At 39.2% G+C, this 72,089-nt stretch overlaps 1 pseudogene; it reads right to left on the reverse strand.

Moving 5' to 3' along the window:
- LOC103694618 (Y-linked testis-specific protein 1-like) lies at positions 5,541–57,622 on the reverse strand (annotated as a pseudogene).

The following is a 72,089-nucleotide window of genomic DNA, read 5'->3' on the forward strand; positions in this document are numbered from 1 at the left end:
GTCAGTACCAGAAAGAAATAGGAGATGCTGAGAAACCTACCCAGTTGTTTCTAGTGTGAGGTGAAGTTTAGACCTCTGACACAACCTTCTGGCCCTACCCTATGGGTTTAAGATACACATTGTCCCGGTACAATGTTCAAAGGTGGGACTATGAAAATCAATGGACCCTGTGTGCTGTAATCAATGAGTTCATCTGTTGATGGATGTGTATGAAGGTGGCGGGAAACTAGGAGATAGGAAATTAAGGGATTTGTTCATTTGGGACATGTCTTGGAGGGTGTTTTTTTGTCCTTGGTCTCTTCCTGTGTTGATGCTTCTTGGATGTTAGTGAGGTTAGCAGTTAATTTCTATCGCGCCTCTTTCATGGTCATGTGACCATGGACCGAAACCTATGAAACCATGAACTAAAATAAGTTTGTTTACTATGTGATTTGCTAGGCAACTTGTAAGAGTGATGAATGAGATTAACATGAAAGTGTCCAAAAGTGATGCTGACTATACCAGGTCAGGTCTGGATTTGATGTAGGAAGACCCATGACTTAATCCTTTAAACTCTTTGTCTGGAGGCTGCAGTGTAAGAGAAGGCCCAATGTTTCCAAAGTGGTTTTATCCAGACGATTCTGCCAATGTATCTGTTGTCTTAGCAAATCAAGAACCTCCTGTTTCCCGCTCTGGTCCTTCTCCTGATTTCACTTCTGTGTTTTTAATAGACTTCGATATTGTATGAACTAGTGGGAAATGAGTACTAAAAAAGGGAAGGAAGCTATAAATTTTGCTGTTAAATCATTAAATTACACAATTAAAATAAATGGATTTTTTAATTATGTAAAATATACTTCAATAAGGCTGCAGAAAATGCTTGGATAACTATGATGCTTGTCCAGTGATTTGCTATTTGTCATAGTTCCTGTGACTTTGATATTAATAGTAGTGGGTTTTATTACAGATGAATCAGACACCAGTGTAACCATGCAGGGAGAACACTCCATTCAGACAGGGAAAAAAATTAAGTCAAATTCATTGGCTTTCTTGGTGAGGGTTTTCTGGTCACAGATGAGTTGGCTAGAAGTTGGACAGCTATTAGGGGAGAGCAAAGATGGAGAGAGCACAATGTTTACGGGGATAACTGAAGGTTGTGCCCATGAAAGGGGCTGAGTTTCATAGAGTGCAATTGCAGAAGCTCCAGTGGCTGATGGAGCTGACTCCTAGGAGCCTTGCAAGAGTGCCATTATACGTTTTGTGATGTCATGGCCGAGTGTGAGATAAGGCTAGATGAAGTTAAAAAATTTTGGTTTCTTTGGAAATTAATTTGTGTCACAGGATGTTTTTCTGGAAGCTATGTTAGGAGAGGATGTTTTGCTGAAGCAGACACGTGAGAAGGCATATGATATTTAGCTAGAGCACATGCTTGTAGGGGGACAGGATGTTTATGGAGAACATAAATGTAATCCCACAGAGAGGGACAGGACATATTTACATTGCTACACCTTGCAAGGATTCGATGGTCTTTGCTGGTCTTATTTCGTAATGAGAAATGCACAAAAGAACCTGTGCTATTCGGGCTGCTTCTGGCTGCTTCTGCTGCTTCTTGTTGGTTTATTAGAGCCTTGAGGTCTCTGCCAGATCAAGGCACTGCTACTGATTTGTGTTTTGCATTTGCTATTGGACCACACTGCACCATGAAGATTGAAGTTACCCCAAAGAATTACTTCTAAATAGGTCCACAACTCTCTCCATTTTCCTATCAAGTTTCTCTCTCTGCTACCTCTGGTTGGTGGGCTAGAAGGTTTAAAAACACTAAATAAAGTAGGTTTTGAAAAAATCTAAGCATACAGATAGATTCATGGGTTTTGAGAAGGGCTATGTCTCCTGCTGAGAGGAGATGATATGTAGGTTGTGACTTTTTGGTTCTGTGGTCTACTGTGACCCATTAAATGGCCAGTGACTGACTGTCTCCCAGTAAGTGTAGCACACACTAAAACACTTTTGCTTGGCATTGGGAGCTTTAGAATGTATTCATTTCTTGTCACATATCCTTGCGTATTCATGTTGGTGACAGTAGTTACTCTTCAGTTCTGCCATACAGGGAAGTGGGTCTATACACTGAAAGAAGAGAATGGCTGGTGGTGAGTATGTAGCATGGAATAAGAGAAACTTTACAGTGCTGGGTCTCTCTCTCTCTCTCTTTTTCCCAATTTGACAATCTGGAGTCAACTGAGAAGAGAGAACAATTCAAGAACTGCCTCCATTAGATTAGACTTTGGGTAAGTCCATGGAACATTTTCTTTATTAATGATTATGTGGGAGGGCCCACCATTGTGGGCAAGTTCATCAGTAGTCATGTATAAAAAGAATAGCATTTTAGGCTGTAAGAAATAGTAATGGAGCAAGCCATGGGGAGTGTGACAGTTGAATAAGAAAGGCTCCCACAGTCATATATTTGAATATTTAGTTAACAGGGAGTGACAGTATTTTCAAGGATTAGAAGGATTAAGAGTTGTGCCTCATTTGAGGAAGTGGGTGTGTCGACAAGGGTGGGTTTGCTTTTTCAAGAGACCCATGCTTTCCCAGACTTTCTCTCTCTCTCTCTCTCTCTCTCTCTCTCTCTCTCTCTCTCTCTCTCTCTCTCTCTCTTTGCTTACAGAGCAGGAGCTCTCTATTGCTCCAGTTTTATGCTCCCTGCCATCATGATGGAGCAGACTTCTGAAACTGTAAGGTAGCCTCCAATTACATGCTTTCACTTATAGTAGTTGTCTTGACCATGGTGTCTCTTCACAGCAACAGAACAATGACTGAGACAGGGAGCAAGCCAAAATGCAGTGCTCCTTGTTACCATTTCAAGCTCCTGTTCTGGTTTCCCTCAGTGATGGTCTGTAACCTGTAAGTCAAATAACCCTGTCATACCCAAGTTAGTTTTGATCATGGCAGTCATCACAGAGAGAAGGAAGCAAACTAGAACTTCACAGGTCAGTACATGAGCAAGTCTTACCTTTAAATTAAAGCAAAGTGTCTATACTTTTCTATTTTTGGTTATGAGGTAAGAGTCTGTGGCTCTACTAGACTCACTGTTTCTATAAGAAATTGTCTTACTTAGGGTTCCTATTTTTGTAAGGAAACATCATGACCAAAAGAGCACGTTAGGATGGAAAAGATTTATTCAGCTTACACTTCTACATTGCTGCTCATCAGCAAAGGAAGTTGGAACAGGAACTCAAACAGGACAGTATTCTGGAGGCAGGAACTGAGGCATTGTCTATGTAGTGGCACTGCTTACTATCTTGCTCATCATGTCTTTCTTAGCTTGTTTTCTTATAGAACCCGGACCACCAGCCTAGTAATGGTGCCACTCACAGTGGGCTGGGCCCTCCCCAACCAATAACTAAGAAAATGCCCTACACTTAGATCTTATGGAGGCATGTTCTCAAATGAGGCACCCTCTTCTCTGATTACTCTAGCTTGTATCAAGTTGGCATAAAATCATGGTGGTGGTTAGAATGTGATTGTCCCATGGGAAGGGTGGCACAAGTAGGAGGTGTGGCCTTGTGGGAGTAGGTGTGGCATTGTTGAGGAAGCATATCACTGTGGGGGTTATATGCTTCTTCTCCAACACCATGTCTATCTAGAAGCTTCCATGATTCCTGCCTTGATGAAAATACAATGAACTACTGAACCTGAAAGCCTGCCCTAATTAAATGTTGTTCCTTGGGGTTGATGATTTAGCTCAGTGGTAGAGCGCTTGCCTAGGAAGTGCAAGGCCCTGGGTTCATTCCACATTTCCAAAAGAAAAGAACCCAAAAAAAACAATGTTGTCCCTTATAAGTTGCCTTGGTCATAGTGTCTTTTCGCAGCAATGAAAGCGTCAGACAACCAGCCAGTATAAAAACTCCTAAATAGCAGAAATAATTAATGATAGAAAGTATTTTCAAGTCCTGCACTGAGAAACTTATTCTTGAGAGAAGAAACAGCAATGAATGAGTCCAAGATAAGGTTGATTCCAAAGACATTCTTGGAGTGTAGATGTGGCTCAGAGAGTCCCCATGGAGTGCAAAGGGGCTTCTAAGGAGGAGAGAGCTACATGGTCAGGAACCACAAAGCATTTTAAAGTCAGGGCAAATGGCATAGGAAAGAGCTCAGCACCTCTGCATTGGAGGCACCAGCAAGATTTTCCTGAGGATAAGCTTACATGTGAATAAAAGACGGGAACTTCCTGAGGCTAGATAGGGTAAAAGGGCCCACAGGTGTGTAGGAAGCCATCCAGTCGAAGAAGAGCCAGGCAAGACAAGCCAGTGCAGGAGCTCTTTGTGGTCATCTAGGGGCATTGAGAAGGGACGTCAAAAAATATTACAGGATGCAACAGAGTCTAACAGTGCACAGGGAAGCTATACACAGGATCCAGGTAACACCTGACATAAACTCACGGCATCCTCATGTTCTTTTTTAAATTACTTTTTAATGATCATACAAAATAATGGGCTTTATGATACTTTCAGGAATCGATAGATATAAACTGAGTTTGGCATTCACTACTCTGAGTTATCCTCGTTAAAATGTCCTCTGGGGAAGCCTCCACCTCACATCCACCTTCTGAAATGATGGCTTGGCTGTTCTTTAAGGAACCAAAGAGACCAATATGGATGTGGCCCAAGTTCAACTCATTCTAGACCCTTTCTGTTCTTCCTGGGTCTCCTGCTTCACTTTTTGAGAACTCCATCTTGGAATTCCCTCGTCCCTCAGTGTCCTCGACTCCCCCATGTGTTCTTTAGTCTTTCTTCCACATCACCATCAATTTAATCTTTCTTACCCTCATCCTGGTCTCTACTCTGCATGTGAAGGTTTGATTTATTTAAAAAGATGACTTAAGGGGCCTGCAGAGATAACCAATGGATTAAGAGCTCGTCTGTTTTGAAAGAGGATTTGGATTTGTTCTTTGAGCTGATGTCCAATGGCTCCCAACCACCTTTAATTTCAGCTCCAGGGGACCTGACTATTCTTGTCTCTGTGGTCTCCTGTATTCATGCCCTTCCCCTAACCACATAATTAAAAATAATACATCTTCAGATGAGAAACAGGTTTCATTAGGTTTTGTTAGTCAAACAATGCCTGATCTTCTCTGATTCTGAGTCTGCTTGGATCAGTTTATTGGGTTTCCCCTTGAGTTCCAAGACCACCTCCCTGTTACCTGCCACTCTTTCACCAACTGGCTGTTTCTCCCTCAAACTTCACTTCAGAGAGTTTATCTATTTCTGGCCCTTTTCCACTGCTTCCTAAACATCCATTTTTTTCCCTGTGCCATCCCTGCTCCTCTAAGCCTGGTCTCAAGCTCTTTTCTCTCCCTAAAGACGAGACCAGCTCTGTCCTGTTTGTTTTAGCCTATGTGAGAATAGACTTAATATTCACAGCCTTGACCTTTCAGGCTTCCTCTCCATGTTCCATCCACCACAGTCAGTCTCCTCCAAAGTGTTCACACACAAAAGGTCACATCGCACATTTTAATTTTAGAGCAAAAACAAATTCCACAGGAAAAGATACTGGGGTTGTCAAAGGCCCTTGTGTATCTGAAACACAGAAAAACAAACATTTCCCCCAACCCTATAAATTCCCCATCCATGTCCCCCACACTTTGTGAATTTCACCTTTACGGATCTTTTCCATCAGATTATAGACATAGATGTGGACATCACAATCTAACTTGATGAAGTACACGGAAGGCTTTGCTAGAACTTGGTAAATGACTTTGCTGATCTTTTTGGACCCGTCACTTCTGATGAACTGCACACATTGTCCTGTTAAGATGTCGCTGTCAACATCTGAGTTTACCTCTACTGGAGTAATCTCTGGAATGATATGGAGGTTACCTTCTGTGTAATCATCCAGGATCTGGTAGATGTATAGGACGGGATTTTTCTCATAGGTGATGTAAAACCAGTCCTTCATGATCGGCACCTGGGCTAGGACCACCACTCTCCAGCTGTCCCTAGAGCTATGTTTTCCCTCAAATTTATGCTCCAAAGCTCGGCCAACCATGGCACTTGCGAGATGGGCTTCTTTCACTTGAGGAAACACTACTTTGTGAGTCAAGATCTTATGTTTTAATATCCTCTCATCACTGTGAAGTGCCAGTCAATAGACACAATCAATTCCATCATACTTGACCAGATAGAGGGAGGGACTGGTTGGCAGTTGATCTAGAATGATGGCCTTCCATTGGGTGATGGGGTCATCACATTTCTTTTATCCATGAGAAAATCTGCAGCCCACAATTGTCCCCAGGGCCTGGGAAGAAGGACTCCTCCTCCTCTGCTTCTGGAAGGATGGTGTGCTCATCCTCCTCAGAGAAATCCTCTTCTTCTTGGCTGAAGACCTAGTGTGGTAGGCCAAGGCACTCCTTGTACACTGTCATGTGGCTATCGTTCTGTGTTCAGGCTTCATACTTTACCATGGCCTGGGTTTGAAGAGCTCACCTGCTTAAACCACACACAGTGCTGTTGCCTCTGTCATATGAGTGCCTGCAAGAATGATTGGGGAGGGGTGGGGGAGGGCGCTCAACCAAGTCTCTTGTCTAAGAGAACTTTGGAAAAGGTGAGGAAGGCGATGATAAACAGTTTTGAGCATCTGAATCTAATTCTGTCATAATCAGAAGTTCGTAGGAGGGCTGGGCAATGGTGGAGCACACCTTTAATTCTAGCACTCAAGAGGCAGAAGGAGGAAGACCTCTGTGAGATCAAGGCCAGGCTGGTCTACAGAATTAGTTCCAGAGTATCCAAAGCTACCCACATAAAAACCCTCTCCCAAAAATCAAAATCTAAAGTTCAAACGGAAATGAAAAAATGGTTCTCTACAGCTCAGAATAACATATTCAGACACAATTCTTCAGCCCGAGGCACTTTGCCTCTGCTGAGGAACATCTTGAATGCCTAGGTCAGTGTGGGATTAAGTATCCCTGTCCCCACTTTAATCAAGCAGAAAAGAGAAAGGATAGCAAAGGAGCCAGAAGGGTGGCCACACCCCTCTTCTACCCTCTAAATATGAGCTATGTGGCAACATCCACAAGTATCTGCCCAGAGACAATGCACACCAGTCCACTGGCTTTCTGTACTGTGCATCTTGACCGAGTCCCAGGTTTATTCCGCGATGCTGTTGCATCTTCAACCGCAACAAGTGTCTTTTGTGTAGGCAAAAACAGCCATTTAGAAATAATATCTCCTGGGGTTGGGCTTTAACTCAGTGGTAGAGCAGTTGCCTAGCAAGTACAAGGCCCTGGGTTCGGTCCTCAGCTCCGAAAAAAACAACAAGAACAAAAAAAAAAAAAGAAAACAAAATACAACAACAACAACAACAACAACAACAACAACAACAACAAAAAAAAAAAAAAACAAAGAAATACTATCTCCTAAAATGCACAGGCACAGAGAGGAGCTTTGGCATTTTAGTAGAGCTATGAATTAGATATTGTTATCAAAGTATAATAAACTCCGGAGACTGACTAGCCTAGACCATCCACCCAGCTCTCAAACGTGGAAGACATTAGAACATAAGGTTACTTGCTGTACGAGAGAAAACTTTTAGCTTTCTGGGATACAAGGGTCCCAGTTATCTTCATAAACCCATTTACCGAAAGAAAATATCCTAGTCGTCCAGATTCTGTCTTCTGAAACAGGTCAGGCACCAAAGGCTGTTGAACAATTGTGGGGTTCAGGAGCTGAACTGGCTTTCACACAAAGCTGCGAAGATAGTGAACCCAACTTCAAGGTCGTCTAGAGCCTCCAAGTGGAAGAGATGTGCAACATCCCCCCTTCTCTCTGTGACATCATTCAGGCTCTTCTTATGTCACAGAAGCCCTCTCAGGCCAGTTCCTTCCCTAGTTCCGCTTAGAAACTTCCAGCATCTAGGTTTTAGCTTCTCGTGTATCCTCCTGACGACCCAAAATAAAGTCCCCACCCAATTATTCTGATGACTCGAGTCACAGTCTGCCCAAGTAGCTCTTTTCATGTATTTTTTTTTTTCTGAAAAAAGTCTTTGGTTTCTGAGTCACCAACATCCTTGGTGGTTATTTTCCCAGCTCCTTTCTTTCCTTTGGTTATCTTTAAGTCATTCTCCATATCAGAAAAAATGCTAGGCTCTCTCTTCGAGGCAGCCCACAGGATAGCACACCAAAATTAGCTTTATCAAAACCCACAATTAGAGGAGGGCCACTTTTATTCAAACAAAACTGGAATTTGACAAGATTAAATACCTTGTATTGAAGTAAATGGCAATCATGAATTATGGATTCTTTGCAAAAAGCGAGGTAAATTAGCTCCTAGGCCTGCTTCCAAAGTCGGGATAAACTGATGACAAACCCGATATCGACCAGTCATATTTTAAATGTCTTTAAAATTTACCAGCACTTCTGGTTACATGGAATTTATTAGATCAAATGCACCAAAACAGGATGAAATAGATGAGGTATTTTTTTTTAAATATGGGTAGACAGAATACTGGATGCAGGTTAAGTATGGAATTTACCTGTAAATTACAGCGCACTTTAATTTTTTGTGTCACATAGTTCTCCAGATCTTCAAAGGGATTCTTTCAGAACCCTTTCCTGTCCCCACTACACTCTGACCATCCCTTCCCTCTTCCCAATAATTCCCTTCCTCTTTAACATAATTTTTTTAAATGTACTTAGAGCTTAACACTTATGGCAACTTTTAAAAATATGTCCACTTTTCTAAGTGCACCGTCATCTTTTTCTCCCTTCTATCGTAGTTTTAAGCACATTTTCCATCACACTTTGAGTTTTACTCTCTCTCTGCTCTTATGACTACTCTGCCATTATGTGACTGTTGGTCTACTATGTGGCTGACCTCAATGTGTGGTTGACTCAAATGACATGATTTTTTCCCCCTTTTCTCCCCTTCATCTTCCTTCTCTAGGCACCTGCTGAGATTTACAGCCTTGGGGAATTTTTAAGCCTGGAAAGCAAACACACACACACACACACACACACACACACACGTACAGACACACACACGTACAGACACGCACACACATACACAATTACGCACATATTCACAGAAACACTTATAAAAACACAAACACCCACATACATACACATACAAACACACACATGCACACACTAACACACAAAAAATACACATATACACACTCAAACACACAAATACAGAGGAAGATTGAGACAGAGACAGAGACAGAGAGAGACATGGTGAGAGACAGAGAGCCCATGAGAAAACATGTAATATCATCTTTCTAAGAACAGTAAACAGAGACAACTTTCAAAAAAGGAAGACCTAGTAGGCAAAAAGAGGAATAATCTCATCATAGCCATAAATTTGAGGAGGAAAGATTCTCACTCTAGGCTTCTAGTTACCAGTCTGTTACTGAGCAAAGTTGGGGCAGGAACTCAGGCAGGACTCTAGAGGCAGGAATGGAAGCAAAGACAACTTAGAAATGCTGAGTACTGGATTGCTATCCTCGACTTACTCAGATTTCTCTCCTTCACATACAACCCAGGGACCAACTTCATAGGGGATGAAACTACACATAGTGGGCTAGACCCTTCCATATCAACGATCAAAAAAAAAAAAAAAAAGAATTTCTTACCACTTTACATCCATTCTGTTTGCCACATTGTGTGCAATAGACAAGCCATTGGAATAACTTTAACTGTTGATCACTGGATGAATGGCTTAAAAAATATGATATACATTGATGTGATTTTCATCTATGTATAAGGGGAAAGGGTTTTTTTTTTCTCAGAAAAACAGATGGAACTGTAAAATACAATGTTAAGAGAAACAAGCTAGACTCAAACAGATGACTGTGAAATTTAGATTTTAATAAGGGATATTAAGTTAAAGGGGGCATTTAGGAAGAGGAAGGGGAGAAGCAGGGTGTGTGTGTGTGTGTGTGTGTGTGTGTGTGTGTGTGTGTGTGTGTTTGTGTGTGTGTGTGTGTGCAGGAGGAAATGGAGGTGAGTTGTGAGGATGAAGATGGCTAATGTACAGTATAAAACTATACAAGTAGTCACAAGCAAGCCCACTGGCTCGTACATTTAAAGAACATCAGTATAAGAGAACTGAGTCAAAAACAATGTTTTGATTAAATTGGGGGTTTACAGTTTAGAGATACCATAAAGTTTATTCATATTTTTCTTCCCACAGTTGGCTCTTGCTGTTTCGAGCTTGATACTGGTGACAGGGTATGACAATGAGTTTTGGTGTCTGTATCTCATTAATAACCCGGAATTCACATCATTCAGTGAGGCTACCGTGGGGAAGGAGGTAGTTAGAGATCTTAAGGGTACACCACGTGGGAAGAATAATACCCACCCCCACTATAGATATCCAAATATTCACCGTCATCTCTGGTTTGAATGTGATCACACAAAATTAATTTTCTGAAGATTAATACCCAGAGGGAATTTAGTTGTGAAGAAATGATTAGGTCAAGAGGGATACGACCTACAAATAAAGATCCATTAATGATGCTATTGTGCAAAAAGGTTAAATTATGAAAGGGCATTTGGTTCCCTCTCTTTTATTCCTAGCACATTGGATCCCTTCTTTGGTGTCAACATCCCACAAAAACTCCTTCCTTGGCCGATGATTTCTTCATCTTGGATTTACAGGCTTCTGAATCAGAATCATACAGAATCTGTGTCATTAGAGACTAGCCAATCGGTGCCATTCTGTTGGTCCATGGAGGCATGAATATGCCTCACAATTGTGAGCAGCTGGGTTATATGTGAAAGCATAGCTGGCAGAGAGGACTAGGTTGTTAGTGTTGACTGAAGACAAGATGGGTTCAGGTTTAGCATGTGTGCTCTTCGTTAAAGAAACAGCACAGAGGAAGAGTGTACATTGGAAAGGTGCAACTTAGAAGGGACTCCAACATCTATTGTTGGCCTTGTGTACAAGGAGCCATTAGGTAAGGGGACAGATCACTAGGGATAGCTTCAGCCACTGCTTTTGTCTAGAAGAACCCTTTTTAGAATCCTCATCTTCGAGGATGTAAAATAAAACTGCCTGGAGTCAGTTGATACATCAGTAAACATCAAAAGTGTGTCCACTGTTACAGAGGGACCCAGGAAAAAGCCTGATCTTGGAAGATCCTTTGCCTTCAAGAGTTGGAGACTTCTCCCCACCAACACTGGGCAACCCATCTACGTTGGTAAGGGCATCCCACTAAGTCCAGATCAGTGGTTCTTAACTCTTGGATTGAGACCCCTTTGGGAGCTCAAATTACACTTGCACAGGAATCACATATCATATATCCTGTATTCCAGGCATTTACATTACAATTCATATCTATAGCAAAATTAAACTTATGAAGTTGCAATGAAAAAATTTTACAGTTGGTGGAGCTATATTAAAAGGTTATGTTAGGAAGGTTGAGGACCGATCTTCCTGCCCCTATAAAATATTCCTGTTGGTATGAACTGGAGGTATAATCCCTTTTATTCAATCAGGCAAATCCAGAAAAAAAAAAAAAAAACACCACCATAAGCTTATGAAAGATAAACAGCCACTGTATCCACAGTGTTAGGACTGCTCACGTATTAGACAAAGGATGTCAAAATGGAAATTACATCACACCATGACCATCCCCCTAAATGAAAAGCAGAGGAGAAAAAACAGTTCCCTGGTGGTGGCACCAAGAGAAAACCATTGTCAGAATTGTCAGCAAGGATCTTAAACCCAGTATTCAAGTGTTGTCAATGAGAAACTTCCAAAACTGACAGAAGGGGCTGGGGAGATGGCTCACTGCTTAGGAACACTGGTTGCTCTTGCAGAGGATCAGGGTTCAGAGCATATGAGTGACTCTTTGGTCAAAACACACACACACACACACACACACACACACACACACACACACTCATCATAGAGATAAATTTAAAAAACAAATTAAAAAAAGAAGGAGAAAGGTATGTCTCTTTCATCCCAGTTCTCAGAAACAAGCTGATCTCTGTTAGTCCAATGCCTACCTGGTTTATACAGTGAGTTTCAGGCCAGCCCTACCAACATAATGAAACTGAGTGTCATAATAAAACAGAAAAGAGTGTTTTATTTATTTCTGATAATGTAGGCAACAGAGAAACTATTTCTACAGATAAAGAACTTATTGTTGAGAGAATCAGTGGGCTGGAAGGAGACCCCAATTCTTTGTGTAACTACTCAGCCTCAGCAGGGAACAAGAATGGGTACAGCTAAAAATGAAGCAGGGCGATTATGAGTAAAGGTGCGGACACGCATCAGCCCATCATCAACAGAAGCAGGCAGAAAACCAGCTAGGATGAGATGGCTTCACCAGCCAATGTCTCTGAACTGACAGTCCCTAGTATCACCAGGATGTTCTTTTCCTTCAAGTACCCCTGGACTTTTCAGACACTCAGAAACCATAGAACAAAGTGTGGCAAATGCCTAAGAAAAGATGTCCTGTGGGATATATTTGTTTATACAGGTTTCATGTAGCCCAGGCTGACCTCAAACACACTATGCACCCAAGGATGATTTTGAACTCATGTTTCTCCTTCTGGTAATGGGACTATGGGCATATACCACCACATCAGGCTTATGAGGTACTGTAGGTTGAGCCCAGAGCTGTGTGAGAGCCAAGTGAGCACACTGTCCAGTGAGCTGCAATTCCAGCCCCTCGGGATGTATTCTGCTAATACAACAAAACTAAAATAGAAGTCTTCAATGAGAGACAACAGGAGTCTCCCAGTCCAGAAACATTAAATTACACATTCACAAGTAAACATATGTCAAGGAATAATGAAACTATGTAACAGTAAGAAAAAAAGAAGATAGGAAAAATATTATCAAAATGTGCGAGACATAACTATGACAGTGCTAAGAGGAAACTTTATTTACAACACTAATTCTTAGATTAGAAACCAAGACCAGCAACCTAAATTTTTATCTACACTAGAAAATAAGAAAATAATTAATTCAATGAAAAAGTAATTGATAAAATGAACCCCAAAACACTAAAAATAACAAATTAAAAATTACACACAATGGTTTTCTTTTTTAAAGCAAATAATGGTATTTCATCGTCTCAGTTAGACCTAGATAGAAAAATATAAGGTCCATTCTCTTTGGCGATTTAAAAAAAAATAAAGAAATTGCCTTTTTTTTAGAGTTTATGCAGAACACTGAACCTGGTACCACAGACAAAAATTTAAAAAAATATATATATTCATCATTTAAACCCTTTTTATTGACAGTGTTTATACTCAACTTGTTCGTCCTATAATCTGTTTAATATCAGACAAGATTGCCAGGATTGCCATATGGAGATTATGCAGTGTTGAAATGGAAGCACAGCATTGTTTTCCCAACACGGACTCTGGTTGAGAACATAATTGTTTTTATCATGAGGGAACTAGCACAAGATCCAAGCCCAGTCTTCCGAGGTGTTGTCCCATCTTAGAGCCATTTCTTTAAGACAGCACTTACCGTGTGTCACATTTTTCTTCAACAATTGAAACAGACTTGTTTGCTGCACTGTTTGGTTTTCCTGCTACTTTGGAGATCCTGGAACATCAGACATGACGGAAGTTCTCCCCCACACACCCAAACTACAGCACTGGTATCTGTGTAGAGGAAATAGGAGAGACAGAAACCAAAAAGGAAAAAAAAAACTGTTGTTGTTTGGGGAAGAGTCATATAAGTAGGCCAAGCAGATTTTGGACTTCCTATGTAGCCCAGGTTGGCCTTGGCCTTACTATGTAGCCCAGGCTGGCCATGGACTTGCTCTGTAGCCCAGGCTGGCCTTGGATTTACGATGTAGCCCAGGCTTCCTTTGGCCTTACTATGTAGTCCATGCTGGATTTGAACTTGTGATCTTCGTGAGTATTGAGAATATAGGTATGCACTACCACACTCAGCTTTGCCTCTGTTATTTTAAGTGACACAGCTGTTGCCCCTCAGTTGCCAGCCTCCATCAACATTAACAACAGCATCCACAATCACATACTAGAATAATCCCATCCTTATCTCATCTGTTAAGGTCGGAATTTACAGAACAGAGAGTAAGCAGGGTCCTTCTCCTTATTAGAACAGATTTGTGTGGAGGGATTTGAGTGATTGTTTGAGTGATCCAGTCATACCTTAACCTGGTTCTGATATTATGACAGAGATGAAAAAAAATAAGAAAACAAAAGTAAAGGAGTTGGGTCCAACACCGGGACTTGACCCTTAACAATTGAGGAGATGGCTCTGAGATCTCAGGTAAATGATGGGTAGGATTTGTAGCCCACATAGAATCCCAGTCCAGGAAGCTTGAGATAGGGCAGATTCCCAGGGTAAGATAGCTGTCAAGACTAGTCATATTGGTGAACTCTGGGTTTGACTGAGAAATGTTGGTTCAATGAATAAAGTAGAAGAGAAATGGATTAGTCCCTACATTATACACTCCACGTGCATGCATGTACACACAAACACAGACACAGATACACACACACAGACACACACACACACACACACGCACACACACACACACACTCACACACACACACACACAGGAACAAAACATAAATCCTTGGACTTAAGGCATTTCCTCCACTGTAGTAGCACATAGTAGGAGGTGGGAATCTAAATAAGTGTACCTTTCCACCACCACAATGACCAACATAATTATGAACCCTCAACCCTGGATCTGTACAATCTGCTGAGGAATCCCAGATGTTTAGTTTAGTCTCCTCGCTCTCTAACATATTCTGTTGTTTGGTTTCAGGAATCCTGAGCTGGTGCTCGGCTGACTTGAGCCTTACTCCCACTCTTGCATCCAAGACAACTTTCAGCTGCCACATGTACTGATTCTTTGAATTCCCTGCAAAAGTACCCTGACTTGCATTTCACACGAGGCCATGGCATGAAGCCAGAGAAAGTGCAGCTTTCTTACTCTGCCATTTATTATATTAGAGTATTGGGAAATTGGCTCAACATTTAAATCTCACTTCCCTCATGTAAAATTGAGCAGGCGAACAATTCCAGTTCATCAGATCTACATTAGGAGTGAGTTAATAAAACATATCAAAATGATTAGTGCCAGTGTGTTTTATGAATGATAAGCAGTATTACTTATATGATTTGTAACATTGGTAATTATGGTACCTGGAACGTAACGGTTTTCATTACCTTTGCACAGATGATGCGAGGAAAGCATCTAGGATGCAGAAATGCATCCTTTTTTGCTTTATTTCCTAGAAGCATTTCTTTCTGATCCAATTATTTTTTTTAAAAGTTACTTTCCACTCCATCTCCTCTTAGGTGAGTATGTTAGAACAGGGTTTGGTGAGAGGGGTTATAAAACGTTGTGTTACAGAATATATCTACAAGATCAACTTTTGAGTTCAAATGGAGGCACCCTCCATGGATAAGCCATGATATCCCTGAAGCTATTGATTTCTTTTCTTTTTTTATTTTCATTGATTTCTTTTGATGGCTAGTTTTGGAAGAAAGAACCTCGGTTGAGGAGCTTCCTCCATCAGATTGGCCTTGACCATGTCTAGGTGGCATTTCCTTGACTGTTAACTGATGTTGGAGAGCCTGTTCTACTGTGGGCAGGACCACGCTATGCAGGTGGGTCTTGATTTTGTAAAGGTAGTTGAATGTGAGCTTAGAAGCAAGCCAGTGAGAAGTCTCTGTAGTTTCTGTTTCCCAATCCAGTCTTGGTTTTCCTTGATGATGGGCTGGAACAGATAAGATGAAATAAAGATTTCTCTTCCCAAGCTGGCTTGAGTGACTGTATTTATCAGAGCAACAGAGAACCAAAATTAAGCAAAAATCACAGTGCCAGATGTGGGATATCTTCCTGAAATTTGCTGACCATCGAGATCACAAAAGCCCTCACAACCTTACAGGTTGTTGCCATAGTTCTTTGTAGTACTCCAGAACTTGATGGTAAGACCCTATTGCTGAGGATACTGAATCCTTTTGGTCACAGGTCACAGAAGGGTCAATATAAAGCTGAGGTGGAAGCATCCTCTATAATGGCTTGCCTTCATGATTCAAGAAAGTGCTATGTAGGCTTCCATGGGAGAAAATCATCTACAAATTTACTCGGGGGTGAACCATTCAAGCTAAAATGTCAGCCAAGATGTGCTCCTAATTTGTTAGTGCCATCACAGACATGGGAGTACCCAGTGGCTTTCCAATTGGATACAAGTCATATTCCACACGAGGGAATACACACCAGGTTCTGTAAAGTTATCAAGAACCTATGGTTAGGGTGATATATGATATATATGATATATGATATATGAAAGAACCTAATGCTAAATACATTGTCGAACTTCCTTCCAAACATCCATATTTGTATCTACAGATCAGCGTTGCACTCAGCTCTCATCAGAGAAGAAGCCACTGACTACCATGGGCAGAGACATACAGCTAGACAATGTGCTGGGAATCAGTGGTGTTGAACTGTTCAGGTGGAAATAGGACAGCTAATTCTTCTCCTCCACAGCTCAGAGAACATCATGAAAGAGTGGGTAGAAGGAATATATGAACCAGAAGATGGGGAAGGGGACAGAAAAAGGATATCCTTTAGATTGGACCTAGTCATTGAACTCTTCAACTTATTGTGGCTATGGTCATGGGCACAAGACTAGGCCACTCAATACTTCATTACAGATGGGAGAGGCCATAAAGTCCATCCACTCCCTTGGCAATCAACATTTATTGGAGGAGGGGTTCTATCCTGCAGGCTTAGATTTTTCAAGACCTACTTTAGTAAGAGTTCTTAAACGCTTTAACCTTCTTTTAGCCCACCATCCACCAGTGTTAGTGAAAAGGAAATGACAATAGGGCAAACAATGGACAATGTGGACCTGCTTCGAAAATGGTTCTCTGGGGCGATTTAAACCTTCATCATCAGGATATCAGTTCAGTTGACGTGAGTCAGCAGAGGTGGGTCGATCTACTTGCAAACACCATTCACGAATCACCAAGGACAGTTCAACCCAGAAAAAATTGCTGAGCTCTTCCAATTGGCCTGGGTTCGAGGAGGCAGCAAGAAGCCATTGATTTATCACCACAAGAAGTTCCCTGGTGCTTTTCTCTCTACAAAGCCATGGCAAACAATGGTCAGTGGAGAAAGAAAGGTGAACCAATTCCAAAGCGTGGTCAATGAAGACCAGATTCATCAAAGTCCATTGAGCATCAGCGAAGAATGGCAAGGCAAGCCAATTCCATGGTGTTGCCCACTGTTGTCCAGGGTTATACTCGTACCCTTTCTAAACATCACATGCCCTTTTCCCAGGCAGCTACCAGAAACACCATGTGTTTGTTCTCAGCAAAACATCCTCTCCGAAGACAGTTTCCAGAACAACATACATGACACAGTTGAGTCTGCAAAGAAACCAGAATTTTCTCCTTCACTACCTTCTTCATTCCTGTACACATAGATAAGTTGTTCTGTCGAATTCCTCTGTGCTCATGTAATTAATTAAACTTAGTGATTACACGCATAAAAGAGACATGAAATAGGAGGGGGGACTTATTCAAAATATCGGAGCCAATTGGAGAGGGAATGGAGTGAGAGAAGGGGTTGACCTAGGGGATGACAGAGGATGATTAGGAAGGAAGCAAGGGTGAAATGAAGGATAGGATGGGAGAATGATTGAGGAGGATGAGGGAGGGGAATTGGGAAGGGAAATCCAGAAAGTAAATTTCTAAAACTCATTATATAAGTATAGGAAATTGTTAAACAAAAACATCAAAATTGTCTTTTTAAAAAAAAAAAGTTTAATGGTTCTCTTTATAGAGGGTCAATCATTACAACTTTGGGCTCATTTTGTTGGATCAATTTTGTCTTATGGCTTTTTTTTTCCTTCGTGCAAATTGTCAGATGTGAAGTTTTAGTTCGAGTTAGTGCCCTCCAGGGTTCTGTGTAAATGAAAAATCAAGTCAATAAACACTTTGTATTTATCGTCAAAATCCCAGTGAGTTTTCTTTAGTAATATTCTTTTTATCACACTCCACCCACAGCCCTTCTCAAAATGCTGCCTGAATTAAGTACCTACCACTGAATGGGACACAAGTTCAAACCAGTGGTAGTGGGAAGAACAACTAAAAGCAAACAAAGTAACAAGGAGCAAAACTTCTTCCCTCTGCATCTGGGATTCCATTTTATGGTTTTGGAGAGTCTACTACACTGAATAAAATGAAAGAGTAGAGTCTGAGGTGGTGTTTAACTTAGTGAAGAAAGGCAGGAATAGCCGAATATGGGGAGTAGGCCGGGTTAGGCTGTCAGGGCTTTTCCTCTTTTAAAGATGTATGTAAACACCAAAGCTGAGAATGAAGAGAACCTCCCAGTGAAAACAGCTATGCCAAATTTCATGAATACAAGAGCATTTGTATCACACTGACTGAACATTCACACAAATAAATCACACCACAAGTCTTGTATGCATATTTGCACACATCAAGTGTTGCTCTGTTTTGGGGCGTTGTATAAACAATGATTGTGTGTGACTGGAGAGGTGGCTTGGAAGTTGAGAACCGTTATTGCTCTTGCAGAGGACTTGAGTTCAGACCCTGGCAAAAACAAGGTGGCTCACAAGCATTGATTACTCTTGTTTAGTTCTGTGCCCTGCTGCTCTCTCTTGTTTTGATGAATACACATGTGGTCGTGAGGGAAACTGACTTGAGTCCTGTGGCCTCCCATGTCTTATTGACAGCTATACCTGCTTTTCTTCCCTAAGTTTCTTGTGGCTTCTGTATATGTATCTTTTATACAGATACATAAAACTAAGGGAAACACCTATATATGTTATTTAAAACAAGGAAACAAAGAAACAAAGAAAGAAAGAAAGCTGAACACCCTCCAGGTCTGCAATGTGACCATCACACTCCAGTTGCTATGCTTTCCCCATCATGATGGATGGTACCAGCTCAAACAATGAGTCAAAGTAAACACTTCCTGTCTCTTTTTTTATTGTAATTTTATGTATTTAAATTTCAAATGGTATCCTTTTTCCTGGATCCCCTCTCTCCCATTCTCTCTCCCACTGCTTCAGTGAATTTGCTTTTCTTAACACCTACTCCCATCTCAACACTCTGCCATTCCCTCACATTGGGGAAATGAGCCTTCAGAGGACCAAGGGCTTCTCCTCCTATTGATGACAGACAATGCCATCCTCTGCTATATATGTGGCTGGAGCCTTTGGACCATCCATGTGTACTCTTCGGTTGGTGATTAGTCTCTGGGAGGTCTGTGGGGGTCTGGTTGGTTGATACCATTGCTCTTCCCATGGGGATGCAACCCCCTTCAGCTCCTCCGTTCCATTCTTTAACTCCTCCTCCATTGGGGTCCTGCTGCTTGGTCTAATGATTAGCTGTAAGCATCCTCATCTGTATCAGCAAGTCTCTGGCAAAGCCTATCAGGAGACATCCATATCAGACTCCAGTCAACAAGTACTCCTGTCTTCGTTAAGTTTTTGCTTTGTATTTTTTCATAGCAACAACAAGAAGAATCAATATGCTCCCTCTTCATATCCGGGCCATGTGAATTAGAGTCAGTGCTTCACTGAGCCCAGTAGGGTTCTCTTGGCTCCATCCACAGAGCCTGGAGTGGGCATGGACCCTCAAACGGACATGGTCAACATTGACTTTTGATGATGTATTCTCTTTGTGAGAAACAAAACTTCATGTCATTGATAAATACAATCAAGGAGGGTATCGCATGTAATTATTCTAGAGTCAATTTTTTTGTATACTTATTCTCAGCAGCCCTCGTTGGGAGTCAGGGACAGTGTGAGGCGCCAAAACATCTCAGTTATATGGACCACATTCTGCATTCCATGACATCATAGAACTTGGTCCTGGAATGCAAATTCTTAGCTCAAATATCTAGCTCTTCCTTTCAGGTGTAGCTGTGTCTTGGGTCTATGACTTATAACATGAATCAAAACCTATAGGTTTGGGAGAAAAATGGCCTCATATTAATGGGAAATGTATCTGACATGCATGCCTTTGATATACTTTTCCAAGTGAAATTTATGGAAGGAAAGGTGTGATCAGACACACAAAAGACAACCTAAATCCTAAATTCAAATTCTTTGAGTGTTGTCCTAATGCAGCTGTGTGTGTGTGTGTTTGTGTGTGTGTGTGTGTGTGTGTGTGTTTGTGTGTGTGTGTGTGTTTGTGTGTGTGTGTACACATATTTCTGTGTATGTGCATGAGGAGAACAGAGGCAGACCCTGCACATCTCTTCATTCATCTTCCTCCTCTTTAGTTTTTGAGACAAAGTCTCTTACTGAACCCAAAACTCACTGATCCTGGCTATCATAGGCACCCCACACATGTTATCCCTTTTTCTGCTTCTCCACTTTCCCATTTCCCTCTCCCCTTGCTATTATGAGGATGAACTACCTCCCACCCACTCCCACCTCAACACCCTGGCATTCCCACACACTGGGGAAATGAGCCTTCACAGGACCAAGGTATTCTCCTCCTATTGATGCCAGACAATGCCATCCTCTGCTATATATGTGGCTGGAGCCATGGGACCCTCCATGTGTCCTGTCATTATCCCTCCAATCATGGGTTATGGGTTGTCATGCAGGTGCTGGTAATTTCACAGCAAGCACTGCTTCCCAAAAAACTATCTAACCAGCTTGCATTTTATCCCATGTTACTGGCATGCTGGAGATCCTGTATTTTGTTTAGTTGGCCCATAGCTAGACCCTCTTTCTTGAACTATAAATCAGTGATCTACCTTCCTAAAGCTGCCACCCTTTAAGACATTTCCTATGTTGTTACCACCCTTGATGACAAAATTATTCTTGTTGCTACTTCATAGTTATAGTTTTCCCACTGTTATGAATTGTAGTAGGTAATCATTTTGGAGACTGAAATTTGTCAAAGGAAACATGACCACACACAGGTTGTGAACCGCAGCTATAACCGATTGGTAGCAAGATATATTTGAAGGGCAAACTGGGGAAGACAACCACCATCCCTGGGTCCTAAGGGCATAGTTTCATTGACCTAGCTTACCTCTTCACCTCCTTAAATATGGAGTCAAAGAAGGAGAGTTTGTCACATTGAATAAAACACACCTTAACAGAGACACATGATGGTTCGTTGTTGCTACCATCTTGTAATTTCCTTCCTCAAAACCCCACATTTTAAAAATCATCGAAAGCAAAGAAAATAGGCACACAGATATGTCTGTGTGAGGTACTGCCCACAATTCATTTCGTTCACCTGGCCCTCAACTTTAGAATACTGCAAGCATTAGCCATTTGAAAATCCACTTACTGCTCATGTTTTGTTGAAGAAAAAAATAATCAAGCTAAATAGAACAAAAGAGATGGAGTGTACAGGATGGGTTGGGGGTTTAGTGCTCTTAAGGAAAGCTCGCAAAAAGTGAGGTATAACAATATACCTCAGCTGACTCAGAAGCAAACAGGTGAGGACCATAGGAAGCCTTGAGCATGAACAACAGGGATGAAGGTGTCTTTCCAAGGCAGGGAGACAGAGCAGAGCACCCTTCCTTGGTCTAGTTGAAGTGAGGAAGCTAGTGGTTATCAACCTAAGTCATCCCACACTGAGCCTGCTTGTGAAGTTCTGGACCCGTAGACTCTCCTGTGCCTAAGGTTGAAATGAAGCTGCCCCCCCACCACGCCCATAGGAACAAGCACTTGTTCCAAGGAGAGGTGCTTGAAGACTTCATTCTTTGAAGCCATCTTCTTTGAAGGGCAGGTCTCCAATTCCTTAGCAAGAAAGGCATCATGTATTCAACCTTGTTCTCTTTCCATATCTGCCATATCTGGGAAGACCCATCTAGAAGATCTTGGCCAGGGCATCTGGCTTCCTGAACTGATGTCTCCAACATGTTTACTAAAGTCTAAGTTTAGCAGTTTTCGCCGGATTACCTGTGCCTTATCTAGAGTGGAAAAAGGGAATTAATTCTGGCTTATCTGAGTCCCTGGAGGTAGTAGGTACTTATAGAGTGCAGGTGAAGGAATTATAAACATGAAAGTGCTAATCCATTCTTCGGGTGTGAACTTCTCTAACTTTTTATACATATTTTTAATCATTTAATAAAGTAAGTCAGTATCCCAGACAGGATGAGTGTCTGGCTTATGCACCACCCTCTCTTTTTATCCTAACACCTGGCTGCTCAGGCTGTGATATCCATTGGAAGTAGAGTCACTGCAGATGTAAGTGGTTATAATGAAGTCTGCACTGGAATGTGCTGGTCCCTTAATCAAATATGATCATCGACCCTATCAGAATAGAAATGTTAGTGGGCTGAATGGCAGACAGGATGAATGGGACCCGATGACAGGGTGTGGTTGAATGGGAGCTGGCTTTATTTCCCAACCACGAGTTTGTGCTTTAGCCTGAGGTTCTAGTAAGCACTGAAGAATTTTTATCAGGGATTTCCTTTCAGGGATCCCTCAAGATGATCCCCCGTGGATGTACAGATGAGGACCTAGAGGAGGCTGCAAGGGCTGTCAGCTCAAGCAACATTGAAAGCTGTTGGCATTGCAAAAGGCATATGCTGCAGACTGCAGGCCAGCAGAGACAGTGACTGAGGCAGTTAGTGCAATGTCCCTCTTTGCATCAGAGCAGACCCCCCCCACACACTATCTTTCTGCCATGCTTGACTTATATGTACAACAGACCGTCAAAATCCTATCTGAGTGAAGGGACACCATTGCACTAAGAAACGAACACTGTATAGTACGAGACACAATGGATGGTAAGATTTTTCACAATGATGGGAAACTAAAATAATGTCAGATAAGATGGTTTGCATTCCTCTTAGAGTACCCGGGTTCAGTTCCCAGCAACCATATCAGATGGTCGACAACTCTAGGGAGTCTGATGCACTCTTCTGATCTCAGTGGGTCACTGCACATGTGTGTACATACATACATACATACATACATACATACATACATACATACATACTACAAATATATACACACATACATACTATACACATACTACATACATACACATATATATTATGCCAGTGGGTTACTCAGTAAATACTATCCTTGGTCAGTGGATTACTCATGCCCTCAGGAACCCTCAGAGGAAGTGGAACTGTCCATTTCTTCTTCTCTGTCAGTTCCCTTCTGAGGTCTAGGGCCCTCTAATTGACTGAAGCCATTGTATGATCTTTGAGTTTATGAAGCATTTCTGTAACACGAGCATCAGGTTTTTTGAATATCTGGTCTTCATAGGGTTTTGAGCATCTGAACTTGTGCCGAGTCCATCTAAGTAGTCCCGGGGGTGGAAAGTCGCTCGGGTCTCTGCTGTTCAAGTGCTTCCCCCATTGGGGTAGGATGTTATAATCCGGTTGAGATACACTGAAGGCATTCTCAAGCGGCAGAGGCTGGGAACCCTTCAAGTTCTTCCCCCATTGGAGTCTGTTGTGATAATCCGCTTGGGGGACACTGAATGGGCTTCCAGTATGTGGAGGCTGGGAATCCTTCAACTGATTCCCCCGTTGCACTCCGGTGTTATAATCATCTTGAGGGACTCTGAAGGGGTTCCCAGACCAATGAGGCTGGGAAATTGTTGGTGCATTGACAGAGGGTAAAGTCCGGGATGAGGCTTTCTGTCCTCTCTAAACACTACCACGTGAAGGGGCAGTGAAAGTACTTGGCAGTTGTGAGTCTTGGTGAGCATCACGTGAGCTTTATCCTTTGAGTATTTCTGTCTCTCTCTCTCTCCCGAGAACTGTGGGCAAGTCTGTAAGGCAAAGCAGGTAAATTTCGAGTGACTATTGAACTCCGGAAACAACCAAAGCTCGAGAGGGGCTGTCCTCGAGTTTGCACGAGTCAGTAGCGAGGACTGCATAGGGCAGTCTTGAGGTCTGCACGGGGCAGTTGCGAGATCTGAATGGGCCATCGCCAGGTCTGCACGGGGCAGTCGCGAGTTCTGCACGGGGCAGTCGTGAGGTCTGCACGGCCCAGCCAGGATATGCCTCACTTGTCAGTTCTGCTTGTAGTAGCGGTGCGATCATCCAAGCTTTCTGAATGAGGAGGAACCATGTCGACTCTCTTCCTTTGAATCCGGAATGCCACCTGTTTTCTACACACTGTCAGACGTATTGACAACTGATTCCTGAAGGAGCAACATGAATGGAAAGGGCAAAGGGTGCTTAGGAGTCTGTGCAGTCAAGCGCCGCTTACACCAGCATTGGTTCAGTGATGTGTCTTGGAACCTCATAAACCAATGAGAAAGGCTGATCCAGACCCTTGCTCTTCAGAGACTGCAGGGACTAGAAAATCACTGGTTGACTGTGTTAGGGAATGAACATATGAAAGGATTTGAATAGAGCATAGAGTACATCGTGTTGCTATTAGAATTCCATGTGAGTTTCAGGTGTTACTGTGACGCTTTCACCTTGATGTCTCACTATTTTTTTTCCTAAAACCCTTAATATTCCTTCCGTGATGATATTTTTGAAATATTGAGTATGCTACACCATGTCAAGTATTTTCTCTTATCACATATATTGAAATTCTAAATGTCTCTTGACATTGTATGCAGTTGCCTAGCCAGAAGTCCTGGGATGCTTTCAATACTGGTAAGTTGATTGAACACACACTGTTTGTGTTACAACCTTTGCTTGTAAATAATTCTTTTGGTGACCCCCATTTAGATTGTACAAATGCCCTCTGCCTTTCACAGACATTTCTACAACCACCCTTTCTTGGAGAAAGGAGTTAAGTGATATGCCTTCTTTGAATGAGGAGGAAGATCTAAGGCTACACTCCTCAGAGAAACAAGGTGTCAGGTATTGTAGGAAGAAATATCCATCTAGGCAACAATAAATATTCCAAGCAAACCTGTACAGTAAAGTAATGTATGGGAAATACCACTCCTCTTTTAGTAGTATTATATACCATTGTATTTGTTTATATTTCAAATATTACCCATTTTCCATAAACCCCATCTCCACATATTCTTCCTCTTTGTCTCTAAGAAGGTGACTCCATAAGCCCCATGCATTCTTTCCTCACCCCTCTAGAATCACTCTTCTCTGGGACATCAAGAATCCAAAGGAACAAGTGCTTCCCCTTCCACTGATGTGAGATTCGGCAGTCCTCTCCTACATATGTAGGATAGCAGACCACGAATAATCTATGGTTGGTGGTTAGGTCCATGGGAGCCCTGAGGGGTCTGGTTAATTGATATTGTTGTTAATTATAGTTTCTTTCAGCTCCATCATCCCTTCCCCTACATCTTACATTGGTATCTGTAGGCTCATTTGAATCGTGGCTGTGAATATCTGAATCTGTATCAGTCAGGTGCTGTCAGAGCCTCTCAGAGGACAGCCATATCAGACTCCTGTTCGCAAGCATGTCTCAGCATCAGCAACAGTTCCCATTTTGGTGTCTGCAGATGTCTGAATGGCCTTTCTTACAACCTCTGCTACATATTTACTCCTGCATTTCAATAGACACGGATACTTCTGATTTAATAAGAGATGGGTGAGTGGTCCCATCCTTACACTTGGGGCCATGTCTATCTACTGCAGGTGGTGCCTTCAGGTTCAATTTCACTGTTGTTGTTGATGTTGGCTAATGTCATCACTGTTGAGTCCAGAGAACCTGTTGCATCCTTAGTATCTGGGACATCCTAGAGGATACCCCCATCCTCCAATGTTCCTTCTTTCTATGCTCATTCTCCTGGTCCTCTGTGCTTCTCTCCTGTCTCTTACCACATCTTATCCTGCTCTCCTATTTTTCCATTTAACTCCCTTCTCCCTCACAGGGTCCTTCCTCCATGTGCCTCCCATGATAATTTTCTTCCCCCTTCTAATTGGGATTGAAGCAGTCCCTCTCTGTCCTTTCTTGTTGAGCTGCAGAGTATATATGAGTTTTTTATGGATATTCTGAGCTCTTAGGCTAATTTCCACTTACAAGTGAGTGCATTCTTTGTGCCTTTATTTGTGTTTTTGTTACTTCCATCAGGATGATATTTTCTAGTTTTATCCATTTGATATGGTCTCTTTAAAGTCTCATGTAATTGTTTAAGGGATTTTTGTGTTTGCTCTGTAAGGGCTTCTTTCTCTTTACATCTGTTGTCCAGTATTTCTTTGATGGAATTCTTTATTTCCTTCTTAAAATCCTTTAACCTCATCATGTTAAGTGATTTGAAGTACAAACATTTCTTTTTCTTTTCTGTTGTGTTGAGGGTATCCTAGCCTAGTGTTGGTGTGAGATCTGGGATCTGATGAAGTCATATAACCTTGGTTTATATTGCTTAGGCTATTATACTTCCCTCTTGCCATCTCGTTATCTCTGGTGTTAGCTGGTTTTACTGTCTCTGACAATGGATTGATCCTCCTGTAAGCCTATGTATCAGGACTCCAGGGACACTACTTCTCTCCTGAATGATCTTGTGTACCAAGAGCTGTGGATCAGGTTCAGCGATATAGAAAAGATAGAAACCAGAAGTATCCTGTAACAGATTGCCCCTTTGTTCCTGGGTTCTGAGGGCTGCAGGCAGTTCACCCTAAAAAGTGGTAGTCTGTCCTGTGATCTTGAATGTGTAAGCACTCCTGTACCTCCAGCCATTTCCTGGTGGGATCTGGGGAGAGAGAGATGAGGTACAGGTTCAGCTCTGTAAATACAGCATTGGGTCCTCTTGGTTTTTAATCTTTCACTGAAACAGCTCACAAATAATCTTTGACTCCGTGAACAGTAAGCCCCTAAGAATAATCATCTCTTTGTATTTTCAGAGATGGGACCACAAATGATTGGCACCTGGCATTTTTACATGGGTGCTATCAATTAAAATTAGGTATCTTTTTCTTTCATGTCAAAAGTATTCCTAGCTGAGATAATTGCTAAGCCAACAAAGCATTGCTGTTGAATATGAAATAGACTATCGTTGACAAATTAAAATGTTTAGGCAATGTCATCTAGTTCATTGAAGTGTAATATATTGAAAAACTCACATAAATAATTCATGATGGTTTAACCAATGCATGGAATCCATATTCATTAAAACGAAGAATAGTATAAAGTTTATTTTTACAACTTACTGAATCATGTAATAAATAATAATCTTCATTAATGTACCAGGCTCCATAATAACGCTGTTGATTAGGAATGAAAAAAAAGTATTATGAGCTTTATCTTCTAAAAATTGCATTATGATATAAAAAAAGAAAGAAATGAATGCATAAATCAGTGTGTTGGAGTTTATTGTATGCAAATAACTGAAGAATCTATCTTAGAAATAAGGTTATGCAGATTGTCCTAAGGAAGTGACAACTAAGTTAAATTAGATGAAAAATAATTGAACTATATTTCGGGCAATATTACTATAAATATGAGGCAAATAAAAGGAAAAGATCTTGACATATACAAAAAGTAAATTTGAAAGGATTTTTTATAGAGTAAGTGATGGAAGAGAGGACCAAATAAAGCTGAAGCTTAGATATCACATATGGGCTTACAGAAACAATATGAGAGATATAAATTTTTATTCATGGAAATTGTCTAATAAATCATGAAATAGTTTGAAATAAGTTTTTTTAACTCTCTATGTACATACTAAGGGACTCTGGTTACTTATGTATTATGAAATGATACACAGAGTGATTAGAAGGATGTTTTTTGAAGTCAATCTGGAAGTAGAGTCAGTGATAAAGAAAAAGATTCATATCAGACAGCTATGTTGGAAATTTATGTTGTTTGGTAGTAGACTGATTATGGTGAGGGCCGATAGAAAGAAAGACAATGTCTTGTTTTGAGCAAATGAAAATATGTTGGAGTTATTTACTGTGATGTGGAATATTTCATGATAAGTGTATTTAGGAGAATTTTCAAGGAAATATTTTAGATCGATTTATTTGAAGATGCTTGAGAGAACCTCTAACTCACTAAAAATTCCTACTTCAAGGTTTGGTGATTTAAGCCATTACTCAGACCATGAATTAATAGCTGTTATATAACAAAAAATTTACTTTAAAAGATGTATTTTTCCCCATTATATCTGGTAGTTCTTATTTCATTAAGAGCAAACCTATGCTTACGTTAGATGCTTGTTTAGTACATGTGGACAAATAATTTGCCATTTACTTTCTGCAAATATTTTGGATTGCAATTAGCATTTAATTTAACTTTATGGGAGCTGACACAGGAGTTTGATTAGAATGTAATAGCTCAGGAATGTGAATTTCACAGAAAGAAGTGATTTGCTCACATTTTGTAAAGCTACAAACTCTAAAAGAGTAAAAATATTTAATAAATATCTACTTCTACCTTTTCTCTTTAGTTTTTTAGCGTGTTCTGATATTCATCCAAAAATTCTTTATCCAGATGATTTTTAACTATAATATCCAGTTCTATGAAACATATGCACAGCATTTTAAAACTATTAATAATATATGCTTTCAGAAAATTTTCATCAAATGAGCAGAAATTCTTCCTGACTTCAACACAACATGGCCATTGGGAAAAGAATAAACCACAATTAAGGAAATGCAGAAAGTGAGTGACACATGCTAAATTCGTGGTTTTAAATTTAATTATCATGCTAGTTATGGGAAAGAGCTTTGAAAATAGAGTCAATGACAGGATGAGAAACACTGAAGAATAGTATTTAAATTGAGTTTTTACTAAATAAAATAAAACAGTGGATCTGAAGGTAAGCTACATTTAACAAAATGACCCTGTTGTTCTGCCACTACTTATTCAATGCTTTGTTTTTTGTTCCTATATGTTCCAGAAACATCTCAATGATTCTGGTTATTCTTAAATAAATGAACATGCAGTTTAGCTGATCTAATATTCCACATTATCTCAATGTTTTTCTGTATCATTATACATTAAAATTATAGAGAATTATTTTGACTAGAAAAAATTTTACTGTTTCTTTATCATATGAGAGAAGCAATTATTGTTCTTTTTTTTTTTTTTCGGAGCTGGGGATGGAACCCAGGGTCTTGTGCTTCCTAGGCAAGCGCTCTACCACTGAGCTAAATCCCCAACCCCGAGAGAAGCAATTATTTACAGAGAATGGATACCTGATAATTTCTAAATAATCTCAATAGAGGATTAAACCATATATATATTAGATCAATCATTCATAACTTCTCCAAATGAAACTCATTAAATGTTACTACACATATAGTACGTAACGGGACTGATATGTAGAAATAAGAAAACATCACCTATGCAGCCACAATCATCTATTATCCCCATGATGAAAGCCAATACTAGGAAGAGAAGATAGTACAGACACATTGCAGGATAATTCAGCATCATTCAAAATAAAGATTGAGCTGGAAAGTGTTTTGTACTAAGTACAGTGAAGAATAATGTAAATAAGTTTAATGGTATGAGAACCAGTTTAACTGTTATGGCTGCCTTATCCCTTCTTAACTTGCCCAGTCACATTTCTGCTCTGTGGAATGAGACAGTCTCCACCTTCTCTGCCCTCACATATTTCACTTTGTCACTTGGTTCTCAGGACATCCATATACCTGGCAATGAATTTTTGTTCTTGGAAATTCGAAATTTTCTTATCCTGAGTTCGGAGAGAGGGTTAAATGCAAATGGGAAGTGAATGCCATACCATAACTCTACTATATTATTATCAAAATGTTTTTTTTTTCGGGGATGGGATACTTGACGTGAAAAAAAAGGAAAGGTGCTGCTTTATTTGAAATATTTTCTTACCTCATTCTGTGCCACTGTAAAGGGCCCAGACTTATCTGTCAGGCCTGGCCATGTTCCTGTCATTACTCCACTGCCTTTCTCATGCAGTTCTTAATTCTAGATACTACTTGCCACTCTAGTTTTAATCTTGACCAGATTCATATCATCTCCCTGTGATCCTGCTCTGAAACATACGCAAACTTTTTTTCTTTTGTTTCATTTTCAAACTTTTAAATGTTTATGTTAATTTTTGTTTAACCTGTTTTAGGGAAGCCTTAGAGGAGAATTATTCAAGGCTGTTTGTTTTGATTGGAAGTAGAAAATAATGAAAAAAACAGTTTTTTAATTTTACAAGACATTTTCATTTCTAAGTATTTCTCTTATATAAACCCACCATGCTAGTTTATCTCCCTGTCTTGTCCTGAATTCTTTCTTCCCATTGCTACTTGAATACTGTCTCTTAGGATTTACTACAGATCCGTAAATGCTGGCATACACGAGGAAGGAGTTGATTCTTCTACACTTTTGTAACCCTTTTTTAGATGTATCTTCTTGCTCTCTTGAGCTATTTGGATTAATTTGGAACACGGTACTCAGTAGTATAGTACTATAGTGATTGGGCCTTGAAAATATTTATTATTATTGCCTTGTCATAGTTTTACAGATCAGGGTTGGGCCTAGTTACATTTTGAAACTTTACTCCAAGAAGTTTGTGAACTTGGAAAAAACCTAGACAGAAAATATCAATACTTTCAAATGGTATTTTAGTACATGAGGGCTATAAAAATCTTTAATAAATCATGGAAAAGCAGTCTGAGTTTCTTGTTTCTGTTAAGTACTTGAAAAATATGAAAGGGGGGAAAGTCCATGGCCCACTCACTTTTGTCTTAACATAGGGTGCTCAAACGTGACTTTAGTTTTGGTGCCTTTTCTGGTTAGAACATACAGTTGTTTCTGGTAGTTTGTGGTAATGGTTTGCTTCTATTAATATACTCTTTTGTTATTGTTTTTGATTTTTATCTTCATCATTCCCATTAGGGCAGGGATCCCCACTTTGTATAGATAAAAGGTGGGTTCAGTCCAGCTATTACTGTCCTGGGTTACAACCCACAAGTTTGGGAAAAAATGTTCACAATTATATAGTTGACCGTGGTTTAAAATCCTTCCTTGACTTCAAATTCTTGTAGCAACATAAATGCTTACTTCTGCTTCACTTAATTCTATTGATCACCCTATAATACCATTATGTATCTGTGTGTAGGGGGGAAAGGGATTCTTTCAATTTTCTCTGTTTTGTGCTTTTATTCTTCCAAAAATTATTTCCCACCACCACATGAGCACAGCATACTACCTGGCATTATTGCATGCTGGGATCACTGTGGAAGAGTAGTGTGAAATACAGCACTGTTCTTTGTTTCAGAGATTCTTATTTTAATAAGTAATCCATCCTATTGAAATAGCTAATTAACTCTTATATTCTCCTTCAAATATGGCTGCTGCTGTGAATATATTGCATTTTTCCATTGATAAACAATAACAAAATCCCATTAAATCACGAACATACATGAAGAGGGAAAAGTATTCACAAAGAAAAAATGCATAATAATGGAGAAATATATAAGCAAAATGAGATCAAAAGTTAGAGTTTGAAGTTATGAAATTAAAAATTTCTTTATAAGATTACAAATTTGTTAGATTAGATAATACAAAAATATTTTCAAACAAAGAGGCAAACATTAAATGCAATATATGCACAAAGAGTTAACTCAAAATGTAGTATATAAACCACGATTGAAATGGAAAAATCACTCTTGCTATTGAAGAGACAAAAAAGGAAGAACTACCAGGTGACAAACTATCAAGAAAGATGATGTTTCAAAAAACACATAAATAAGTCATCGATAATTTAAACAAATACATAAAATAATAAAATAAAGAAGAGCAGCCCTAGTCCATGGTGATCTGATAGGATGCGTAGGATTACTTCAATATTCTGGTATCAATTGAGTGCTGTTATGTGAATGAGTATTTGGACAAATTGGGAGAAGTTACAATGAGGTGCATAGGAAAAGGTATATTGTTCTGATTTAGGATGAAATGTTACCTAAATATCTGTTAAATTCATTTGGATTTTTTAAGATACTAAAATAACTTCTGTTATTTTAACCATATCTGTTTAGTTACAGTTTCCATAAATTGTCCATTGATGAGAGTGCAGAATTGAAGTCTCCAACAATTTATTCTGTGTGGTGCAATATTTGCTTTGAGATATAGTTATGTTTCTTTAATGAATTTAGGTGTCCTTGCATTTGAAAAATAGTTGTTCAGAATTGAAAGTTCATCTTAGTATTATTTTTTCGTTGACAGGTATGGGTCCCTTCCTTATCATTTTTGATAACTTTTTTTTGAAAGTCAAAGTTGTTCAATATTAGAAAGGATACTCCAACTTGTTCCTTGGGGACATTTGCTTAGCATTTTTCTCCATCCTTTTACACTGAGATTCTCTGTCTTTGTCTCTAAGGTGTATTTCCTGTATACAGCAAAATCTTGCATCCTCTTTATGTTTTCAGTCTCTTAGTTTATGTCTTTTTCTTTGGGGAATTTTGTCCATTGATGATAAGAGATATTAAATGAAATGGACGGTTGCTTCCTGTTATTTTTGTTGTTAGAAATGTAATTAAAATTGTGTGGCTATCATCTTTTGGGTTGTTGAAAGATTAATTCCCTACTTTTTGCTAAGGTGTAGTTCCCCACCTTGTGTGGGAAGTTTCCATGTATTATCATTTGTAGGGTTGGATTTGTGGAAAGATATTGTGACATTCGGCTTTGTCATGGAATATCTTGGTTTCTCGATCCATGGTAATTGAAAATTTCACCAGATATCCTAGCCAGAAGATACAGAAATGAATGCACACACCTATGGTCTCTTTTTCTTTGACAATGGTGCTAAAACCATGAAATGGAAAAAAGACAGAATTTTCAAGAAATTGTGGTTCAACTCTATGTCACCATATAGAAGAATCAATTATGTAAATAAACTCGCGGGGGGGGCAAATGATCATCTTTTCAGATGCTGATAAAAAAATTAAAAAAAATAAATATTTCTTCATGTTAGAAGTCTTGGAAAATATTAGGAATTAAACGCCCATACTTAAACATAATAAGAGCAATATTAAAAAAAAACAAAAAAATAACAAAACAAAATAAAAAAAACAAAAAAAACAAAACAGTTGCCAACATCAAACTTACTGGAGAGAAACTTGAAGTAATACCAAAAAAATCACGAACAAGAAAAGATTGCCTAATCTCTACTTACTCCATCAATATAGTACTGGAAGTCTTATCCACAAAAATTAGACAAAAACACGAGGCAAAATGGAAATATTTAGAAACCAAGGAGTTAAAATATCATGATTTTAGATGATGTGATTTTATATTTTAGTGACTCCAAAAATTCCACCAGAGAACTCCTTCAGCTGATAAACAACTTCAGCAAAGTGGCTGGATGTAAACTTAAATCAAACAAATCAGTAGCAATCTACTTCAAGGATAAACAGTTTGAGGAGAAATTAAGGAAATGATAGCCTTCAAAATAGTCACAAAAAATCATAAATACCTCAGGTTGACTCTAAACAAGCAAGTGAAATTTCTGTATGACAGTAATTTCAAGTCTTTGAAGAAAAATATTGAAGAAGACGTGAGAAGATGGAATAATTTCCCATGGTCATGCATGTGCAGGGTTAATATTGTAAAAATGGCCATCTTGCCAAAATAAATCAAGAGATTCAAGGCAATCACCATCAAAATTCCAACTCAAATATTCACAGAGTTAGAAAGAGCAGTTTGAAAATTCATTTGGAATAACAAGAACCCCATGATAGGGAAAACGTTAATCAACAGTATAAGAACTTCTGGGGCAATCACTATAGATGATTTCAAACTGTATTACAGAACAATAATAATAAAAACTGAATGGGAATGCTACAGAGACAGTCAGATAGATCAATGGAATATAATTGAAGGCCCAGAAATGAAGGCACACACCTATGGCCACTTGATATTTGATAGTGAACCGAAACCATCAAATGGAACGATAACATTTTCCAAAAACGGTTCTCATTCGACTGGAGGTTAGCATGTAGAAGAATGGACATCAATCAATTCTTATCAGCCTGTACAAAGCTCAAGTTGAAGTGAATCAAGTCTCTCCACAAGAAACAAATAATCTTAAACTCATAGAAGAAAAAGTCGGGAAATTTACTGAACAGAACATCAATGGCTTTGATCAATGATCGAGAATTGACAAATGGGACTTCATAAAGCTTTTGTAAGGCATAGGTCACTGGAATTTGGAAAAAGGTAAAATCAATAGGTTAAGAAAAGATCATTACCAATCTTTCATCTGATATAGAGCTAAAATCAATCTATACAAAGACTCAAGGAGTTAGACTCCAGAAAATCAAATAGTCCTTTCAAAAATGGTGAATAGCACTAAACAAAGAATTCTCTACTGAGGAATATTAACATCCTAACCAATCAGATAAATGCAAGTCAACAAATTCTGAGGTTACACAGAATACTACTCATAATGGCTAAGAAAAGAAATTCACAACAGATTCTGGCAAAGAGGTGGAGAAACAGGAACTCTCCTCCATTGTTGGTCAGATTGCAAGCTGCTATAACCATTCTGGAAATCAGTCTGGAATTTTCTCACAAAGGTGGATATAGTACTAACTGAGGATACAACATTCCCATTTCTTTGATATATATCCAAAAGATGGTCCAATATATAAGAAGGACACATGATGCTACAGATTGAGAGCAACTTTTATTTTTATAACAGCCAGAAGCTGAAAAGAAACCAGATGTCCCTCAACATAATAATGGATAAATGAAATATGGTACATTTGCACACCTGTGTTCTTCTAACCTATCAAAAACAATGTTTGCATAAAATTCATAGGATAGACTAGAAATTATCATTCTGTGTGAGGTAACTCAGTCACAAAAGAACACAAATGGAATACATTTCTTGGAACTGTGTATCAGCCCAAAAGTTTGGAATACATAAGAAAGAATTCACAGGTTATATGAAGCTAAAGCTGGAAGAAGACCAAAATGTAGATGTTACATTCCTTCTTTGAAGGGAAAAAAAAATATTCATGGGAGGAAATTCAAGGATAAAAAGTTAAGCAGGGACTGAAAAGAGGGTCAACCAGAGACTGCCCCATGTGGGGATCTGTCCCATATGCAGTCTCATAAACCAGTCACTATTGCTGATGCCACCAAGTCCTTGTTGACAGAAGTCAGATATGGATATCTCCTGAGAGACACTGACAGAACCCTACTGAGTCTGGTGAGGATGATTGTAGCTAATTATTGGATTGAACAAGGGGAGTTCAATGAAGTTCTTAGAGAGTATACTTAATGAGATGAAGGGCTTTCCAAATCCCCAGGAAGAACAACAATATCAACTAACCAGACCCACAAGAAATTCGAGGGATTAAACCGTCCACAAGTGAGTACAGATTTAGGGACCCATGACTCCAGCCACATATGTGGCAGAGGATTGCTCTGTCTAACATCATTGGAAGGAAAAGCCCTTAATCTTGTGAAGGCTTGTATCCCCGATGTAGGGTAATGCCAGAGCATTGAGGTTGAAGTAGATTGGTGGGAATTAAAAATCCTCACAGAAGATGGGCAGGGATGTTATGGGAGAAAAGGAAAGGAAATAACATTTGAAATGTAAATACATAAAATATTCAGGAAAAATTATTAAATAAAAATGATATCTTGTCTCATTTAATTAATAATACAGTAATTATCATTCGCCATTTCTGATATCGACACAAATATTAGAGTTTGGTACTAATTTCCTTTGGTCTCTTTTGCTGTCTATTTAATAGTTCCCTTTTTGTTATGACTTATTTAAATAAAAATATATTTTATAATTTAAAGGAATATAAAATGAAAAACTTATTGACATAATTGCTGACTTCCCTTTATTAAAAGTTGGACAACTCCTTGAAGAAACTTGAATAGATAATATCAAAATAAATTTTTAAGAATTGTATATCAAATATTTTTTGTTAATAGCCTCAGTCAGGAAATGCTTCTTATATTTATGCATTATGATATTTGATTTCGGAAAAAACTCAATGTTCTTAGATTTTATAATAATGTACATAAGTCATTTATTCTTAAAATTTGTTCAAAGGGGGAAGTTATAAACGAATACATATATACAATGTAGCACACATTTTTAATATAAATAGAGCAAATAAATTATATATATATATGTATATGTATATATATATATATATATATATATATATATATATATATATATATATATATATATATATATATATATGACCAACGATGAACAATCATGTTTAAAAGGAAGATATAACATTGAGTGTACCGACATTTGAAGTTGAGATGATTCATGCTACCATGTATTTCTGTCCAGACACCTAATATGATAAAAATTATTGTTGGAAAAAGCTAAAAATTAAATTAGAATGCTTAATCTAGTATACATATCTAAACAATGCTTTGAAAAAATATACAGAACATATTTTCATATATATATATATATATATATATATATATATATATATATATATATATATAAATATGTGGAAGGGGAAGGCCTTTGTCATTCTATGACTGAACCCCCAGTGAATGTGATTGTTGCGGGAAGGGCGGTAAAGAGGGGGGGAAATGAATAGGGGAACACCCTTCCATAAAAAAGAAAAAAAAAAGAAATACATTTAAATTAAAATTCTATACTTAAAATTAAAATGAAAGTCTACTAGATTATTATAAAAAAACTAATGAACAAAAAATATACGTAAGAAAAACAAAGAAAAAGAAAAAAAAGAAAAAAAGAAATATGGGCAATTGCATTCTAAACATGAGTATGCAATTGTATCTAAAACAAATGTACTTTTTGGATGCAGGAGAAATAAACCTGTTTTCTTATACAAACTGAAAGCCTGTATATTATTAGTGTGGGACAGTTAATTCTTAACGTTATTAATGAGGAGTAGTTATGGGTCTTTTTTATTTTGTTTTTGCCATATTCTTTTTCCCTATTCCGATGAATTACTACAGGGTTATTTACCATTTCTGTCCTCTTGAGACTATCCCTTATTTTCAGAACGCGGTTTACCATTTTTAGACTAAGATTGCTGAAGAGACATGGCTTCCTAATGATTAGGCTATGTAAAGTTTCTCCTCTTTGTTGATGTGAATGATACATTTGCTCAGTAATAAATTCTAGGCTAGTATCTGTATTCTTTGAAGACGTGTTAAAAGGTGAACCAAGCCCATTTATATTTTAGAATGTCCATTGAAGATCCAGGTGTTAGTCTCATTTGATCAGCTTTACATGTGACTTAGTCTTTTTCCTTCACAGTTTTTTATTTTTATTTCTCTATTCAGTTATGCTTTGATGATGATGATGAGTGTGAGGATGATGATGATGATGATTACTTTATTTTTATTATAATTTATTTTTATAATTATTATATTTATTATTGTTTTCATCACTTTTATTATAATATATTAAATTATTTAAATGTATATATTATTATTATGTGTCTACTTGATAATTTCTATGATTCTTGTACTTTAACAGGTATCTCTTTATTGTTTGGGGAATATTGTTCCCATAAAATCACATACAAATAGTTATTGCAGCTGATTTTATTCTCATGCTTTTCATAGTGTCCTGAACTTATGAATTAGGGACCCTGCCTCAGTTGGTTCTGATTGGAAAATAGAAATATTGATAGGCAGTGTCTAGGCAGGGCAGACAGAGCAGGAGTTTCAGGATGCTTGGACAAAGGTCCAGAGAGGAAGAAGACATGGAGAATCTCCAGGACAGACTTTCAGGACAGAGAAGCAGCTGACATAGAAGAGGATGAGAATAAGCAGGCCCAGGAGAGCTGCCCAATGGTGTCCAGGGCAAGAAAGATGTGATATAGATTTTAGCAAATAATAACGTGGGAATATCAGTGTGGGATAGCTTAGCTACTTGGAGGTTAGGAAGTGGCCTTGCCATTGAGCTGTTAAAGGCATAGAAAAATAGAAAGGCTGTATGTGTGTGGACTCCATCCATAAGCCCCCTATCCCTATCTTCTTCCACTGCCCTGTCTTCTTCAAAGGTGTTTCCACTCAGCAAAAACATCCCCTTGCTGCCTCCCCAGCATGACATTCTATTTCCTGGAAGGTCCAGCCTTGTCATGACCAAGGGCTTCTCCCATTGGTATAGAACATGGTCATACTTTGCTACATATGCAGCTAGAGCCACCAGTCTGTCCATGTTCAGTCTTAAGGAAGTGCATTAGTCCCGCGGATATCTGGTTTGTGACCACTGTTGTCCTTACTGGGTTGCAAGGCACTTCAGCTCCTTTAACACTATCTCTATCTTCTCCAAAGGGGACCCTGTTCTCAGTTCAATGGTTGACTGGAAGATTCAGCCTCGGTATTTGTCATGATCTGGAAGAGACTCTCAGGAGACAGCTATATCAGGCTCCTGTAAGCATGCACTTGTTGGCATCAGGAATATTGTTTAGGTTTGGGGGTTGTATGTATGTGGGCTGGATCACCAGGTGGTTTAGGCTCAGAATGGCTATTCCTTCAATCTCTGCTCTAAACTTAATCTCCATATCATGTCCTATGAATATTTTTGTTTCCCCTTTTAAGACCGACCATCCTCACTTGTTTCATCCTTCTTCTTGAACTTAAACGGTATGTGAATTGTATGTTTTGTAATACAAGGTTTTGGGGTTGTGTGTGTGTGTGTGTGTGTTTGTGCGTGTGTGTGTGTGTGTTTTATTTTTCTTTTTTTTTGTGTGTGTGTTATTTTGTTGCCTCATTCAGGATTGTATTTTATAGTTTCCTTCATTTGCTTATGAATTTCATGATGTCATTGTATTTGATTACTGAGTTGAACTCAATTATGTAGATGAACCACGTTTTCTGTATCAATTTATGTGGTCAAATTGTCTGGGTTCTTCCTAGCTTCTGGGTATCATGACTACACCTGCTATAAACATAGTACAACATGTGTCCTAGTTATATGTTGGGGCATCATATGGGAATATACCCAGGAGAGGGATAGCTAAGTTCTCAGCATATTCTATGGCCAATTTTCTGAGGAAAGCCCAGAGTAATATCCGGAATATTGTACCATATTTCAATCCCACCAATAATATAGGAGTCTTCCTCTTTCTCCACATTGTGACCAGCATTTGCTGTTAACTGAATTTTTTATCCTAGCCATTCTGCCTGGTTTATTTTTGATTTGCATTACCCTGAGAACAATGACTTTGAACATTTCTTTATGTACTTCTCAGCCATTCAAAATTCTTCTGCTGAAAATTATTTGTTTAGATCTGTATCCCATTTAAAATAGGGTTATTTGACTTTCTGGAGTATAACTTCTTGAGTTCTTTGTACATATTGAATTTTAATTCTCTTTCAGATAAAGGAAGGCAAAGATCTTTTTTCAAGATATTAGTTGCCATTTTGTCACAAAGACAATGTTCCTTGCCTTACAGACACTTTGCATTTTTACAAGATCCAATCTGTCAACTCTTCATCATAAAGCATAAGCCACTGGTTTGGTGTTCTGTTCAAGTAATTTTCCATTGTTATCATGTGTTCAAGCTTTTCCCCACTATTTCTTCTATTGGTTTTTGTATATCTCTTTTTTCTGGATGCCCTTAATCCACTTGGACTTCAGCTTTGTACAGCGTGATAAGAATGGATGGATTTACATTAATTTACATGCTGACATCTAGATGATCCAACACAAGTGTTCTACTTGTCTGTCTCTGTACCAAAACCATATAATTTGTATTACTATTCCTGGGTATTTAACTTGAGGTTAGGGATGTTGATTTCCACAGAATTTCTTTATATTGAGAATAGTTTCAACTTCCTTGTTTTTTTTTTTTTTCTTATTCTAAATGAACTAGCACATTTCTCTTTCTAACTGTATGAAGAATTTTGTTGAAAATTTCTTGGGGATTGTGTTGAATCTGTAAATTGCTTTTGGCAAAGGGCAATTTTTGCTATATCAATACTGCCAATCTATGAACATGAAAAGTCTTTACATCTTCTGAGATTTTCTTCTTTTAGAGAAATTAAGTTTTCTTCATATGGCACTCTCCCTTGCCTGGTTTGAGTTACTGGAGGTATTTTTTGTTATTTCTGATTATTGTGAAGTGTGTCATTTTCCTAATTTCTTTCTTGGTCTGTTTATTCATGGAAGGTTACTGATATGCCCGAATTAATTCTATATCCAAGACTTTGCTGAAGTTGTTTATCACTGCAGCAGTTCTCTGGTGGAAATTGTGAAGTCACTTAAGTATACTATCATATCACCTGCAAATAGAGATATATTGACTTCTTCCTTTTCTATTTGTAGCCCTTTGTACTCCTTTTGTTGTCAAATTGGTCAGGCTAGCAAATTGGGTACTATGTTGAATAAGTAGAGAGAGAATGCATAGCCTTCTCTTGTCCCTGATTTTAGAGGGAGAGCTTCAAGTTTCTCTTCATTTAGTTTGATTTTTGTCTACTGGATTGCTGTACATTACGTTACTGTTGTTGAGTATGGGCCTTGAATTCCTATCATTGTAAGACTTTGGCTATGAAGGGATGTTTTATTTTGTCAAATTCTTTCCCAGCATCTAGTGAGATGAAAATGTATTTTTTTCTTTCAGTTTGATTATCTAGTGGAATATGTTGATGGAATTCCATGTTGAACTATCCTTGCATTCCTGTTAAGAAGTTTCCTTGATAGTGATGGATGATCATTTTGATGTGTTCACGGATTTGGTTTCCAATGATTTGATTGACTATTTTTTGTTAATAATCATAAGGGAAATTGGTTTGAAGTTCACTTTCTTTATTGTGTCTTTGTTTGCTTTAGGTAAAAGCATAACTGTGGCTTCATCGTTTGAATTGGGTAGTGTTCCTCTGTTGGTATTTTGTGGAATATTTTGTATTAGGTTCTAGGAAGTGTTGATAGAATTTTCCACTAAAATCATCTGGTCCTGGGATCTTTTCCCAATTGGGAGCCTTTTAATAATTGTTTCTAATTTTATAGGATTCATGGTACAGTTTAGATATTTTATCTGACCCTGACTTTACTTTGGTAACTGTTCACTGTAGAGAAAATTAATCATTTTATCCAGATTTTCTACTTTTCTTGAATATAAATTTCAGTAATACGGTATGATGATGTTTTGAATTACTGCAGATTCTGTTGTTTTGTTTCCCTCTCATTTCTTATTTTCTTATTTGGATACTTTCTCTATGCCCTTTTGTTATTCTAGCTCAGATTTATCTATCATGTTGATTTACCCTTGGATCCAGCTTCTGGTTTTATTGAGTCTTTGTAGATTTCTTTTTGTTTCTCTTTAGTTGATTTCAGCCTTGAGTTTGATTATTTCCAGCCTTCTGCTCCTCTTTGGTGTATCTGCTTCTTTTTGTTTTTGAGCTTTTATATTTGTTGTCAAGCTGCTAATGTATGCTCTCTCTAGTTTCACTTTGCATACTCTCAGATCTTTGAGTTTTCCTCTTAGCTATACTATCATTGTGTACCAGAAATTTGAGTTTGTTGTGCCTTACTTTTCCTTAAATTCTAAAACATTTTTTTTAATATTTTCTCTATCTCTTCCTCTACCAAGATATCACTGAGTAAAATATTATTCAACGCTCATGTGTATTTGGCCTTTCTTACATTTTTTTTGTTATTGAAGTCCAGCCTTAAGTCATGGTAGTATGAGAAAATGCATGGGATTATTTCAGTCTTTTGTATCTGTTGATGCCTCTTTTATGCCCCACTCTATGATCTGTTTTGGAGAATGTGCCATAAATTCTGAGAATAAGGTATATCCTTTTGTTCAAGGATGAAATATTCTAAAGATATTTCTTAAATCCATTTCGTTCAAAATCTATTAATATCTCTGTGTCTCCGGTTTCCCATTCCATGATCTGGCCATTGCTGAGTGTGGGTTGTTGAAGTCTCCCACGACTATTTCGTTTGCCTGAGCTTTAGTACTGTTTCCTTTACAAATTTAGGTGTCGTTGGATGTAGGGTATAGATATTCAGGATAGAGAATTGACCCTGGTGGTATTTTTTTCTCTGATGAAAATGAAGTGTCCGTCCTTATCTTTTTTTTTTTTTTGATAACTTTTGGTTGAATTAGATACTGGAATCTATGCTCCAAGATGTTTCAACAGATCATATTCTTGGAAAATTTTTTCCAGCCTTTTATTCTGAGATACTATCTGACTTTGTCACTTAGCTGTGTTTCCTTAATGCAACAAAATTCTAGTTCTTATTTATGTATACGGTCTGTTAGTCTATGTCTTTTTTATTGGAGAAATTTGCCTTGGTGCTAAGAGATATTAAGGAATAGTGTTTGTGGTTTTCTGTTATTATTTTATGGTAGAGGTGGAATTATGTTTGTGTGACTGGCTTCTTTATGGTTTGTTGAAAGAGGATTACTTTCTTGCTTTTTATAAGGTGTAATTTCCCTCCGTGTGTTGGAGTTTCCCATCTATTATCTTTCATAGGGCAGGATTTGTGAAAATATACTGTGTAAATTTAGCTTATCATAAAATATCTTGGTTTCTCCAGCTGCGCTGATTGAAAGTTTTGCAGGGGATAGTAGCCTGGGATGGCAATTATTTTCTCTTAGAGTATTATAAAATCCACTCTGGATCTGACTTTCATAGTCTCTGGTGAGAAGTTTGGTTTAAAACTTATAGATATGCCCATATATGTTACCTGACTTTTTCGCTTACTGCCTTTAATATACTTTCTTTGTTCTGTGATTTGGTGTTTAGACTATTATGTGGAGGGAGAAATTTATTTTTGGTTCAATCTATTTGGAGAAATATATGATTCTTTTATTATTATATTCATTTCTCCCTTTAGGTAGGGAAGTTTTCCCCTATAATTTTTGATGATATTTACTGGCCCTTTTATATGGGATTCTTCGTTCCCTTTTATACCCATTATCCTTTGGTTTGATATTCTAATTGTGTCCAGGATTTCCTGGTTGTTTTCCATTAGGAGCTCTTTGAGCTTTACATTTTCTTTGATGGTTGTTTAAATATTTTCTACAGTATCTTCTGCCCCTGAGATTTTTATCTTTTATCTCTTGTATTCTCTTTCTGATGCTTCTGTCTATGACTTCTGATTTCTTCCCTAGGTTTTCCACCTCCAGGGTTGTCTCCCTTTGTGCATTATTTATTGCTTCTAATTCCACTTATTGATCCTAGATTTTTTAAATTCCTTCATCTGTTTGTCTTTTCCTGTGATTCTTGAAGGAATTTTGTGTTTCCCCTTTAAGGGCTTCTACTTTTTACCTTTTTTGTCCTGTATTTCTTGAAGAGTTTTATATGTTCCCTACTCAATGTCCTCTATCATCATCATGAAAAATGATTTTGAATCCACATCTTGCGTTTTCAGTTTGTTGGGATATCCAATATTTGCTTTCTTGGGATAAGGGAGATCTGATGATGCCAAGTAGTTTTAGTTTCTGTTGCTTAGGTTTCTGTGATTGACTCTTGTCATCAGGTTTTCTCTGGTGTTTTGTGGTCTTGCTGTCTCTGACAGTGGCATGACCATCCTGTAAAATTCTTTGTCACTGTTCCTATAGACTTCTTTTCTCCCACCAAGATGTGGGTACAGAGATATGTAGGACCAGATCAGTAATGGGTGCAGGCAGAAACAGGAAGTGTCCTGTCCCAGACTGCTCTTGTTTCCTGTGTCCTGAGGCCTCCAGCCTGGTTGCTTGGAACAGAAGGGTTGGTCTCGCTTGTGTTCTCAGTTGTGTTACTTTTCCTGGCCACTGTCTTTAATCTCTGGACACAGGTAGATACTGGATGGATCCCCTCCCTTACTCTCCCAAGGTTCCTTTATCCATAGGGCTCTAAGCAGTTTCCTCACAGCAAAGGAATGTGAGCAGAGGAAATGGTTTCCTCTAAGTTCTCAGAATTGTCCATGATTCTGGGAGTCCAGCTTTCTCCCCCACCGAATTTGGGTACAGAGAGCTATTGTGCTATGTCATCTCTGGGCGCAACCAGAAACAGGAAGCTTGTATCTTCTTGATACAAGATATTTATTATTCCTAATAAATGGAAATATCAGGATAGGCATTTCCAGTATATGAAATATATATTGAGGGCATTGACATGGGGAGGTGGATACAAATAGATACAAAATACACTTGAATAAGCAAAGTGTATTAACATACATCCTGACTGGAATCTGTGGAGAAGAATGACAGAGTCTGTATGATGTAAAATGGATTATGAAATTGAGAGGAAAAATTCTTCTAATAAACATAATATCAATTTAAATCGAATCTAATTCATCATTTATTTATATAACACATCTTCACTAGGAATCTAGAATTTCATTGATTATGATACATTAAGGATGCAAATAAAAAAAAAACTAATCTTCCATAAACAGGCATTTTAGATTTTTGGTTGTGTCTTAACCAGAATCATGGATAATTCAGAGAACATAGGGGAAATCATTACCTCTGCTCCCGTATGTAAAGGGAGAGAAAGAACTTAGAGTGTTGTCAAGCATGTGCTCACAGGTATTTACTTATCTAATGGGTTCATGGTCTTTCTTTTCATAGAGCTGGATTTCGGTGGGGGTAATCTGAGTTTGAATTTTGTAATTTATTTCTGTGTTTTATAACTTATTTTACTATATCATTTATCTTTTATAAAGATGTATATTTATTCAGTTTGTTTATTTTATTTATATTTCATTTCAGCATTTCTGCTGAGATTAGATATTTCCAAAGTAAATGAACTAAAGAAACCGATTTTGATATTTTACTAACATAACAGATTACCGCAGACGATGTGGCGATTTGATTATAAGAGAGCACGAACTATGCTTCCTTTGGTATAGGATAGGAAGATAAAACCAAAACACATGTTAAATAATTCAAATAAGTTATTACCTAAAATGGTGAATTTTGTAATTGGATGGATTCACTATCATTATAATTAAACCTGATATGATGTAGAGAATTACAAAGAGCTAATATGTGACTATTTCAATACAAATACCTAATATACAGTGACTAATTTCAGTTTCATTGACATTTTGGTTGGGTCACAAGCCTTTAACAGCTGAGGTATTTTTGTAGCCTCTTATGTGGAGTTCACATGCACACTAAATGTATTTACACTATAGAATGCAGGAGAGTTCAGAAAGCTCATGGCTAAAGTATTACATCTAGGTATTATAAGCATAGAAAAATTACTGTTCTAAAATAATTTTAATTAATTTGCTAAATAATTTTTTACATAAGTAAGTGTAAATACTAGGATGAGAGAGGCTACTTTGTATCTTACTATGAAAATAAGTGATAGATAAAAAGAATACAGGTAGTTAATTTTTTAAACACTGTTTGACTTCACTAGAGATTACTTTCTGCTTCACCATAAATAGTATAGTCAAATCACCAGACAAAAATGTACACTATAAATGTAATTATGTGAATGTTCAGTAAGTGTTTGTGTCCTCATTGAAATAATACCAGGGAAAATACTATCATCCAAAGAGCAAAAACAAAAGGGTCTCCATGATGTGCATCATAAATATAAATTAAAGAGAAATCAGTTTCCAAAACAGTGAGCTTAAAATGATGTAGAGACATAGCCATCAACATAAGGAAGCTAAATACTATTATCAGCAGAGGTTGTGATTGTTGTCTAAGCAGGGTTTTTTAAAACAAATATAATGAGTAGTGCATAAAATAGAAGAATGGGTAGCATTATAGCACTGTGTCTATAATGTACAAAATTAATCCCAAATAATCACTTTCCACAAAAATAATCCAGGTACTAATTCTGAAGTCATAGAAATGCTCTCAGATAGCATTAGGATATATTAAATTTTGGGATTGCATAAAGGTTCCCTGGCTAAGGGTGGTTGTTTGCCAACCTGAGCTTGACCTGCTGAGATCAATCCCTGTGACCCACATGGCAAAAGCTACTAAGTCACTTCTGAAAATTGTCCTTTCACCTAACTAGAATACTGTATCATTTGAGCACTCAACAATTGAATAAACAAATGTAAGTGGAGAAGAAAAGTAAATGAGTAAATACTATCACCTTGGGGAAAGGAGAAGGGAGATGTGGGGGCAGTCACAGAGAGCATGGCATATCCCGTTATTTCAGCTGCATCAATACATGAGAACTCTTGCAAAAATATGTTCACAATATACATTTTTCTTATGCTTGTTATTCTCTATAATTGTTAATTTTAATCATTCCAGAAAAACTAAAAAATGAAAAGGTAAGGATATCATGGTATTCTAGAAGTTATGATCTCTGCAAATTTCATAAATACCAAAAACTACAATCTATAATCTTAGAAATTGAAAACTAATAACTCTATAGAACAGCTCACACATGAGAAACAGTGATAAGCAATAGCCAGGCTTCATGCAGGTGGAAGAGCCATGGATCTACAGTAGACTAAAAGGAGGAAAAGTCAAAATAAGAAGAGAAAAGTATGCAGGCATAACAATGAAGGTATTGTAGAATGAGAACAATATAGTTCTCAACCAAACAAATGTCAGGTATGATAAATAAAAAGAAATCTGAACCCAGGTGATCAAACTGAACCCGGCAAACAGCAGAAATAGAGTTCCTAGTAGCATCCAGAAAAGAAACAGAAATTTCCGACGAAGGAGGGATAGCAATTGACATAAATGCCAGAATAGTCTTCAAAAACATCCTCCAAAAATGAAACAGTGTAGCTATCTAATGAAAACTCCATGAATTATGGAAATTATCGTTCAAGAATGTGTTTAAGGAACATGTATGGCTTCACATTGGAGAAGGGTGTCGACACTATGGTAATCCACACTCAGTCTTAGCCACAGCTCAGAAATAGCTCCTTATGTCTCCTGAAAGAGGAATGATAAATTGTGTGAAAGAACCAGTGAAGGTCTCACCCAATGGTTCTAAATCTGTATCCCCTAATATTCCAAGGAGGTTATCTGTAAATCCCAGGAACACTATAATGCTACAAAGAAAGCTATTTAAAATTAAGATATACAACATATAAGGCCAGATATATTGAATGTTCCTATTCTTTTTCTGGTTTAGAAAGTCAGAGATAGAGTTAGGAGATTTGCATTTCAACACAAAACGAATTCTAAAAATTAATCACAATTAAGTTATTTGAAAATCATTCAATAGAGAAATACCTGAAATTTGAATGAAAAAATTCAGTTGTGAAGATCAAAGCCATAACTTACTGTATGCCAGGCAGGCCCTGATCTATATTTCAAGCGATTAGGATTTTGAGAAAAGTTCTCACGTTTTTCATGTTAGCCTTGTACTAACTGATCTGAAGCTCTCACCTGTGAAGCTCTGACGTCCTATTTGTCAGCCCTTCTCAGATTTTATGGTATAATTAATGGCATGAGTCAGTACTTGTAAATGAAAGCAAAGCAAAGCAACGAAAATGAAACAAAACCACCTTTGAAAGTCTTTGTTTTTGTAATGTGTGTGCCTTCATATATGAATGTGTGTACATCTCTATGTTTATTTGCATATATGTCTGCACATGTATATGTCACAGTTCGCAGGTGGATAACTAGAGTTCAACTTTCCAGCCTCGAATCATGGACCCAATCATGTCATGAAACTTGACCTGCAGTTACTCTTACCTTAATTCCATTTTTAACTCCCTTCCAACATCTCTTTTAAAATCATATTAATGTACCACTAAAGAAATGATGTGAAGTATAAATGTATCAGTATATTTTTCCAGGATGTCTACATAGTTTATATTAACATAAAATAATAACTTGAGACACTAATTTCACTTTTTTTCATGTCCCTACATGAAAAAACTAGCAAGGGTGTCGATAAATCAGACCTACACATGAGAAAGGATGATAATGCATCTTTGTTCAGAGTAGATACTCAAGTTTAGTTTGCCTTTCACAGTAAGGTAAGTTCTTGTCCCAACTTTATATTTATAACAGACTTAATTTCTAATCTACATACAGACACAATAATTTTACCTATATGCTATATTATTCCTCATGAAAATGTAGAATTTCAGTGTTATGTATCATAAGGTAAGTTATTTAATATCCTTGGACTTAAAGAATAATACATTCTTTTTCTGATTACACATAATCAGAAATTAAAACATGGCATAAAATATTGAGAAATAAATAAACATGAATATTTGATATAAAAATAGTGGTGATCATTTCAGGACATATCAGAGCTAAGTTTCATGGTTAAATAGTTATGTCCTGTTTTTCATCATGTATATTTTTAAGTTTGTTGTTTTTTTTAATTACCAAATCCCCTGCCCTTCTGTTTCTTTGTTATAAATTTTATATTTTAAATGCTGAAATGTTCAAGATGACTTCAGTAATTATGTGGCCTATAATAAATTTTGATTTGAAGAATAGAACAGAATGTTTGATAGTGAGAAACTCAAGGAGAGGGGATGGGGATACTTTTGTATTTGGAGATGGAACATAGTGATTTGCTACAGAGCTGGACTATTGTGAACCCTCTGTCCAGGTGCAATGCAGTAGGGGACACTGAGGCAACACTATAACAGTGCAATTCATGTATGTATCAGTTAGATGGAAGAGAAATTCTTTGTACGAATGATCAAAATAATAAAAAGCTCATTGGGTTCCTTAACCCAATGCATGTTTTAGGGGTAGATTTGGAAGTTTCTGATGTTATAGTTGACATAAAAAAGTTTCTGAGACCCAGACTGAAACATACCTTATAAATCTAAAATCTTGTCCTGAGTCTAATGACAGAATAAAGAACGTCCTGAAATGTAGTTTCAGTGCTAGCCATTTGTATAAAAATAAATTCCACACTCGGAATTGCATTGGAAGAGCCGAGGCGACCAGCATGATGAGGAATGGTTTACTGTAGCAGAAGGTGATTTCTTTTCAACCCAATCTCAGTGACCCTCTTTGGAAATGGTTCACTGCACATCACACGCCAGAGGAGGTGCTATGTCTAAACATAATAGGGCAACTGCCTTCCTGAAATGAAGAAAAATAAGTGAGAGAGGTTCCCATTGCACAGGACATACTCTGGCAAGAGACAGAATTACAGTATGTCACAGATCAAAAAAAAAATTTCTTCCTATTATCAGTTTCCCTAGACTATGTCACAGATGAGAAAATGTCCTCCAATTATTATTGTACCTAGTCTATGTCACAGATGAAAAATTGTCCTCAGAAAGGGTCTTCAATTATCAGTGTACATTGTGTATATCACAGATCAGAAAGGGTCCTCAATTATCAGTGTACCTAGTCTATGTTACCGATGAGATAATATCCACAATTATCAATGTACTTCGTCTATGTCACAGATGAGAAAATGTCCTCAATTAACAGTGTATCTAGTCTAATCAAGCCTACATTTGAAGAGTCATAGAAACACAGTAACTATGTCTGAATGTGTAATGGAACACATGCAAACGAACCTCATCATAGCCTAGGCCTGCATCTCAGTGAGTCTCCTTTGTTTGGAAATGAAGCCTTCCCAAAACCCATTCCATAAACATTTTCTTTGTAAGAGAGAAAGGATGCAAATCATCATTGTTCAGTTTGGGGAAAGATTCTAGATGATTTCCAACATTTTGCTTTTAAAATTTCTAGAAGTACTTTAAGACTATTGCAGGTGCGATCTATTTCTCTATCTTAAATATATACTTGAGATGAATTAATTCCAAAACTTTGGTAAGTTGATTCATTAATGTGTCTCCTCCAATACCCCATCTCCATTCCATTGTTCTGCCAATGTAATTTCAAAAACCAGTTGACAACTGACAAAGCAATTCTCTCCAATTTTTTTTTTTGAGTACCCATCACTTTCAATTACCCTCTCCCTGTATCCCTTTGGCTGTGTGCTGAAGTTAGACCCTCTTTATTACTGTCAAGCTCTGTCAAAATATCTCTTAAGAGACTACTAATTTCTTTTATTTTAAATAAGGACATGTAAAAGCCTTTTGTTTTAACCCACTTGCAGACACATTTTCAGAAAGAAAACAACCCATAACCTGATCCCACTGAAATTCACTACCCCTCGAGTGTAGAATGAATGATATGCATAATTATGTTAGAATTTTTTTTCCTTTTTTCTTTATTAACTTGAGTATTTCTCATCTACATTTCGATTGTTATATCCTTTCTGGTTTTCACAGTCAACATCCCCCTAGCAACTCCCCCTCCCCTTCTATATGGGTGTGTCCCTCACCATCCTCTTCCATTAAAGCCCCCCCTCCCAACAATCACGTTCACTGGGCTTCAGTCTTAGCAGGAACAAGGTCTTCCCCTTCCACTGGTGATCTTGCTAGGATATTCATTGGTACGTATGAGTTCAGAGTCCAGGGTCAGTCCATGTATAGTCTTTAGGTAGTGGTTTAGTCCCTGGAAGCTCTGATTGCTTGCCATTGCTCTTCATAAGGGGTCTCGAGCCCCTTCAAGCACTTCCCGTTCTTTCTCTGATTCCTTCAACAGGGGTCCTATTCTCAGTTCAGTGGTTTGCTGCTGGCATTCACCTATATATTTCCTGTATTCTGGCTGGCTCTCTCAGGAGAAATCTACATCTGGCTCCTGTCGGCCTGCACTTCTTTGCTTCATCCATCTTGTCTAATTGGGTGGCTGTATATGTATGGGCCACATGTGGGGCAGGCTATGAATGGGTGTTCCTTTTGTCTTTGTTTTAATCTTTGCTTCTCTATCCCCTGACAAGGTTATTCTTGTTCCCCCTATTAAAGAAAGAGTGAAGCATTCACATTTTGATCATCCATCTTGAGTTTCATGTGTTCTATACATCTATGGTAATTCATGCATTTGGGGTAATAGAAACTTATCAATGAGTGCACACCATGTGTGCTTTTCTGTAGTTGTGTTACCTCACTCAGGATGATATTTTCCAGTAACAACCCTATGTTTATGAATTTCATAAAGGCATTGATTTGATAGCTGACTAATATTCCATTGTGTAGATGTACCACTTTTCTGTATCCATTCCTCTTTTGAAGGGAATCTCAGTTCTTTCTAGCTTCTGGCTATTATAAACAAGGCTGCTATGAACATAGTGGAGCACATGTCTCTTTTATATGTTGGGGCATCTTGTGGGTATATGCCCAAGAGAGATATAGCTGAATCCTCAGGTAGTTCAATGTCCAAATTTCTGAGGAACCTCGAGACTGATTTCCAGAATGGTTTTACCAGTCTGCAATCCCACCAACAATGGAGGAGTGTTCCTCTTTCTCCACATCCTCGCAAGCATTTGTTGTCACCTGTGTTTTTGATCTTACCCATTCTCACTGTTGTGAGGTGACATCTCAGGGTTGTTTTGATTTGCATTTCCCTTATGACTAAAGATGTTGAACATTTCTTTAGGTGTTTCTCACCATTTGGCATTCTTCAGCTGTGAATTCTTTGTTTAGTTCTGAACCTCATTTTTTACTAGGGTTATTTGTCTCCCTTTAATCTAACTTTTGAGTTCTTTGTATATTTTGGATATAAGCACTCTATCTGTTGTAGGATCGTAAAGATCTTTTCCAAATCTGTTGGTTGCCATTTTTTCCTAACCACAGTGTCTTTTGTCTTACAGAACCTTTGCAGTTTTGTGAGATCCCATTTGTCGACTCTTGATCTTAGAGCATAAGCCATTGATGTTTTGTTCTGGAAATTTTTTCCAGTGCCCATATGTTTGAGATGCTGCGCTAGTTTTTCTTCTATTAGTTTGAGTGTATCTGGTTTGATGTGGAGGTCCTTGATCCACTTGGACTTAAGCTTTGTACAGGGTGATAAGTATGGATCAATCTGCATTCTTCTTCATGTTGACTCCATTTGAACCAGCACCATTTACTGAAAATGCTATCTTTTTTCCATTGAATGGTTTTGGCTCCATTGTCAAAAATCAGGTGCCCGTGGGTGTGTGGTTTCATTTCTGGGTCTTCAATTCTGTTCCATTGTTCTTTCTGTCTCTGTACCAATACCATGCAGTTTTTATCACTTTTGGTCTGTAATATTGCTTTAGTTCAGAGATAGTGTTTCCCCTGATTCCTTTTATTGTTGAGAATACGTTTAGCTATCCTGGGTTTTTTGTTATTCCAGGTGAATTTGCAAATTTTTCTCTCTATGTCTTTGAAGAATTGGATTAGTATTTTGATGGGTATTGCATTGAATCTGTAGATCGCTTTTGGTAAATTGGCCATTTTTACTATATTATTCCTGTCAATCCATGAGTATGGGAGATCTTTCCATCATCTGAAGTCTCCTTCAATTTCTTTCTTCAGAGTCTTAAAGTTCTTATTGTACAAAATTTTTACTTGCTTGGTTAAAGTCACACCGAAGTACTTTATATTATTTGGTTCTATTATGAATGCTGTCATTTCACCAATTTGTTTCTTGGCTTATTTCTCTTTTGTGTCGAGGAAGGCTACTGATTGATTTGAATTAATTTTATACCCAGTCAATTAAATGACGTAGTTCTCTGGTAGAACTTTTGGAATCACTTAAATATACTATCATATCATTTGCAAATAGTGATATTTTGACTTCTTCTTTACCAATCTGAATCCCCTTGATATCCTTTTGTTGTCTGATTGCTCTGGCTAGAACTTCAAGAACTATATTGAATAAGTAGGGAGAGAGTGGGCAACCTTGTTTAGTCCCTGATTTTAGTGGCATTGTTTCATGTTTCTCTCCATTTAGTGTAATGTTAGCAACTGGTTTGCTGTATATGGCTTTTACTATGTTTAGTTATGGGCCTTGAATTCCTATTCTTTCCAGGACTTTTATCATGAAGAGGTGATGAATTTTTTCAAATGCTTCCTCAGTGTCTAATGAAATGATCATGTGGATTTGTTCTTTCAGTTTGTTTATATAATGGATCACATTGATGATTTTCCATATATTTATCCATCCCTGCATGCCTGGGATGAAGCCTACTTGATCATGGTGGATGATTTTTTTGATTTGCTCTTGGATTCGGTTTGCCAGAATTTTATTGAATATTTTTGCATCGATATTCAAAAGGGAAATTGGTCTGAAGTTCGCTTTCTTTGTTGGGTCATTGTGTGATTTAGTTATAAGAGTAATTGTGGCCTCATAGAAGGAATTCGGCCGTGCTCCATCTGTTTCAATTTTGTGGAATAGTTTGGATAGAATTGGTATGAGGTCTTCTATGGAGGTCTGATAGAATTCTGCACTAAACCCGTCTGGACATGGGCTCTTTTTGGTTAGGAGACCTTTAATGACTGCTTCTATTTCCTTAGGAGTTATGGGGTTGTTTAATTGGTTTATCTGTTCCTGATTTAACTTTGGTGCCTGGTATTTGTCTAGGAAATAGTCGATTTTTAATCTGTAAGTGCACACACACACACACACACACACACACACACACACACACACACACAAACACGGGAGTCCACAGGCAACTTGTGAGTGTCAGCTCTCTCATTACACCATGTGGGTCCTGGGTATCAAACTTAGATTGCCAGGCATGGGACAAGCCTGGGACAAGCATATTCAAACCATGATGATGCCTTTATCACTATGGGCTAGTTTTTGCTTCCTGGAATATGCACATGGACTCAGGATAGAAGCCCTTGTCCCTACGCTCTTCTTTCAAGATTTCAATTTCAGTCCTTTCTTCTGCCTGGCTGTATGGTGGCTGTGAGCTTTCTATTGGCTACTTCCCAGCAGAGTCATAGAGGAGGATCAATAACAGTTAATCAGTATTTTTGACTCATTACTTTTTAACATGGGTCTCCAGGGCAATGTAGATCATGGCAGGGCAATAACCAGGCTAGCTTTTACTTGTTCCTAAGAATGTTTTTTAAAGATTCTCTTCTAATCAGCATGGTCTACAAAATAAGATCCAGGGCAGCAAATGTTACATTGTAAGATCTTGTCTCAAACATAAAGTGCCAAATAATACAATAAATACAATAAAATATAATAAACACAAGAAAAATAAAATTTATAGCTATAATCATAGAAAGATTATTTGTCCTCAACATTTATGCTTGCATGTCAGAAATGGATTCAATGTACAATTGTCTTAACACTCTTCCAGGCAACCCACACATCCAGGGAAGGGCTGATGTGAGCAGATGCACAGTGAGTTGTAGTAACCTAAATCTGAACTGTTCTCGCCATACTGAACGTGTTACCTTTCATCCTCTGTGGCTGAGACCTTGTATGAAAAACCCTAACTAACCTAGGCTCTCCTGTTCTGTCTTCAACTCATTAAGTCTCTCAGAAACCACGTTAGGAATCTCACTGTGTTCCGCTACCATAACCTTTCTCTGCCTTAGGCATCTCATCTGTAAAATAAGAATAAAAAGCCCCTTTGTTTAACAAACACTTAATGTTGCTGAGACCCGGGAGCACTCCTAAGTTCTGAACACAGGGTACAGCCGGACACAGCCTTCAGTGCTCTTGAGAGTTAAAAGCTGAGCTGGGAGAGATACATAATTAATACGATCATATATTAATATAGTAAAAAATTTGGTAGTGGAAAAAAGTTTGAAAGACAGAAAAAGAAAACAAGGAAAGAACAGAGAATCAAAACAGAAGATACAGATGTGGTTATACTGGAAATCATGCCCACTGCAAAATAGGGAGGATGGCACAAATAAATAACCCTAAAGTTCTAATTCTGTGCTCAGAAGAAATAAAGTGCCTATTAAAGATAAAACTTTTAAAAAGTTTTGTTTATTCCCAGACAACATCTAATGGAATTGCTAAAAAACTGGGCTAATTGAAGAAATGATAAAATGGTGCAACAGAGACAACATAGTAATTAACAATGCACACATCTTTTACAGAAGATCTGAGTTTGATTTCAGGCTCCAGTGCCCTGTGACACACAACCCCTAGTTATTTCAGCTCCAGGGGATCGACAGCCCCCTACTGGCTTTCTTGGACATCATGCTCTTATGTGTATACACACACACACACACACACACACACACACACACACACACACACACACCACACACACATATACACCGAAACACATAGAGATAATTAAAAATTAAAAAGTAGACTTTGAAAAAGAATGTTGGGCTGGGGATTTAGCTCAGTTATAGAGCGCTTGCCTAGGAAGAGCAAGGCCCTGGGTTCGGTCCCCAGCCCCGAAAAAAAGAATCAAAAAAAAAAAAAGAATGTTACAGAAGAATCAATTAAGGAGACGAAATAATGAGTCAGAAATTCATATCCATACACAGAAATCAGTGCATGAGGGACATGGTATTTAAAACAGGACTAAAATTAACATTTTCAGTCATGATTGCTCTGTAACATGAAATAATATCAATATATGTTCACATCTGAAGTAAATATAAATAAGACAGCAAGTTAGAGCACATGGGAAGGAGTAATTGGAAATAAAAGATTCCACAGGTACGTATTATTACAACTAAAGAAGTATTTAACTAGGGATGAGTCTGGATTCTTTGACACATATTGTAAATACCAGGTGTGGTAGGAACACATAAAACAAGTGCTTTAATTTTTTAAATACTTTTTGATGCTAGGGACCAGGGATAACAGAACATCTGATTACATCCAGCTACTAGAAAAAGAGAGGCCACACCTTTAGTGCCCATTCTTGGGAAGGTGAAAAAAAAAAAAAAGCCGGGTTATGTCTACTGGGTTTGAAGAATATGTGGACTTTGAAGAGTTGGTATTCAGAGTGCCTGCCTCAGCTACAAAACACAGTACTGGAGAGAACAGTGAAAGATTCAAAGAAGATCACACTGTGCCTGGCCCACCTCCTGCTGACTCTTCTACTGACAAACTTGGACAGGCAATTTCCCCACATATTCCAGGTTCACATAAGCCTTCCTCTCTTACCATAGAGATCTTGGATCTTCCACTTTTCCAGGAGTTTCTGGAACTATCCAAATGTTTCCAAGGATCTATAGGTCATTCCACATTTGCCCAGGTGTCCAAAGTCTTCCCACAGATCCTGAAAAGAAATCATACATTCTCCTCTTCCAGAAGGAGTGTCTTTTTTATTCCATCTTTATTAAATTGGGTATTTCTTATTTACATTTCAAATGTTATTCCCTTTCCTGGTTTCAGGCTAACATCTCCATAGCACCTCCCACTCCCTTTTTTTGGGGTGTTCCTATCCTGATGCATCCCCACATTCTGCCCTTTCCCAACAATCCCATTCCCTGGGGAGTTCAGTTTTGGCAGGACCAGAGACTTCCCCTTCCACAGGTGCAGGACTCCCAGCTGCCGAGATGGTTCTTTTCTGTGCATGTGCACACACGTGTGCTGATAAGCCCGCAAACCATCTATTCCTATGGGAGAAAATTGCCCTAGAGATGTAACAGCCAGAATATAGGCATCAAGGCCATGGCAGCCTGGGAGTTCTGCAGAGGCTGACAGTCTCCACTGCCCCTTCTGTGACAATTAGTGTTAAATGTCTGGGAATTCTGAAGTGGCTTTTGTTGTATTGACTGACTTGACAGCAGAAATGTGAGAGAATCAGTAAACCACACAGAGGTAGAACATATCTCACAGGTTACAGGGGTGGTACTTGTGCTTGCCCAGATGCCCTTTTATGGTGTGGATGTGTTTCTCTCCCTCTCTAAGCAGTCTTCGGTTCAGGGAAAAATTCCTTTATCTCTTTCTACATAAAAGGATATTCAGCTCTGATTTGAAAGTCAAAACAACAGCCATGTGTGCCATGGAACAAAAATGAGGACAGATTCTTTTATGTATGAAAATGTATTCCGAGTGATACTTTGCATTTATAATTGGAAGATTATTACCAGCAAGTAATGAAATTAAGATTTAAATATCGTGCTCCATTTAAACGGAGTTAAGCTGGCAGGATCAGGAATCAGCACATTGTTGGGTAAATACTAATCGGGCTGTGATGACATCCGGTAATTAGTTACGGCTTGGGGGGGTAATAAGATTTCTTTTCCTACCTGCCATTTTAGCTCAAGGCAACTTTGAGGCTTCAGGGAGAACGCTGTCAGTCTCAGAAAGGTTTTCATTAGAAGGAGTAGATGGTTGAAGCAGTTCTCTCAGCTCTGGGTGAGTGTCTAATTCTAGACCGGGGTAATTAGATCAACAGTTAGATCTAACTGCAGACAAACAATAGGATGGAGATCAGGCTGATTAGCCACACAATGCCATTAGATGGATGAATGAAAAGTAAGCATTTCTTTTCCTAAGCAGAAAAATCAACACTGGAGCTGCTTGTGCGTAGCTGCAGGCTCCTGTCTCTAAAGGTGCTCTCTGAGCCACCTGTAGGTATAGGATGGTATACAGTCTTTGTCCCAAGCCTACAGTTAAGAGGTACTCATCCTGTCTCCAGGCTAGAAAGAACTGAAATTCAGAGATGTCTTTGTTCAGGTCCACACAGCAAAGGACAGGGCAGAGAGAAATTCACTCTTGGTATGTCTGATGCTTTAAGACATCCTCAGAGACACTGTTCCAAATCTCCACCCCCACCCATTGATAGCAAAGCAAAATGATCATCAAGATATCTAAGACTTGACTTCCACTGTGCACGTAGAAAAACTTCTGTACGAGTTGAGGTCTCTTCTAGGGTGCACAAGGAAAACCTTCCTCCAGTCCCTCCCACCAGCTCTGGGGTGGCAGGAGAGGGAGCAGGCAGGGTCCCCCCATCTTGACATTTGCAAGGCTGTTTCAGGCTCTGTCCACATCTTCCGGGTTTAGGGTGGGTTGAGGGTGGGGGTTTGGAGAGCCCTGCCTGGACTATCCGAGATCCAAGAAGACACAGTGGGGCTCCAGACCACATGCGCCCTCTAGCGCCAGTCAGAGGGACGATATCTCCGTGAGATCTCACCTGGGAGACCTGCATCGACCTCTGACTTGGGCACAGACATATCCCTCCAATTTGAGAGGGCCTCCTGCCCTTTTGTAGGTCCGTGTGCGACTAATAGGGCTACAGGAAGACAGTTTAGCTGCACAAGGTCTTGGATTTGGTCTTCAGCGCTACTTAAAGAACAAAACAGGGTATTTCAACCAACCCCTTTCTTTTTACATCAAAAACGGATAAAAGGAGCCTAACTTCAGTTTCTACTTCTGTATTTTATCTATCCATTTACTCCTTTCTTTCTCCCTTCCTCTCTTTCTTTCTTTCTCTCCTTCTTTCTTTCTTTTTGTGTGTGTGTGAGAGAGATATGTATGTGTACTCATGTGTTTGAATGTGTATTGTGCAGACATGTGTGTATGTGTGATATGATGTTATAGATTTTCATTGTTTTCCTTTCAGATTCTCTGCAGCAAGGTCTTTCAGTCAAAAGCAGACTCATTGATATGACGAGTTATGATTGCAACTTTCCTCTCTGGATTCCCTAACTCTGCTGTCCCAGGCTTTAATTATAGGCAACCTCCACACCCACCCCCTTTGACCCCTCCCCCCATTTATGTGGGTTTCCAGGGGAGGGGAGTTGTACCTCTGTCTCTGTGTTTCCATGGAAACTGCTTTAGTTGTGGATCCATTTCCCTGGCTTCTGTAGTGTATGTCGAATGCTCATATTTGACTGAACAAGTGTTTTGAAATTGCAAAGGAAAGATTCCTAAGCCATTTCAGGCCAGGGGGCCATGGCTCTTGGTGCATTTTGCATGTAGGTGGCGGTCCTCAGCCTCATCAATGTCTCTGACGCTGAAATTGTAACCTTTTCTTTTTCTTTTTCCTTCTTCATGTTTTTTTATATCAGTGTCTATTCATTATCCACAGTGCTGGGTTGCATCAAGACCACTTCCTTTAACCATGTCATGTGCTTTACCCTATTTGACCTTCCTGCTCACCCCCATCCCCCATCCCCATGCCTATCTCTTTCTTTCTCCAGGCCTTTGTCTGCCTTCGTGACATATGGACATATTTTTTTTTTTCGGATCTGTTAAGAACCCATAAAGATTCTGTGAAGAATTACAGGACTCACAAAGGAGACAAAAATTACAGTATTTGCTTTTCGGCGTCTGGTTGATTTTGCTTAATGCTGTGGTCTCCAGTTTTCCTACCAAAGACCTAATTCAATCCCTTATGTGGCTAGATAAAATTCCATTGTGTATGTGTACCAGGACTTATTCAATGGTCTATGGATGGAGGTACAGGCAGATTCCACATCTTGGCTACTGAGAATAGTGCCACAGAAAGCATGGTGTGCAGGTGTCCTCTGATGTGTTGCCTCTGAGTCCCATGGGTATGGTTGCCAAATGCTCAGGCTGACTGCCATTCACCGAGAGGCTCTGAGCCTAAGCTGTGTGCTCTCTCTTTGGATGGAGGCTTTGCATTAGATGACTGTGTGTGTGTGTGTGTGTGTGTGTGTGTGTGTGTGTGTGTGTGGTGTGTGTGTGTGTGTGTGTGTGTGTGTGTGTGTGTGTGTGTGTGTTCGGTGAATGACTGTGCACCCTTACATTGGGATTCTTCATGGAGTTTATGAAAGCCGTAGCTGTGTTGGTGAGCATTGGAGATAGATGTCTACAGCACCCCATCCCTCTATCCCTCCTTACCCCTCTGCTTCCTTCTGCACCTTTTCCTTCCCCTTCTACCTCCACTCACCGTTTCGAGACAGTGTCTCACTATATAGCCTAGGCTAGCCTCATGCTTGCAATGATTCCCCTGCCTCAGCCTTCCAAATACCAAGAAGTCCTTTCGTTGGAGGAAGAGAAAGAATTTCAGAGGTGCAGTTGTGGGCATGGTTTGCCAGGAGAGGAGTAGACACCAGACTGTCTTTGTACAAGGAAACTAGGACCAAAGCAGATAGCATTGGGGACAGTGAGCTTGGCCACCGTGCCCACTCCATGTCCCCCACACCAAGAACCAGAGCTCTTGCAAGTCATGTTTTCTAAGTCATCAGGTCATGTCAGTGGTCAGATAGAATATGGCACAGGGATCCTTGGGAACATGTAAAGCAAAACTTATTACCTACAATTTCTATGCTAGGAGAAGAAAGGGCACCCAGATTGTGTGTGTGTGTGTCTGTGTGTGTGTGTGTGTGTGTGTGTGTCTGTGTCTGTGTGTGTGTTCATGTGTTGGGTCATAGCAGGTAACAGGGTGGTGAGATTGGTTTCAAGATTCTCTCAAACTTGAGTATTTTCCTGAGCTTCTGGGTAGAGATATGGCTGTGTGGGTCTGTTTGGTATCTGATCTTTTATATAGAGAAGTGCTTACATTGGGAGGAACCATCCCAAGGTAAATGGCCAAATACCACATGGTTTCCCTCATTTTAGTGGCCCTAAAATTCTTTACAGATTCATTGTGATCAGAGGAAATGGGAGAAGCATGTCTGGGGCTGGAAGTGGGTTGAATAGACCTTGCTGGATACAGAGGAAGAGGTGCTGCTCCTCTGTTAGCCAGCAGACTGGCCAGGACAGCATCAAGTGAACAGGCAAACCATGTTGTCATAACTTGGGGGAACCATGGTGAATTGGGATGAAAAGCATCTGTCCTGTCCCAAGCCAGATTCCCCAGGGCCTCTGGGCCATCTCAGACACTGCCTAACAAAGTCATCAATATCAGAGCTTAGAGATCCACATCTGAAACTATTCACATTCCTCATTTTCCCCTCTGAAAGAAACAGATCAATTACAGTCAGGACCAGCTTAAGCACAGCCTAAGTTCCAGCTGCCTTTTCCAGCGCCACCACCACCCTTGTTAGTGAAGGTGATCTGGCACTGATGATTGGGCTGCATTCTTGGGTTATGGTTATTGTAATACAACCACTATAGGAAACATTTGTTTCTGGACATGGCACCTAGGCATGGCCATGCCTGGTTGGTTTGTATTAATATCATTCAGGAATCACAGGCTTAAGTGGAAGGAGCAGTGAAAAGGGTTTGTGGCGGGGGAACCTCTTCACTACAGGGGACGTGGCAAGACTTTGTCTACCCTGGACTTTCTCAAGTATCCTCCCTTTATGTTCTTTCCAATAAAGGTGTTAAATCAGAGTGAGAATGGGTCCAGGTGGTATCCTGGAGACCGTGGCTCTGACATCACAGAAACATCGTGTGATCAGGCAGAATTAACACACACTCAATGTTATCATGCTCTACTTCAAGCCAGTGGCCTCTGTACTGAGCCACATGATTATTGGTTAGTGAGTGAATGAAAGACTGAAAGGGGGTGGGGCTACGGTATTGCCCTGTACAATGCAGCCGGACGTCTTCCTGTTGGCAGAGCCCACATTGGAATGACTGTGGCTCCAGACAGAGTGCCCATTGCTGAGAATTTAAATTCTGATTATTGAATCCCTAACATAATGAGCCATCTCCCAGGCCCTGGTGTTTTGACTGATGAGTCTGCAAGTTGCATTTTTAATATGTAAGGAATGGGAACCATGAGGAATGGGGAAAAGAGAGAGTTTGCCTCCTCTCCCCATCCTCTCTGTTAGCAAGGAGGATGTGGCAATGGCAGGGTGCCCTCATCTTCTCAGTGAACTGGACTTCAGGTATGTTCTCAGGACCTTGGAGAGGGCCAGAGAAGCTACTTTGTTCTGCAGGATGTTTCTGACTCTTGAAGGTTCTGGATGAATTCCAGGTGAATGGATACCTTTACCTCACAGAGAGGGAAATCAAGAGGCTCGATTATTGCACCAGCATCTGGGGTCTGTGGTACCCGTGGGGAGGGACCAGTCCTTTGTCACCAGTGGAGGGGAAACTGGCTACTGCAGTCAGAGCCTGAGCATTTCCTGTACCATTCAGAGACCTCCATTCAGGTAAAGCTAGATCCCCTACTAAACCACAGGGGGGAATCACTGAGTTTATTACACAGAGAAGGTGACTGTCACTGTTTCTGATTTGAACATGGGCATTTAGAGAGAGCTTTATACACAATTCTGTGGCTTTTCAGGCACCATTGTTCAAAAGATATAATTTTTTTTCTTTTTTTTTTCTTTTTTTTTTTTATTAACTTGAGTATTTCTTATATACATTTCGAGTGTTATTCCCTTTCCCGGTTACCGGGCAAACATCCCCCTCCCCCATCCCCTTCCTTATGGGTGATCCCCTCCCAACCCTCCCCCATTGCCGCCCTCCCCCCATAGACTAGTTCACTGGGGGTTGAGTCTTAGCAGGACCCAGGGCTTCCCCTTCCACTGGTGCTCTTACTAGGATATTCATTGCTACCTATGGGGTCAGAGTCCAGGGTCAGTCCATGTATAGTCTTTAGGTAGTGGCTAGGTCCCTGGAAGCTCTGGTTGCTTGGCATTGTTGTACTTTTGGTGTCTCGAGCCACTTCAAACTCTTCCAGTTCTTTCTCTGATTCCTTCAATAGGGGACCTATTCTCAGTTCAGTGGTTTGCTGCTGGCATTCGCCTCTATATTTGCTGTATTCTGGCTGTGTCTCTCAGAAGCGATCTACATCCGGCTCCTGTCGGTCTGCACTTCTTTGCTTCATCCATCTTGTCTAATTGGGTGGCTGTATATGTATGGGCCACATGTGGGGCAGACTCTGAATGGGTGTTCCTTCAGTCTCTGTTTTAATCTTTGCCTCTCCCTTCCCTGCCAAGGGTATTCTTTTTCCTCATTTAAAGAAGGAGTGAAGCATTCACATTTTGATCATCCGTCTTGAGTTTCGTTTGTTCTAGGGATCTAGGGTAATTCAAGCATTTGGGCTAATAGCCAATTATCAATGAGTGCATACGATGTATGTCTTTCTGTGATTGGGTTAGCTCACTCAGGATGATATTTTCCAGTTCCAATCATTTGCCTACGAATTTCATAAACTCGTTGTTTTTGATAGCTGAGTAATATTCCATTGTGTAGATGTACCACATTTTCTGTATCCATTCCTCTGTTGAAGGGCATCTGGGTTCTTTCCATTTTCTGACTATTATAAATAAGGCTGCAATGAACATAGTGGAGCACGTGTCTCTTTTATATGTTGAGGCATCTTTTGGGTATATGCCCAAAAGAGGTATAGCTGGATCCTCAGGCAGTTCAATGTCCAATAATCTGAGGAACCTCCAGACTGATTTCCAGAATGGTTTTATCAGTCTGCAATCCCACCAACAATGGAGGAGTGTTCCTCTTTCTCCACATCCTCGCCAGCATCTGCTGTCACCTGAGTTTTTGATCTTAGCCAATCGCACTGGTGTGAGGTGAAATCTCAGGGTTGTTTTGATTTGCATTTCCCTTATGACTAAAGATGTTGAACATTTCTTTAGGTGTTTCTCAGCCATTCGGCACTCCTCAGCTGTGAATTCTTTGTTTAGCTCTGAACCCCATTTTTTAATAGGGTTATTTGTTTCCCTGCGGTCTAACTTCTTGAGTTCTTTGTATATTTTGGATATAAGGCCTCTATCTGTTGTAGGATTGGTAAAGATCTTTTCCCAATCTGTTGGTTGTCGTTTTGTCCTAACCACAGTGTCCTTTGCCTTACAGAAGCTTTGCAGTTTTATGTGATCCCATTTGTCGATTCTTGATCTTAGAGCATAAGCCATTGGTGTTTTGTTCAGGAAATTTTTTCCAGTGCCCATGTGTTCCAGATGCTTCCCTAGTTTTTATCTATTAGTTTGAGTGTGTCTGGTTTAATGTGGAGGTCCTTGATCCACTTGGACTTAAGCTTTGTACAGGGTGATAAGCATGGATCGATCTGCATTCTTCTACATGTTGCCCTCCAGTTGAACCAGCACCATTTGCTGAAAATGCTATCTTTTTTCCATTGGATGGATTTGGCTCCTTTGTCAAAAATCAAGTGACCATAGGTGTGTGGGTTCATTTCTGGGTCTTCAATTCTATTCCACTGGTCTATCTGTCTGTCTCTGTACCAATACCATGCAGTTTTTATCACTATTGCTCTGTAATACTGCTTGAGTTCAGGGATAGTGATTCCCCCTGAAGTCCTTTTATTGTTGAGGATAGCTTTAGCTATCCTGGGTTTTTTGTTATTCCAGATGAATTTGCAAATTGTTCTGTCTAACTCTTTGAAGAATTGGATTGGTATTTTGATAAGGATTGCATTGAATCTGTAGATTGCTTTTGGTAAAATGGATATTTTTACCATATTAATCCTGCCAATCCATGAGCATGGGAGATCTTTCCATCTTCTGAGGTCTTCTTCAATTTCTTTCCTCAGTGTCTTGAAGTTCTTATTGTACAGATCTTTTACTTGCTTGGTTAAAGTCACACCGAGGTAATTTATATTATTTGGGTCTATTATGAAGGGTGTCGTTTCCCTAATTTCTTTCTCGGCTTGTTTCTCTTTTGTATAGAGGAAGGCAACTGATTTATTTGAGTTAATTTTATACCCAGCCACTCTTCTGAAGTTGTTTATCAGCTTTAGTAGTTCTCTGGTGGAACTTTTTGGATCACTTAAATATACTATCATGTCATCTGCAAATAGTGATATTTTGACCTCTTCTTTTCCGATCTGTATCCCTTTGATCTCCTTTTGTTGTCTGATTGCTCTGGCTAGAACTTCAAGAACTATATTGAATAAGTAGGGAGAGAGTGGGCAGCCTTGTCTAGTCCCTGATTTTAGTGGGATTCCTTCAAGTTTCTCTCCATTTAGTTTAATGTTAGCAACTGGTTTGCTGTATATGGCTTTTACTATGTTTAGGTATGGGCCTTGAATTCCTATTCTTTCCAGGACTTTTATCATGAAGGGGTGTTGAATTTTGTCAAATGCTTTCTCAGCATCTAATGAAATGATCAGGTGGTTCTGTTCTTTCAGTTTGTTTATATAATGGATCACGTTGATGGTTTTCCGTATATTAAACCATCCCTGCATGCCTGGGATGAAGCCTACTTGATCATGGTGGATGATTGTTTTGATGTGCTCTTGAATTCGGTTTGCCAGAATTTTATTGAGTATTTTTGCGTCGATATTCATAAGGGAAATTGGTCTGAATTTCTCTTTCTTTGTTGTGTCTTTGTGTGGTTTAGGTATAAGAGTAATTGTGGCTTCATAGAAGGAATTCGGTAGGGCTCCATCTGTTTCAATTTTGTGGAATAGTTTGGATAATATTGGTATGAGGTCTTCTATGAAGGTTTGATAGAATTCTGCACTAAACCCGTCTGGACCTGGGCTCTTTTTGGTTGGGAGACCTTTAATGACCGATTCTATTTCCTTAGGAGTTATGGGGTTGTTTAACTGGTTTATCTGTTCCTGATTTAACTTCGATACCTGGTATCTGTCTAGGAAATTGTCCATTTCCTGAAGATTTTCAAATTTTGTTGAATATAGGTTTTTATAGTAAGATCTGATGATTTTTTGAATTTCCTCCGAATCTGTAGCTATGTCTCCCTTTTCATTTCTGATTTTGTTAATTTGGACACACTCTCTGTGTCCTCTCGTTAGTCTGGCTAAGGGTTTATCTATCTTGTTGATTTTCTCAAAGAACCAACTTTTGGTTCTGTTGATTCTTTCTATGGTCCTTTTTGTTTCTACTTGGTTGATTTCAGCTCTGAGTTTGATTATTTCCTGCCTTCTACTCCTCCTGGGTGTATTTGCTTCTTTTTGTTCTAGAGCTTTTAGGTGTGCTGTCAAGCTGCTGACATATGCTCTTTCCTGTTTCTTTCTGCAGGCACTCAGCACTATGAGTTTTCCTCTTAGCACAGCTTTCATTGTGTCCCATAAGTTTGAGTATGTTGTATCTTCATTTTCATTAAATTCTAAAATGTTTTTAATTTCTTTCTTTATTTCTTCCTTGATCAGGTTATCATTGAGTAGAGCATTGTTCGATTTCCACGTATATGTGTGCATTCTTCCCTTATTGTTATTGAAGACCAGTTTTAGGCCGTGGTGGTCCGATAGCACGCATGGGATTATTTCTATCTTTCTGTACCTGTTGAGGCCCGTTTTTTGACCTATTATATGGTCAATTTTGGAGAAAGTACCATGAGGAGCTGAGAAGAAGGTATATCCTTTTGCTTTAGGATAGAATGTTCTATAAATATCCGTTAAGTCCTTTTGGCTCATGACTTCTCTTAGTCTGTCTACATCACTGTTTAATTTCTGTTTCCATGATCTGTCCATTGATGAGAGTGGGGTGTTGAAATCTCCCACTATTATTGTGTGAGGTGCAATGTGTGTTTTGAGCTTTAGTAAGGTTTCTTTTAAGTATGTAGATGCCCCTGTATTTGGGGCATAGATATTTAGGATTGAGAGTTCATCTTGGTGGATTTTTCCTTTGATGAATATGAAGTGTCCTTCCTTATCTTTTTTGATGACTTTTAGTTGGAAATTGATTTTATTTGATATTAGAATGGCTACTCCAACTTGCTTCTTCTGACCGTTTGCTTGGAAAGTTGTTTTCCAGCCTTTCATTCTGAGGTAGTGTCTGTCTTTGTCTCTGAGGTGTGTTTCCTGTAGGCAGCAGAATGCAGGGTCCTCATTGCGTATCCAGTTTGTTAATCTATGTCTTTTTATTGGGGAGTTGAGGCCATTGATATTGAGAGATATTAAGGAATAGTGATTATTGCTTCCCGTTATATTCATATTTGGATGTGAGGTTATGTTTGTGTGCTTTCATTCTCTTTGTTTTGTTGCCAAGACGATTAGTTTCTTGCTTCTTCTAGGGTATAGCTTGCCTCCTTATGTTTGGCTTTACCATTTATTATCGTTTGTAGTGCTGGATTTGTAGAAAGATATTGTGTAAATTTGGTTTTGTCATGGAATATCTTGGTTTCTCCATCAATGTTAATTGAGAGTTTTGCTGGATACAGTAACCTGGGCTGGCATTTGTGTTCTCTTAGGGTCTGTATGACATCAGTCCAGGATCTTCTGGCCTTCATAGTTTCTGGCAAGAAGTCTGGTGTGATTCTGATAGGTCTCCCTTTATATGTTACTTGACCTTTTTCCCTTACTGCTTTTAATATTCTTTCTTTATTTTGTGCGTTTGGTGTTTTGACAATTATGTGACGGGAGGTGTTTCTTTTCTGGTCCAATCTATTTGGAGTTCTGTATGCTTCTTGTATGTCTATGGGTATCTCTTTTTTTTAGGTTAGGGAAGTTTTCTTCTATGATTTTGTTGAAGATATTTACTGCTCCTTTGAGCTGGGTGTCTTCACTCTCTTCTGTACCTATTATCCTTAGGTTTGATCTTCTCATTGAGTCCTGGATTTCCTGTATGTTTTGGACCAGTAGCTTTTTCCGCTTTACATTATCTTTGACAGTTGACTCAATGATTTCTATGGAATCTTCTGCTCCTGAGATTCTCGCTTCCATCTCTTGTATTCTGTTGGTGAAGCTTGTATCTACAGCTCCTTGTCTCTTCTTTTGGTTTTCTATATCCAGGGTTGTTTCCATGTGTTCTTTCTTATATGCTTCTATTTCCATTTTTAATTCCTTCAACTGATTGTGTTTTCCTGGAATTCTTTCAGGGATTTTTGCGATTCCTCTCTGTAGGCTTCTACTTGTTTATTAATGTTTTCCTGTGTTTCCCTAAGTGTGTTCATGTCTTTCTTGAAGTCCTCCAGCATCATGATCACATATGATTTTGAAACTAGATCTTGCTTTTCTGGTGTGTTTGGATATTCCATGTTTGTTTTGGTGGGAGAATTGTGCTCCGAGGATGGCATGTAGTCTTGGTTTCTGTTGCTTGGGTTCCTGCGCTTGCCTCTCGCCATCAGATTATCTCTAGTGTTACTTTGTTCTGCTATATCTGACAGTGGCTAGACTGTCCTATAAGCCTGTGTGTCAGGAGTGCTGTAGACCTGTTTTCCTCTCTTTCAGTCAGTTATGGGGACAGAGTGTTCTGCTTTCGGGCGTGTAGTTTTTCCTCTCTACAGGTCTTCAGCTGTTCCTGTGGGCCTGTGTCTTGAGTTCACCAGGCAGCTTTCTTGCAGCAGAAAATTTGGTCTTACCTGTGGTCCCGAGGCTTAGGTTCGCTCGTGGGGTGCTGCCCAGGGGCTCTCTGCAGCGGCAGCAACCAGGAAGACCTGTGCCGCCCCTTCCGGGAGCTTCAGTGCACCAGGGTTCCAGATGGTCTTTGTCTTTTTCCTCTGGCGTCCGAGATGTGTGTGCAGGGAGCAGTCTCTTCTGGTTTCCCAGGATTGTCTGCCTCTCTGAAGGTTTAGCTCTCCCTCCCACGGGATTTGGGTGCAGAGAACTGTTTATCTGGTCTGTTTCTTTCCGGTTCTGGTGGTGTCTCAGGCAGGTGTACTGCTGCTCCTGGGCCCTCCTCCACGGGAGCCCAGAGGCCTTATACAGTTTCCTCTTGGGCCAGGGATGTGGGCAGGGGTGAGCAGTGTTGTTGGTCTCTTCTGCTCTGCAGCCTCAGGAGTGCCCACCTGACCAGGCGGTTGGGTCTCTCTCTCACCGGGTCTGGGAGCCGAGAGCTGCTGCGGGCCGGGATCCGCGGGTGTGGGACTTCCGGTAAACACAGAACGTGCCTGGTCCTAGAGAAATTCTGCTTCCGTGTGTCCCAAGCTCACCAGGCAGCTTTCTTGCAGCAGAAAATTTGGTCTTACCTGTGGTCTCGAGGCTCAGGTTCGCTCTTGGGGTGCTGCCCAGGGGCTCTCTGCCGTGGCAGCAACCAGGAAGACCTGTGCCGCCCCTTCCGGGAGCTTCAGTGCACCAGGGTTCCAGATGGTCTTTGGCTTTTTCCTCTGGCGTCCGAGATGTGTGTGCAGGGAGCAGTCTCTTCTGGTTTCCCAGGCTTGTCTGCCTCTCTGAAGGTTTAGCTCTCCCTCCCACGGGATTTGGGTGCAGAGAACTGTTTATCCGGTCTGTTTCTTTCCGGTTCTGGTGGTGTCTCAGGCAGGTGTCCTGCTGCTCCTGGGCCCTCCTCCACGGGAGCCCAGAGGCCTTATACAGTTTCCTCTTGGGCCAGGGATGTGGGCAGGGGTGAGCAGTGTTGTTGGTCTCTTCTGATCTGCAGCCTCAGGAGTGCCGACCTGACCAGGTGGTGGGTCTCTCTCTCACCGGGCCTGGGAGCAGAGAGCTGCTGCGGGCCGGGATCTTAAGTTCTTTTTTTATCTCATGCTAATTTTTGATGATTTTTTTCCCCCATGGAATACTTAGTCAATAGACCAGTGTACCAGATATCAGCTGCATGACCAGAGGTTGGTAGCAATTTACCTCATTGCTCAATTCATAGATACAAAGATGTTTTTTTTTTTATGAGAAGGCCTTGATCTTCTAGAATGTAGAATGTTGTTGTCTGTGGCTTTCCTTTGCTCCCTCCATTCTCACATGGTTCATATCAGTGAAGAAACAGCATAAAGAATGTGAAAAACACTTGCTGGGTCACAGGATAGACAAAATCTACAAAACTTTCCTTACATGGAATTAGAACATAGTGGAGAGTAGATACATTCAGCTTAGTCAATGAAATGCTCCCCCTGTATACCTAATGGACAAATGTTTACCCACCTGGATTGACTTGTTAGCCATGCCTGCTTACCCTGCTTACCCAGTTCCCAGGAGACTTTATTCTCAGCAAGGGATAAGGTGGTGGACCAACATGTTAAGCTTCCTCAGTATTTACCAATTACTCCAAGATAAGCAGAATCCTCCAAAAGGAGCTCCCATTTCCATAGTCTACCTCTCTTCAGGTCTGAAGCTATGAGCCCAGTCAACAAGAAAATCTCCATAACCCAGACAAAGTAAATCTTTTCTTTCTTTAGTGCTGGGGAGGATGGGCAGCTCTGATGGTGTCTTCCTTATTGTAGGATCTTCCTGAGACAGGAGAGGGGAAAGAGCATTGGAGGAGGGTAAATCTTGATCCATTTAGAGTTTCAGTATAATAATAAAAATACTAATATTATTAATAATAATAATAATAATAACAATCATCATCATCACCGTCATATTCATCATCATCAATACAATCACCATGACCATAAAAAGTATTTTAGGATGGTAAGATGATTCAGCATTTAAGAGAACTGACTGCTTTTCCATAGGTCATGAGTTTAATTCCCAGCAAAAACATCGTGGAATACAAACATGCATAATGGCATTTGACTCCCACTTCTGTCGTGTCTGACAGTTACAGAATACTCATACAAATCAAATGAAATAAATCTTTAAAATAAATAAATAAAAGTTTATTTATCAAAGTTTAAGTTACTGTGCTTCTGTAGCTGATCAGCTTTTTGTATTTCTCTGAGGACAGAAAATGCAATCTCTGTCTATTAAAATCCATGATGAGAGCTCACACATTACCTGCCGAATCCCAAGACTTTTATTCAAAACACAGCTTCTGCTTTTCTGAGAATTATATAGTTTCTTATTATACTCCTATCCTTTCTTCATGGCCTGCCTCTGCGTGGAACACAAGAAAATTAGTTCGTACATGAGGACATTACAGTTGCATTTTCCTGTGGTGTGAGAAAACTGAGGTTAACACAGAGGGGTCAGGACTGTCAACAAAGAAGTGGGCATAATGGCTATCTTTTGTCCAAATGCTGTTGGTTCAATGGGTCAGCTTTCCTGGGAGTTTACCAAACTCACAGGTCATCTTCTGGAGCTAAGTAATCAATTTCTCCAAATTCTTAATCTGATTTACTAGCTCACTGATGGTGGAAGGTTGGGATGACGACTTCCCAGCAGACCCTGTAGAGAAACACAAGGGAACATGCATGGTAATGGCCCAGTCACAGGAGGGAAAATGCTGAGTCCCCCAATGAAGCATGATGAAATGGGAAATCTACAGATACTTGGAAGCACTGAAAGATGAGGAAAGCTCTCTTCAAGTTGGACTTATTAGCTATTTTCTTTCTCGCGACCGTGATCGCTAAACATGTGCCTCACTGCCTTCTGCAGTCGCCCTGGCCTTTAACAACAAAATCTGGCCAAGACATGAATAAATGGAAGATATTTTCAGTTCGTATCTGATGGGATGCATGTAAGTCCTGTACTCCATAGTGTTTAGGACCACCAAGCCTTAATCATGTATGTTCAAGACAAAGAGTAAGAGACCTTGATGCATGTGAGTGGAGTAGCCCTTGTCATAAAATTCCAATGGCATGTCCAGGAATCCTGTGAAGATAAAATTCAATACTCTACCCTGAGAGTCAAAGCTTTTATCGTTGTGCCTCTTCTTGGCATTCTTCCTCATTCAGAGTGAAACTAAGGAATGCATAGTAGACAAGATGCATGCTTGACAATTTCTGACCCTTTGCCAATAAATTTATCAGATATTCCTGAAACTGGGTCTCTTCTTTAGGGATCCAGAGCCTTCAGGTCATAAGTCCTACTCCTAGAAGGCCTGAGCCAAGACTACCTCCTCTAGGAAGTTCCTCAGAACCAGCCCACTGCTCTCACTCGCCTTTTTGCACCAGATAATTTATGTTTTCACTTCTTTAACAAAAAAGTATCTTAATTTCTTACTCCTCTCTCTTTTGTCTCTCCATGCTCTCTGTTTTCTCTGTAAATAGCTTGATCATCCTGAAAAACATTTGAGTGGGTAAACAAATATGTACTAACTAATTGCCACGAGGGCAGTTTCTGTTTTCATAACACTAGTGACATCACAGAGAATACAATGGAAATTCCAGCATACATTAGAGTATCCGGAAGATAGTCCAGTTCAACAGCACATAACTTCCCTTTAACAAGATCTTCTCCAAATAAACAAACCAAGTTGCCCTTTCAAGGATCTGAGACACAAAGGAAGACTTTCTATCAATATCCCTTCTAACCCAGAGATATCACCGATCTATTGAATTTTTTACCACCTTCATGCATGAATAGTGAAGACTCAGTTCTCAACCACAGCCCACAAATGGTCCCCCACTCCTTTGGTAGCACACTCAAAATGACAAAGAAGAAAATAAACTGAGAACATAGTTCAGAATTCTTGTCAGTGATGTGTTGATTCGACACAGTTAATCCATCTCTGGGGACATCTTCTGTAGCTAAATGACCAATGTTTCCAAATTTTTCATCTATTCCCCCTGCTAAGTAATATTGGAGGGTTGGGATGATGTCCTCCAAGTAGGCCAGGTACATAGATAAGTACTAGTGAGCAAAGACTTGGGGAATATCCACAGACTACAACAGTATGGATAGGGGAGTAAAAAATACAGAAAACTTTTAAATTCTGATAAAAAATTCCCCCAGAGCCTCGAAAATTATTTATTTTAGCCATGAGACTGATTGTGATGTGATCAATGGCACACAATTCTGGATACAGGTGCATTGATTAACACAGGTGTAATTTGAGTCATCAATAGCAAACAATCAGGAAAAGCATGATGGGTCAATCTTGGAATGAGCAATTAAGAAGTCAAACTGAAGTATATATAGGTATCATGTGGAAGAAACAGATGGACAGAGACAAAGACAGAAAGACAGACAGACAGAGAGACAGTTACACACACACACAAACACAACTCACTCACACACACACAAATCAAAGGAGCAGTCATAGGAAAACAATGTAGTAGATCATTGG

Source organism: Rattus norvegicus, chromosome Y, assembly GCF_021556685.1.
Source record: "Rattus norvegicus strain SHRSP/BbbUtx chromosome Y, alternate assembly SHRSP_T2T, whole genome shotgun sequence".
Classification (NCBI taxonomy): domain Eukaryota; kingdom Metazoa; phylum Chordata; class Mammalia; order Rodentia; family Muridae; genus Rattus; species Rattus norvegicus.